Consider the following 72,089-nt stretch of genomic DNA (forward strand, 5'->3'; position numbering starts at 1 on the left):
ACTTTATTAGACATCCGTAAGAGGCTGTAACTGACTTCTTCCTCGTTAGTATAGTGGTGAGTATCCCCGCCTGTCACGCGGGAGACCGGGGTTCGATTCCCCGACGGGGAGGTCAACAACTTACTTTTGTATTTGGTTACCCACTTTAGAATTCTTGGCAATCGCGTAGTCATTGTTTAGGAGCAAATATTGCATTCCATCTTTCTTTAATGTGAAAATTGCGGAAGTCACTCTGGTTAGCGATCCTGGGGAGCGGACCTCAGAATCCGCGGTTGGTGCGGCAGCTTCTTTCGGAGCGCGCTCGGTGATGACCGGGCTCTGGGAACCAGCCTATCGGTTCTTCAAACAACCACACCCTCCCCGGCTTTCGTCACTCTTGGTCCCGGCTGCTCTGGTCAGAGAAACATTTCAGTGCAATTCTGAAATACCAAAGCCACAGCTGCTTTAAGGCCCAGAGGATAATCTGGGTTTAAATGACACAGGACTTAGAATACCCATTGAGGGTTAATAAGAATATGATTGTCTGACACCTGCCTCCCATTTGGATTCAGAAAGAGTTACTGGGGCAATACTCCAAGAAGAAGGTCAAAGAGCCCACGTAGGCGTTCAAGTCCTCCATCCTCCTAGACATCATACCATGGAATGATGATACTGACATGGCACAGCTAGGGGCTCTCTGTGCTCCATCCAGCCACACTGGCTGACCCGAGCAACTGCGAACTGGTGCACCTGGACTATAGTATCCACAACATGCACATTAAATGTGTAGAGAAAGATGACAAAGCGGTCACAGACTTTTGGGAAGTGGAGATTCTCCAAGTTCCAGGAGCACATGAGGAGTGTCAACATTGCAGCTTTCAACAAGATCTGAAGCTCCCACCAAAGTGCTTGTGAACGTATGTCAGCCTTTATGAATTAAAGACTGAGCCTTCTGAAAGAGAAAAAAGATCGGTGTTATAAACCCATAGCAATCAAGACATCGTGGTGCTTACTCAGCGATGGACAAATAAACCAATGGAAAGGAAGAACACATCCTAAACAGACTCACTCATACAGTCACTTGAATTAAAACAAAGGCAACGCTGCAGTGCACTAGGGAAAGACTGTTCTTTTCAATTCATTGAAATTCAATAAACTGGTGGCTCAATTGAATGTCTATATGGGAACAAATGAATAACAACATACACATAAGTCAATCAGATGAAATGTACACTTAAACCTGGAAGGTTTTTGCTTCTGAAAGGTAACTTAGGATAATATCTTCATGACTTTGGAGTATGCAAGAATTTCAAAAACAGAGCACAAAAAGCAATCACCACAAAAGATATGTGTATGAATTAGACTTCACCAACATTAGAAACTTTTGTTCATTACTAGCCAGCACTAAGTCAGTACAAGGCAAATCTCAGAGAAGATATTTTTACCACATATGCCTAACAAAAGACTGTGTCCAGAATCTAGATTTAGATATAAATGTGTTGTCATGACTTTGTTAAATTACCATTTGTTAAGTGGAGCACAGGGTGCTGGATGGTGAGTCAAGTTGAAGTTCAACGACAACCCACAAGAGAAACTGAAAAAGTTTATTACTGACAGGACCTGGAGGAAGCACACAGACACACCTCAAGGGGCCACACAGGGAAGTCAAGGCAGAGTACAGAAAGAGTGGTAGGACCAGGGGCACACGCCTTTATTAAGGTCCATGAGTGGAGCGCTTTGGGGTTCCTTGGCTAAGGCTAGATTGGTCAATTCAAACCAAAAGGGAGGGATTTTGGTAAGGTCCACAGAGGTCTTATCAAAGAGGCTGCATTCAAAAAGATGGTCCTGAGAGGCAGGGGAGACTGTTGATCACAAGGGCTCTTGGCAAAGTCATATCAGAAACTTACATTTGCTTGTGATTCTACAGTCTGTTATTTAGGACATGTGCTTACGTGAGGAGGGCTAGTATCAGTTTAAGGTCCTTATAGACCACTTGGTCAAACAAAGTGGATGCCGAGGCTATAATACCATGGAGTAGCTTAACTAAACTCTCGACATGTTTAGATACAGATAGATGGGAATAAGAAAAACAAATATGAAAAGGACAGACAATCCAATAGAAAAATGGGCAAGTGAGTTCAACAGTTTCTTCACAAAAGTGGATATCAAAATAACCAATAAACAAATGAAAGGGTGATCTTCTTCATCAGTCATCAGAAAAAGTGAAAAGTAAAACAATTAGATTCCGTGGCTGTATTAGATAAAGTTCTCCAGAGAAACAGAACCAATAGGATGTCTACACGTATACAGAAAGAGATTTATTTTGAGGAATTGGCTCGTGTCATTATGGAAGCTGGCAAGTCCAAAATCTGCAGAGTGGGCAGCAGACTGGAGGTCCAGGAAGAGCTGATGCTGCCGTTCAAATCTGAAGACTGTCTGCTGGCAGAATTCTCTCTTGCTAGGGATGTTGGTCTTTTGTTTCATTTATGCCTTTAACTGATTGGTTGGGGCTCACACACATTATGGAGGGCACTCTGCTTTACTCAAATTCCACCAATTTAAATGTTAATCTCATTCAAAAACATCCTCGCAGAAACATCACAGAAACACAGAATAATAGTTGGCCACATATCTGGGCACTGTGGCACAGTAGGTTGACATATAAAATTAACCATCACAACTATTAACCTACTAGAAGCATTAAAATAAAGTAATGAAAGACAGATAATACCAAGTGTTATCAAGGATGTGGAGCAACTGAACTCTCGTACATGGGAATGTAAATTGGTTCAATCACTTCCAAAAATGTTTTGGCATTGTATGCTAAAGCTTGAACATGCACATTTACTATAACACTGCAATTCCATCCTTAAGTATGTATCTACCCAGCAAAATCCCCTATTTATGTTCACTGAAAGACATGTACAAAATATTCATGGCAACGCTATTTATAATAGCCCAGACTGGAAACAATTCAAATGTCTTTGCAGAGGAGATGGGCTTTAAGCAATGCCTTGACATCTGGCATTGAAGAGATGTCTGGCATTCCTCCTTGAAGAGAGGAGGTGGTGGAAAGATGCCTGTCAGAACAACAGCGAGGGCATTGAGGGACTTCTGTGACTGAGGATGCTCAGAAGAAGAGTGGCAAGGAGGGATCAGGGCACTCCTGTATTTGGTACCCTGATGGCTTCTCTTCTGCTCCATCTCTTCCATCTTGTAGCCATCCTCCCCACCCCACCCCCACCCTTTTTGTTTTTCCACATGTTCTCTACTCCTATCTAGACCTTTTCTTCCCACTTTCTTCTGGATGGTAACCAAAGTACTGAGGCTGTGAATTTACACTTTTTTTCCTGAATTGACCACAAAACCCCAATAAATATTCTTGGTCTTTGATAGTGCTGGAGAAGGTAAGAAGAGAGAGCTAACACCAGAGAACTTTCTGTTGGAGTCTTTAAACTGTAAGATAGAGGCATTGAACACAATGAGTACTAGCAGGAAATTGTGCTGCCAAATTTGTGAGCTTTACTCTAACTGATCCAATTTTCATTTTTGTTTTTAAGTCCCACTTCTTTACAATATATTGTTTGACTCTCATTTCTAGTCATCTTTGGGCCAAAACAGATGAGAAATGAAAGAAGAAACTAAAACTTGCAGGTGTCACACTACGACATACACAATAGATAAATTGTACCAAACCATAATATGCAAGACAAACTACCTAAGCTCAAGTTCTTTTTACAAGACTTTATTTCTATATTTTACGGTAATACCATAGCAAGTGTAATTCCAAGTGGATTCATGTTCCAAAGATAAGATCACGGGCTATCCCAGTGATTTGCTCAGTTTACAAATTCTGATCACTGTCACAGACCTCCTTTAGTAATTTCTGCTCTAAAATCATTCTGCTCCTGAATCATCCTATGACTAATCTTGGCCCCTTAAACTCTTATAAGTCCCCTTCCTTAACTCCTTGAGACAATGAAACTCTCTCAGAATGGGATTCTCCCTTGATGTGATAAACCCAGTCTACCAGGGTCAACAGTCTTCCCTGATGGTCTTTGTATGGGGCTCAATATGAATTTGGTATTTACTTTCAAACTGAAAATATTCATGGGCTTGGCAGCCAAAGCCTTAACACCCACCTCCTGTGGCTTAACAAAGCTTTCCCACTCTTGGGCTCTGGAGTTTACTGGCTGAGAAGATATAAAGAGTGTGGTGCTCTTTATAAACTAATCATTTATACAATGCTGCAATACCAATTCCTGTTATTCTTGGTCAAAAACAGGTAAAGCCTCATTGCTATTGCATGATATTCCCTAAAGCTGGGCTTACAAAACACTTAATACACAAAGGGCAACAGTCTTACACTCCAGACCAGCAACTTAGACTTGTCTGGGGAGACAAGCTCTGAATAAAAGATTCAGGCAGTAACATTAATTTCCAACTGTAGCCAGTAGCAATGAAAGCACGGCCCATCTGCCTCCACACAAACTCCAACTGTTTGGCTCCCTGGCTATAGACACAAACCTAGGCAGAGTTCAAGTGAGCCCTGCCACTTATTAGCTGGGTGACCTTTGCCAAATTATTTTACTCCTGTGGGCCTCAGGTTCCAGGTTTGTAAAATTAGGGTAATAGTAGTATTCACTTCCGATGAATGTTGTGAGGATCATACAAGCTAACATAGATAAAGCACTTGGAAGAAAATGAATGTAATCAGTGCTTGATAAGTAGGAGCTGATATTAAAGTTATTTCTATGTATAAACTACATTAGGACTGAGTCTGCTAACCACTGTTTTTTAAAAACAGTGTATTCCCTGTAATACTTATGAAATGTGATTTCACAACCGTTTTTAAGACAGTCCTTGGTCTAGAGACCATTTTACTGTGCTGTGTGGGCAAGTCAATCCTTGATTATATTGGTGATTAAATGACACAATGCATGTAACACCAATTCAGTGCCTGGGACATATTAAGAGTTCAAAAAATGCTAGCTGTTAGAGCAAAAACTATTTTATAAATCTCGAGTTCCCTAGAACATATAGTAGCAACAAAAGCACTTCCACCCCAGGAGAGGATGGAGTCTGACTTTAAGTTTTTTTTTTTTTTTAAAGATTGGCATCTGAGCGAACAGCAGTTGCCGAGCTTCTTTTTCTGTTTGTTTTCTTTTCCTTCTTCTTCTCCCCAAAGCCTCCCAACACATAGTTGTATATTCTAGTTGTAGGTCCTTCAGCATGGCCGGAAGAGCGGTGCCATGTCCGCGCTCAGGATCCAACCAGCAAACCCAGCCCCACGAAGTGGAGCGCCCGAACTTAACCACTCGGTCATCTGGCCCGCCCGGAGTCTGACTTTGATGCTAAACGAATCCAAGCTGGCTATGACATGTAATTGGAGAAAAGGGAATTGCCCTCCGCAAATCAGGCTTAATATTAAGAGATGTTCACACCATTATAGATTCACTCCTCCATTTGAGACTGATACCCAAATCGTTCAAAACATACCCATCCCTGAAGTGGAGAAAGAGGTTATTTGACCCAAAGTAAGAGGTAACAGGCAACGCAGAATGAGCAGAGAAGATGGTAACTAGAACGCAGAAATTTCGGTTGCGTTTGGAATGCAAATAGAAACTATGTGAAGGACGCGTGGGGTAACACTTGCAGTGGAGGGTAAAACCGTAGCCGGCAGGATTCGAACCTGCGCGGGGAGACCCCAATGGATTTCAAGTCCATCGCCTTAACCACTCGGCCACGACTACCTGTGAAACTATGATTCATATTAACAATTTTGAAGGTGTAGCGAGTGGTGTGCCTCCCGATAATTATGTACTAAAATATTTTTCACTGTTACTTGATATTACACTACAATGGAATATAGTAAAAGAAGTTTTAGTGCGTGATTATTAGATCTGGCAACGAAGAACTACCTACGTCCATTCAAGGCTTCTCACCTGGGATGAAATAAGTCATCCACAGCAAATTGAAATTCGGCGGAGGAAGACGGAATTGAAAGAGACATGAGATTCGAATTCTTTATCCCTCAGAACTCTACTCCCTAGTCACCGTTGACGCGCCCGTTCATAGGTATTTGTCAGAAACCAGCAGAAAGGAAATTTGGAACTGAGGGTGACCCTAGTAGCCTCAGATCTGCAAATACCAATGGGACTGGAAAGAGGCCAGAAGAAATTTGAGGTAATCAGAAACCGTGGAGTCATTCGCCTTTGCTTTCAGCACTAAACACTAAAACAGAAATATCTTCGATAGCCTTAAACTGCTTTGCCCTTTCTCTGCCTTAAAGGAACTGGTTGAAACTCGACTTCAGTGGGGGTGCAGAGGAGGGACCAGGAGCTGAAGAAAGAGATGCTGCGAAGGTCTCCATCCCCTCAGACAAAGCTCACCCTTCTTCCCCTTCCGTAGAGAGGGAAGCCCGGAGCCCCAGGAGTCTGGCGAATAGGGAGAAACAGCTTAGATAACAGGTTTTCCAGCCTGAGGACATTCTCTATCCCTCTATCCTACACAAGAGGTTGTGAATGGCAGACTGAATCTATATTACTAGGATTATTTCTGGATTTAGAGACTTGATTCAGTGAGGCACTGTAGAACCAGGTTCTTTTTTTTTTAATGAAGAAATTAAGAATTATAAGATTGAGTTCTGTGAATTGAAGTACTTTGCCAAAGCACCATCAGGTAGATTCAGACAGACTTTCAGATACAAATGGGAGAATTTCTTTCACGTCTGAGGCCCTCAAACTCTCTCATAGTTAAAGCTCTCCCATATCTGTTTTCATTTAAAGCAGGCAAAGAGACAGTTGCTCCTATCGTGGGTTGAATTGTGTCGCCCCGTAAGATATATTCCAGTCCTAACTCTTCATACCTGTGAATGTGACTTTGTTTGAAAATAGTCTTTGCCAATGCAATCAAGTAAGATGAGGTCATATTGGATTAGAGTAGGCCCTAAATCTAATGATAGCGTCCTTATAAGGAGAGAGAGATTTGGAGATGCACAGAAATAAACACACAAGGACAAAGGCCATGTGAGAGGGAGGCAGAGACTGGAGTGATGCAGCTACAAACGAAGGCACCCCAAGGATTTTAGCAACCACCAGAAGCTAGGAGAGAGCCATGAGATGGATTATCCCTCAGACTCTCTAGAAAGAACTAACCTTGCAGACACCTTGAATTTGGATTTCTAACCTCTGGAACTGTGAGAGAATAAATTTCATTGTTTTAAATCATCCACTTCATGATGATTTGTTAAGGCAGCCCTAGGAAGCTAACATAGCTCCCTTCCCTGTCTGCTTGGAACAAGATCCTTGTTGCCACTTCAGCATTTGTAAATTCCACCAAGGATGCTCATGCAAATGGTTATTCCCTTCCACATGGCAAATTCATTTCGAGAAAACTCTCCTAGGGAAGAAATCCAAACTAAAGGAAATCTTTTATGTGCAAAGACGTTTATTATACTTTTGGTTATAATAATAGAATAATTAAAATAAGAATTTCCAACAATGGGAGGGTAATGATTATATAACTTAGTAATATATACCTGGAAGAATATGACAAAGCCATTAAAAACAATATTTTGGAAGAGATTGTAATAGCTCGGGGAAGAAGCATGTGATATAATGTTAAATGAAAAGACTAGGATAAAAAATATATGTACTATATGACCTCAATTATGTAAATTTTTGAGTTATAAATATTTGGGAGTGGAAGAAAATGCACCAAAGTATTGCTAATGTGGTTTCTGGGTTGTGAGACTGTGAGTTATTTTTTTCTTTGTTTTTCTATGATGTGAAGCAGACATTATCACTCAAGTTTTTAAAATGAAGAAGCAGAAATAGTGACTTTATTCCTGGAACAAGAAAGATGTAGTCTCTAGATACAAGACTTTGATGTTACTCAGTAGTCAAACATTTAGCTCAAGTGGTCATTGTCCAAAGGAACTACTGGTTAAATATGGTGGTGAAGCCCAGGACTTTATCTTTCCTTTCTTAAGATGCCTGTAAGTTAACAATAAAAGTAATTAAAAGACGTGTAACCCAATAATGAAGAGAGCAGGAAAGCAAATGACAGATGGTAAGAAACATTGTTTGCTTCCCAAATTTCAATAGCTTGATGTAATGGCGATTTATTCCTTACTCATATAGGAGACTATTGCAGATTTTTGAGTCAGTAAAGGGAAGCCATTTTTGTCCCTGTGGTGATCAGGGACCCAGAGTTCTTCCATCTTATCGATCTGCTATCCCCTGAGGCTTAAGAAAGTCCTTTCTTCTTAAAAGTCTAAAGGGAAACATTACTTGCCATTCATAATCTATCGATTATGACTAATCATAGGGTCACTTTGAGATGTAAGGAGTCTTTGCAAATACAGACCCTGGCCAGGTAGCTTATTCCTATAGACAACTCTGTATATGAATTTAGATGATACCACAGTTACCAACAATATTTTGGGAGTCAAAAAGGAGTTGTATAAATAGTAACTGAATTAGTAGAGTGGATAAAGCTGAAATGTCACTGTCTACAAGGTGGAAAGCCAACATTCATAAAGTTATCATATCTGTAAAGGATATTACACATCCTTAGAAAGGGTTAGGAATTGGAAGAATCATGTAAACTTAGGCTCATTGGTCTGGACTGCCCCTCCCTCACAGAGGTCAAAGACAGCAGTTTATTTTGGGGTTAAAATGCTCCAGAGATGCTCTTGACTCACGGAGACCAGGCACAGCTGAAGGTGGAGGTGAAGAGTCATTTTTGAATATTGGGGGATTGAATAAAAAACTCTATGGGAGACCCCCAGCTCTACTCTAGAAATCTCTACCTGACCAAAATAAATCATTTATGAAGTTAGAATAAATATATTTTTAGAAATACATTGTACTTTTTTAAGGCGTGACCAGGAAACAGAAAACTCAAAGAGGACTTAAATCCGAGCATCTTTAATGCAGGGTGTTGGTTACGGAAGTGGTGGGAGATCAAATAAGCCAACTGAGGAGAATAAGGCCACCTAGAAATCAGAATCGAGGGTGTAGGCTCACCCTCTGTCAGGAGGCATGTCTGGCAGGACCTGGAGCCATGGAGGAGACACAACTGCCGCTGAAGATATTACAAGAGGCAGGGAGGGAAGGCAAGAAATACCCTGGGTTCTCTCTTCTCTCAGCCCCTTAATATTACTTTATTGCTTTCTATTGGCTGAACTTGGGTAGAAGTCAGCTGGCATTGGAATCTGGGAAATGCAGTCGGCAGGGATCAGCCACTCCTGCCACAGAGATGAGCAGGAGAGAGGCCAGAAAGGTATCTGAGAGCAAACAGCCTCCAGACCAACAAATGCAAAATCTCAAAAAAATTCTCTCTTTCTCAGAAAGCTATTGGAGGATCTTTTCCACCAAAAGTAAGGAGTAAACCAAGAGATCTGTGATTCAGCAAAAAGGAGATTCACACTGGAGAGAGGTAAAGGGTCTCTTCAGCAGATGGGGAAGTCTCAGCATGACAGCTGTAAAGCAGACTTAGAGGTTAGACATCTAGAATGGATGAGTTAAAAAAAGAAAAGGAACTGGAAAATGTTTGACCAAATTCAGAAAATGTTTGCAGCCCTGGAAGAGAGTTAGGGGATAAATTTGTGTTAGATATACAGAAAAGAAAAACAAACAAACAAAAGAGGCAGTATTTAATTTAGGAACGACAAAGAAAATGTAGTTGTAGTATGCAAAGTAGTTCAGCTGTGAACAACATTTGCATGGCATAATAAGGAAAACAACCAGTGTTTATTTAGCCAAGATATTATTATATAAATATATTGGGAGGATGAGGGCAGAAGTGTGTTTGTGTATTAGGCTGTGTAGGAGAGCTAAATATCTTTTTCTTTCGGGGAAGAGAAGTCTTTAGATAATGTCTGTATCAGTCAGGATGGTAGCAAGAAATGGAGTATTTATTCAAATTAGAAATTTTGAGGATAATTTATTTAAATGGTTATTTGCAAATAAATTCACAGCATGCAGGGCAACAAGAAGAATAGTAGAGTGTCCTAGAGCTATCATACCTCACTACCCTTGAGCTGGAAGCGCGTGTGATGGAGCCTGAGGACCTGGAGCTCTTTGGAGAAGGCTGTGTAGAGAGGCTTCCTGGAAGGTGTTGGGACATTTTCTGGGGGATTCACACTGCAGTGAGCCCTAGAGTGACAGAACCAAACCCAGGGAATCTAGTTTTAGATGGCACAGGATTTATAGAACTCACTGAGTCACGAGAGAAATAGCTGGCTGGCATCTGCCTTCCATTTTCATGCCTACTTTTTCAACAATTCTTGAAGAAGATCAGAATTTAAGGGATTCCCCTAAGTGGACACTGCCAAGTAGGGGCCAAGGAGAAGCTGCAGTAGAGGTCCAATTACCCCGTGACAAAAATGAGCCTGTTCCTCTCCATTCTGTCTGACCCACTTACGTGTGAGTCAAGTCTTCCCAAACCCCATTATTAGGAATCCACACCCTCTGAGAACTGGTTTAACCAGTATCTTGGCTTTAGTCATGGAGAGAACTTTGATCTAATTTACAAGACCAGGATTAATGAAACATTCAGCCACAATTAAAAGATGAGTTTACTTTAGCAGTATGATTCTTACTTTCTACTTACAGAATTTCTTATGTAGTTAAAAATTAGGTTAGATGACATAGAGGAGAAAATCAAATGCAGAAGATTCTTAGCCCGGGGTCCATGGACTTTAAGTGTTCCATGAACACCCTGAAATAGTTTGCAAAATGACGTATGTATCTAGGGGCACCTTTGTGGGAAAGAGGTTTCATAGATTTTTCAATATGATCTGAAATCCAGAGCCAAAAAAATATGAATCTTTTCTCTCATGACTCCTTTAATCTGGGAAAGAGAGGGAGAAGAATTTTCCAGCAGTATTTTGTTTTGAGAGAAACAAATAAAATGCCTATGAGTAGACATGAAGATTTCAAACCAATTCCCTCAGACTGGTACCAGCAATGTCTCTGATGTCGAACTGACCCCAGTCTTGCAGGGAACTCACCATTATCCTGAGGATGAAAGTCTACTTGGACTCTGAAGTGCTCCCAGAAGTCACCCATGATGCTCCCTGATGTTCACAGTTCAAAGCAGGCACTGGAGACCCTCAAGCCTCCTTGCAGCCCTAGCCTGAACCATGGTCTCAGTCCACCACCACACGCTTCTCCAGCTCCTCATTCACTTTCAGTATGGCATAGCTGCCCAGACAGCCAGTCCATAGACTCTGTCCCTATCTTGCATCTTATACATGAAAACGTCTAGGCCAGGACTCCCTTCTAAACTGCATCTTCAATCCCTGCCCAAATTAAAATGTTCAGTTTTCATTCTTATTTGAAGAATATGCTATTAGCCTCCAGTCACCTGCAGTTTCCTCTAACTCGCCCAATGTGAGCGTTATTTTATTCATATTTTTTAGTCTATCCCATCAATATAAACCAAAAATATCCAAGAGAAGAGCCGGTGCTTGGTGTCCTGCTTGATTTTGTGTCCATAGCACTGAACACAGCAGTTGGCATGGTGTAAGAATTTCTCCTTCTCAATTCCAAGTCTATATCAGTGGTAGGCTGTGCAGGCTGGATCACTGGATCTGATAATGTGGCTCAGTAGTTTTCTACTGGAGCACACTGCAAGCCAGAGCTCTGAACCCACCTTGAAGAAATAATTTCATTTGGTCTCATTTTAGTTCTTATTCCCATAATCAATAGTTTCTCCTTAATTGGAAAGATAGAACAGAGAGTTCCCATATATCCCACACTCAGTTTCCCCTATTATTAAAATCTTACATTAGTATGGTACATTTATCACAATTAATAAATGAATATTTATACATTGTTATTAACTAAAGGCCAAAAGTTATTTAGATTTTCTTAGTTTTTATCTAGTGTCCTTTTTCTGTTCCAGGATCTGATTCAGAATACCATGCTATATTTAGCCATCATGTCTCCTTAGTTTCCTCTTCACTATAGCGGTTTTTCAGACTTTCCTTGTTTTTGATTATCTTGACAGTTTTGAGGAGTATTGCTCAGCTATTTTATAGAATGTCCCTCATTTGGGATTTGTTTGATATTTTTTTCATAATTACATAGGAGTTATGGGGTGGCGGGGAGTTCAGGGAGGAAGACCACAGAAGTAAAGCGCCATTTTCATCATTTCCATTTGCATCATCTATGCTCTATCAAGGGTATATACTATCAAAATGGCTTATCACTGCTGATGTTGACCTTGGTCACTTGGCTGAGTCGTGTGTGTTAGATTTCTTCCTTGTACCCTTCCCCTCCCCCCCCCCCTTCTATACTGTACTGTTTGGAAAGCAGTCACTATGCAGAGCCCACAGTTAAGGAATGGGGAGTCATGTGATTTGGAACTCTTCTGCACAGGAGATTCCCTGAGAGATGGAGGTTGGTTCCACATCAGGAAAGCTCCTGGTACCAGGCTGCAGGAACTGGTTGTAATCTTCATGTTTACACACAGGCATTTTATTTACTTCCCAAATGCCTCTTCTCCCCCAGTTATTTATTTATTTATTCAATAATTTATTTATATCAGCAAGGAATCATGGATATTTATTTTATACTTTGGGTTATAATCCAATACTATTTTATTTGTTGTTGCTCAATTGTTCCAGCTTTGACATTGCAGGCCTATGTTTTTACTTATTTTTTCCAGACAGCCCAGAACTTGGTACAAGCCCTAGCCCTTAGAAATGCTCTATAAGTTTGTTACATGGATCTGAAGTTCTTCAGTTATGTTGAAAGTGCTCACAATTCCAGTGTTTCTTGTTATTAAAGCTTCTAAAAATCATCTTAATTTACCCCACTCGGCAGAAGACTTTCATTCCATCTTCCTCTGGCGAGTGAGGGGATCAGGGGGCCATAGGAGACTGGGAGGAGACGGAGCGGCTGAGCTGCGTGAAGGGAGCAGTTCTGTTACTCCAGCGGCCGCTGTCGCTCACGTTGCAGAGTACGCACCCTGCTGGCGGGGGCCAGAAAACCTAGCGGTAACGAACGGTGCAGCCTCTTCAAACTGGAAGTATTTCCTTGCATATGTATTTCAGACGTCTTTATGAAACAAACTTTGTCTTGGCTGAATGCCGATACTTCTCCAGAGATCTTGTTGGGAAGGTTCAAATGCTGACATCTGCGATTATTTACTATTAGTAAAGACGATTTGCTTCTCTCCTCAGCCCTTCGGTTTGACAAGCTGGGATCCTTCTGTCTCCTGCCGTTTCCCTGCCATTGCTGAGGCGGCAACGAACAGTCCCCGACACGTCGTGTCCCCTTCTTGATACCAGGAAATCAACTGAGGAGTTTGGGAGTGGCTCATAGCTGCTGCCCGTAAAAGAGCCAGATCATAGCTTTCTCAATGAGAACCAAGTTACAAAACCCTGCTTTGAAAACAGTCCGGCTTTTAACTCGCTTTTACTGCTTGGTCTCCAGCAGGTGGAGCCTTTCTGGGAAGCACAAGGCGTCTCTTGGCGTCCCACATTTTTCCCCCGAGCAACGCCACACCGGGCCAGGACTGGCTGGCACACGACGTCAAATGAAGTCATAAACAATTTGTATGTCACGAAATCAAGCTTCCAAGAGTGTCCTTCGCGTTCAGAGAAGAGAACGCGGGACCAACACTCGGGCGGCAGCGAACCCCGCGGTTGCTCCAGCAACGCATCCCGGCCGCGCGGTTCGACTGCTGCCTGCGGGAGCCGCGCCCCGCGCTTCTGCGCAGCCGGGCTGAGGGCGGGCGAGCAGAGAACGGCCCCGGGAACCGCAGAGAAGGCAGAGGGGCGCTAAAAAGCACCCACGTACCTTATCTATACCTAGAGACCTCTTTGCTTTTGGACTTTGCACTAAGAGCTCTGTGCGCGAGAGAAAAGGGGCATGTGCCTTGGCGGTAGATTCGAATTTCAGTTTTTACACGGACTGCTTGAGTTCAGAAATGAAGATATATCCTATCAGGAAGGAGTCCTAAGGCCGTTTATAGCTGTGGGGTTCCATGGTGTAATGGTTAGCACTCTGGACTCTGAATCCAGCGATCCGAGTTCAAATCTCGGTGGAACCTAGGCTCCTTTTTCTCTTTACCGATTCCTGTCTTTTGTTGTTTCCCTTTTAGGGATGGTTGGTAGGGAATTCCTGGGTTCACATAAACCCAGAGTGTGATCTAGAAGGGGAAGATGACACGGACTCTGGGTGGGCTCCACTGATTCCCTGCTGTATGTTCGGAGCAGGGGCCCATCTCTCCTTTTCCCTCCCCCAACTCCTCTCCCACGTAACAGGTAATCTGTGACATCCATATAATTTTGAGTTGAGCTGACCTTTTCCTCTGACTTACTGCTTTATAAAATGTAGTGAACTCATGTGTAGGAGCGAAAGGATTCGACAAAATTGAAGGAGAAGACAAATTCTCGTGGATGTGAAACTTTTCTGCCCAGAGAGAATGAGACTCCATAATGCCTATTAGGTACAGTGACCAGAGCTGATAGGTGTTTCATTTTCCACTAAGAAATGAAGATTTGTGAAAATCTATTCATACTTTAAATTTCCTGAACTCACTCAGGTATTTAAACACTACTGGATGCCCACATGGAAACGTGAAGTACTGTCAACAGAACAAGTAAAGATTCAGACACACTTTTTAAGCATTTCCATAGTGTTCCTTTGGTCATTTCTATGACATGAATCTACTACGCAGACCTGCTCTCTCTAATGAGTATGTTCCACAGAAATCACAGCACTTTCAAATTGTACCCTGGGATGTCTCTGTGATCATTTTATCTTCGTAAAACTAAAGGCTGCTATTGCAAGTGAGTTCATTTTCTGGCAAATGTCTGTATGTGTCACAACTTAAGGCAAGATGAAGAAGTTACTGAGGCCCTCAAGAAGTAAGTCCAAAGTGCTTTCTTTAGTTTTATTTCACCTATCTGTATTTCTAAAAATGTTATATTTTTATTTCAGATACAGGGTATCAGGCTATAAATAATCTTATGGGTCTTACTTTCTTCACTTAATATTATATGGCTAAAATTAATTTTTACTTTCATTGCAAGTAGCTGCCATTCATTCATGTTAGCTGCTATATAATAATCTACTGTATCAATATACCACAGTTTATTCATCTGCCTTTCTGTTAATGAGAAACCTACAGAGTTGTACATAGTATGAATTCGGATTTGAGTTATGTCAGCTCCAGGACCACAAGAAATTCAAAGTTGTTTTACGGCAGAAGAAACCCCTGATTCTGTAACGACATATTTAGCTGAGAATTTATAACTTTGAGCTGCCATTCTCTCCCTCCGAATGCTTTGGCAGAGTAATGATCACTCACCCTTTTGTATTATACTACCCAATCCTTCTAAGTCCTCCAGCATCTCCTACTGCCACCTGCCAGCAGAATTATGTCTCCCAGCATAGAACACCATTTCTAGACCCAACCCACCAGTGCCTCTGAAAGCTTGGATATCTGCCTACTAAACTCTTATGCCCTTAGCAGGAAAGTAATTCTGCATAAGACTTATGCCACATGTTTCTTCTGAAAGAAGAAATCTTGCCTTCGTACATCTGATTGGCAAAGCTTAGGATACATGCAGGCGTCCTAGCTGCACAGAAGCCAAGGAAATTTAGTTACAGCTGCTCCCTTGAGGGCACGCAATTCATTGCGAGGGAATTCCTACTAATATAGGAAGTCTCAGCCTTATTAGACCACTGTGTTTATCAATGTGATTGTCATCTACAATTCCTTTTTCATAACTCCCCCAAATTTTCTTCTTCCACTATTTTTCTCTTCCATTATGATTCATTCACAGAATATGTTCTAAAGGTAAGTTATTAAACACAGCAAAAAAACAAGAGAGAATTAGACCATTAAGAAGTAAATTATGAAAAAGATCACTTCAAAAAGAAATAATAAAACCATGAGGGGAAAATATATTCATTGATAGTCAAAGCCAAAATATATAGTTTGAACAGTAGATATAACAAAAGTGATAAATAGATTAGTGAACAAGAAATTAGAAGTGATGAATGAATGGGATACAAAAATCTCTAAAGAAAAGGAACATTTAGAAACACTGGAGAATGTCTAAATAAATAGGGAATGCATAAAACAATATCATTAGTAACAAGTGACTTTTGAGATGTAGAAACAAAATGGAGCTGAAATAGTAGACAATAATAATATACGAAATGAGGTATTGTGATTGCAATCAGGGTCAAATTATAGTGGAATTATTTATTATGATAAAAGATTAAAAACAAAGTTCAATGAGGTCATAATTCATGCAAATGAGGAATGAATGACTGTAAAATCAGTGTTTGTCTGAGGTCATGACCAAAGCCACAGAATAAACTTTGGCAATGAGGAATTTAAAATGCCAGGATATAAAAATAACTAAGAAATTTTATTGAAAAAATTATTATTAGCATTGTATTTTAATATACTGTATTACATATTAATATTTTGATATGTTAGAATTATATTATAGTTAAAATTGTAGTAGTCAAATGTTAAAAGATTGATATTCTCGTGCCTCACTCTCATTTACTAGAATTTTCTTGTCACTCTCCTCACAGTTGAGCCAAGAAATAAATACTCATTTTCAATGTAGGTGGACCTCCTCTATTTCTAACCATTCCTTCTTTTCTTCCTAGACTTTATTACACTTGTATAAATGAAGATGTATCATGATAAAGCACTTAATTTTGGAGTTTTTCTTCCTTATGAAAGTTTAGTATGGCAAAGTAAGCGTTCTGCTTTTAAACTATCTGACCAGATGGGAAGAATTCTCAAGTAGAACTTCTTCAAAGACTCAAAGCCAAAATAGAAAATAGTTTTTAAAATTAAAAAATAGTTTTTAAAGTTAAAAAAATAGTTAAAAATAGTTTTTAAAGTTAAAGAGCCCACCACATTCTTGGGTTTGTGGCCCCCTTCTTCCGTCTTGAAAGTCAGCAGTGGTGGGTTGAGTTCTCCTCGTGCCCCATCTCTCTGGCGTATTGTTTCGCCTCCCTCTTCCAGTTTTAAGCACTTTTGTGATTAGATTGGGCCTACCTGGATAATTCAGGATAATCTCCCCATCTCAAGATCCTTACCCTTAATCACATTTACAAAGTCCCTTTTCCCATGTAAAGTAACATATTCCCAAGTGCTACAGATTAGGATGTGGACATTTTGGGGATACCATTATTCTGCCTATCACAGCACTTATTGTCTTTTTTCATTCAGCTTGAAATCTTCCTGGTTTGCGGCATGACAAGTGATTTTCAGTTGACACCTGGACAATTTAGATATTGTGCTATGAGCCTTTGGATCTTATTTAAACCTTCTATTTTAGCTGGCTTCCTCTGACACTGTTCTGACAGGGGAAGTGGTAGGAGAACCCCCTGGTTACTACCAGGTGGAAATAGAATTTCAGGTTCCCTGCTCAGTCTTTGTTGACACCCAAGGTGGGGGCTCCTTATCATTGCTGTGCAGGAGAGGGAGTTCTGGCTCTCCACTAGTTTGTTCATGTGTTGGAAGAAAAGGCTGGGCCCAACTATGATACTGAATTTATTGCTAGCTCTGGTGGGTTTAAACAATTCAAGAACTGTTATTCATTGCAAAATGTGAAAGTGAATGGTGACTCTGTGAGTGCTGATGTGAAGGCAGCTGAAGAATTTTTGGAAACGCTACATAAACTGACTGTGGAGGAAAATTACTTGCCAGAGCAAATATTCAATATGGATGAAAGCTTTCTATTTTAGAAATGGATGCCTGAAAGGATTTTCATCCACAAGGAGGCCAATGCCACGTTCCAAGGCTTTTAAGGACAGGGTAGTAGTCTTGCTTGGGGGCAATGTTGCAGGCTACAAATTGAAACCCTTTGTGATCTGGCACAGTGAGAACCCAGAGCCTTCAAGCATATCAGTAAGCACACAGTGCCAGTGTACTAGAGGGGAAATAAGAAGTCATGGATGACCCAGCTCCTCTTTCAAGACACCCTCCTGAATTGCTATGCTAACAAAATGAATAAATACTGTTTGGAGAATAACATACCTTTCAAGGTTTTGCTTATTGTTGATAATGCTTCTGGACATCCTGAGGAAGACCTTTCCCCAGCCTATTGCTGTCACTGAGGGAGACACTGAGAAGACACTGATGCAATTCTTCAAGAATTACATCTATGACCGCATCAAGAACCTTGCTTGTGTTTGGGGTGATGTCACCAAGGCACATACGAATGGCATCTGGAAGGAGACACTCAAGAGACTCATCCATGACTTCAAAGGATTTGCCAAGGATGAAGAGGCTGCAAAAATCAACATGGCTGGGGCTGGCCCGGTTGCTAAGTGGTTAGAGTTCCATGTACTCCACTTCAGCTGCCTGGGTTCATGGGTTTGGATCCCAAGCACAGACCTACACACCAGTCATCAAGCCTTGCTGTGGTGGCATCTCACATAAGAGAGCTAGAATCACCTACAACTAGGATATAAAACTATATACTGGGGCTTGGGGAGGGGAAAAAAAAAGAGGAAGATAGGAAACAGATGTTAGCTCGGGGCCAATCCTCCTCGCCAAAACAGTCATACCTAAAAAAACCCAAATCAACAAGGCTGTGGTTAAGATGGCAAACAACTTTAACTGAGGGGTGGATGAGGGTGACATTGAGAAGCTCCTAGAGGTGGTTGGCTCCCAGATATTTTTGTACAGTGTGTGTTTTAAGCTGTTTTATTACAAAAGAGTTAAAAAGTTTAAAAAAACTAAAAGTTTATGAAATAAAAAAGTTACAGTAAGCTAAGGTTAATATATCATTGAATAAAGAAATTTTTAAAATAAATTTAGTGTTGTCTAAGTGTGAGTGTTCACACAGTCTGCAGTAGTGTCCTAGGCCTTCATGTTTGCTCACCACTCACTCACTGACTCATCCATAGAAACTTTCAGTCCTGCGAGCTCCATTCATGGTAAGTGCCCTATATAGGTACACCATTTTTTAATCTTTTATATTGTATTCTTACTGTACTTTTTCTATGTTTATACATGTTGAAATACACAAATACTTACCACTGTGCTCCAATTGACTACAGTATTCAGTACAGTAAAATGCTGTACTGGCTTGTAGCCTAGAAGCAATAGGCTATACCACGTAGCCTAGGTGTGTAGTAGGCTATACCACCTAGGTTTGTGTAAGTATACTCCATGATGTTCACACAACAATGAAACCACCTCACAACACATTCTCAGGACATATCCCCATCATTAAGGACACACAACTGTGTGTCTCCATAGCTCTGCAAGTCAAGTCCCCCTGGCAGATCCTCCAACTGTGCTGGTCGCTATGGTAATTGCAAGCCCCTAGCATCTATTGCTTTGGAGTCCTGTTATCCCCAATGCTATTAACAACTCAAGGTCTGTGATCACCTCTCCTTCAGTGAGCCCTGGCTTGCAGATATGGGCTATCCCTGAACTTCTTTGTGATTCTGGTGCCCTTTTCACCAGCACATTCCTGATGGCCTGGTGAACAGTGTGTCCTGTGGGCCCTCCTGTGGAGCATAATCCACTGGTGTGTCTTCTAGCTTCACATAGTATATGCATTCCAGCATGCCAACTGCCCTGTGCCTTTAACCCCTTCCTCAACCATCTGCCACAGCAGCAGCACAGGCATTTCAACTTCTCTCACCACTTTCTCTAGGCTTCTAAGAGCCACTCTATAAAGCATTTGTCCCATCCCCTGGAATCTTGCCAGGATGCTGACTTCTGGGCTTGACAGAGTGCCTCCAAGTCATTTAACTCCTGCTTTTTAAATCTTATGTTTTTGTGTATGGTGATGGATGGTAATTAGTCGTTAGGTGGTAAACATGATGTAATCTACACAGAAATCAAAATATAATGATGTACACCTGAAATTTATATAATGTTATAAACCAATGTTACCTCAATAAAAAAATAAATAAAATTAATTTTATGTTTTTTCCCCCTTGATCACTCCCAAAACCCAATCCCATGGGTATTTCCATGGCGCCTGCTGGTACATGCTAATTCTTGCAACTCCTTTAGGGTATAATCTGTCTCCTCCCTTACTGGACTCAGTATATCTCCCTCTGATTGTGCTGTGACTTAACCCTAGTTATTGGCCTGGCTACTAGGACAGAAAGTGGGAATAGCTCCTGAAGGATCACCTATTGCCTTTCAGGGAGGAAGCCTCTGCAACATCCTGCACAGAAGATGTGCTAGCTCTTAGTTCCTAGGGGTGAACCACTCTACAGTTTCTGAGGCTACAGAGCAGCCTTCACAGTCACAACCTTCAGGGACATTCACCAAGGTTTCTCATTCTGTGTTTCAGGGTTCCAGTCTTTCTCAACGAGGGCCCTGACCGTTGTATAACAGACCTGCATCTGCTAAGCATTCAATCATCTTCTAAGTTCAAATGACGCTAAATGTAAGGTTCTGAGAATGCCCCTCAGCTGTGTCAGTTCTCCTGCCACAGGAAATAAAGGCCTCTCTGCAAGCTACTCTATGAGTTCTGGTTCTTTCTTCTTCCTCTTATGCCTGTAATCAGACCTTGATCCTACTTTACCCTTCCCACAGTTTTCCACTAGACCCTGATTTCCATGTTTTAATTCTGAAGGTAAAGCGGGAACTGGTTAGAAACACTAATGAGGATGCCCATTCACATGAAGGTTTGTCTTCCAACAGTAGAATACATAAAAGAATTGTGCTACGTTTTTACAGTGGAGTACTATATGGCAATACAGGTAAAGGAATTCTTAATACATGAATCATGGATTAACTCACAATATATAATGTTGAGTGAAAGAAAACAAAAATAATAAATCTGTATATTTCTACTTATATACAATTTTTTAAAATGTAGAAGTTCCCTATGTCATTAGATATTAAAATAGTGGTGAGAAGTGCCTGGGGTCAAGTGGGAGCTTCTGGGATGCTGGTTGTGATCTACTTCCGTCTGGGTCACACTAGTGTGTGGACATTGTGAAAAGTCACACAGTCATATGCTTAAGAGTTGTGCATATTTCTGTGTCTGTTTTACTTTGATAAACACAAAAATCACTGTTTGCCTTGATCGAGATATTTGTTTAGCAAAAAGAATAAAATCCAGCATTTAATACAGAGGTTGCTCTACGGTAAGCATTTTTCTAGGAATGTTGCAACATGTTAAACCATTACATCCTCATTATTAGGGATAAGAAACCAATACAGAGATCTTAAGTAACTCACTCAAAATCACACAGGTAGAAGTCATAGAGTTGAGGTCTGAATCTCCCAGTGAACTAGGGGAATTTGGCAGCAGAGTCTAGGTTCATAATTCTCAATCTCTACTAAAGAGAAAAATAGGAGCTTTGAAACGCGGTTCTCCCATAAAGTAAATTACAGGCTGAAAACGGTAACGAATTTGGGAAGGGATTAATTCTAGGATGGTAGGTGTATAATGGGGGAAGAAATTTTACCCGGAAAATCGGGAGCAGTAGAAGGAGAGAGATGGAAGGAAGAGGATGAAGGACGTGAGTTTTGGAGAGACACCTGGAGGTCTGATGCGGATTTTATCAAGCGGAGATGGAGGAGGGGCACCAGCAGAGCAAGAGCGGCTGCCCTGGGGACTTCAGTGACTGAGGACACTCGGCTTTACAGCGACCTGCACGATCCTGCAGTCAGCGCTACTGGATGCTTCTCTGATCCATCTCTTTCACTCACCAGGAACTTTCTTTTCATCTTTCTTTCTTCTGGTTGGGAACCAGACTAAGTGAATCTACTATTTGTGTCCCAGAGGAATCGTTTGTGAAGCTCCCAAAGGCATTTAAAGCCCCTGAAAGTGCTGGAGAAGGTAAGGAGAGAGCAGGTAGGGAGTGGGGATTGTAGGGTGCAGGATAGAGGCATTCAACACAATTGTTACAGTTTTTACAGACAGTAAAAGGCCTTTGCCGAATTACAGCTGCCTTTTTGTTTTTCCCAAGAAAACTGGTTTTGCTTTGTTGAATTTTAAAAATCCACTTATTTCTGGATTAGGTGGGAACTTACTTAAAAAAAAAAAAAAAGCGTTAAAACCTATCCCTGTTTTGAGAAGCAACAGGAGTTGCTAACTGGGACCAAAGGAGGGAAAGTTGTCAAGTGGGACAGGATCAAGTTTCTTCCTTGGAGGCAATATTAGGCTCTTAAACTGGTCATAGGTAGATTGCAGACCATGATCTTATCGCACTGGGCCATCACTAAAATATCAGTGTATTTCTTATTAGTAAATAGCAGTGCTCCTCATTGTTCCGTTACATGGAGATTCCAAAGTATATTTAAAAAGCTAAAAATTGATGCCCATGTCTGTTTTTTTTTTAAATCGTTGCTATAATCCCTAATTCTGTAGTAAATGTTAGAGCCTGTCCCAGTTGTTGAGCGGATCGCATGGATCCCCATCAGATAGTGGCAGAGCAGGAAGCTGATCTCTTGGAATGTCTCCTGTTTGGTCTCCTTCCATCAAACCATCAGAATAAGTTCTTTCAGTTCTGAGGATAGAATGTTAGTTGCTGATTTGGTGAAACAGCATGATAGCCATCTAAATGATGTCAGTTAACAAGAAACATTTACTATAGATACACTCTGATATGGAATGTAGGCTCCTAAGGAGAGCTAAACTCCACCAAAGCTCTTTAATTTTTAGAGGTTGCACGTTGTGTGGCTGTGACCGAGTAATCAAGGCGATGGACTAGGAAGCTCTCTGAGGCGTTTTCGCGTGGGTTCAAATCCTGGTGCCTGCGAGTCGTCGGCTGTTTTGTAAAGGTGTTCTGATCACGTGTTAACAGTTTGAAAACGTGATGTTAACGCCTGGGGGCCGGGAACTGGTGCCAGTTACAACTTCTCCCTGCTTCCCAAAGAGGTTACTGGAATCGGCCTGTTTTTCTTAAAGTAAACTCGATTAGAAACTCCAACAGCGAGATTTTTTTTTAAGTTCAACTCAGTACTAACGATGGTTATACATGGATTTTTAACTTCTCATTTTAACGCACTAGACCACGACAGAAACCCCAGCGGATGCTCTATCAGTAAACGGAAGTGCACCTCTTTCTTTTTATCAGCTACAGGATCTTCCACTATGTAGATGTTCGAAATTTTATTTTAAAAATTGATGGTCATTTCGAGTTTTCCAAATCGTCGCTTTACTCATAATTCTGCAGCGAATAGTACAGCCAGTCCCTGTTGTTGGGTGTATCGTCTCATGCATCCCCATCGGAAGCTGACAGAGCAGCAAGCTGGTCTCCCGGGATGTCTCCTGCTTATTCTCTTTCCATCAGGCCATCAGGATAAGGGGCCTCTCCAGTCCAAGGAGGAAGTGTTACTTGCCACTTTGCCACGACAGCATGACTTTCATCTAAATTATGTTAAAGAATTAAAAACATTGACAACAAATACTATCTGGTAGAAAATTTGACCGTTTGAAGGGAGCTAAAGTCGGCAGGGCTGCTTATGCTAATGAGCCACGAGGCTCCCGTGTAGTCGTGGCCGAGTGGTTAAGGCGATGGACTAGAAATCCATTGGGGTTTCCCCGCGCAGGTTCGAATCCTGCCGACTACGGTGGCTTTCCCCTTGGGAAGGTAATCTATTGACACTTTATCGGTTTGAGAATCTGCTAGAAATCTGATTGTACCCCACACCAACGAAACTGTATATACCAGTACAGTACCGTAAAAAACTCGTTCTTCCCCAAACAGCAGGAGATTAACACTACTTCTCTGTTGTTGCTGCTTTCTAAGAAGTAATTCCGCCACAGTTCTGATGGTGTTTTCTTTACCCCCAAGTAATTCCACCACAGTTCTAATGGTGTTTTCTTTACCCCCAAGAAAAGCGCAGGTTTTTGGTGATGACTTTCTGTTTCCTGGAATCAAAACCCTGCTTTGAAGCCAGGCTTTCCTAAAGAAAAAAAGTTAGCAGGACTGCTTGCCTCTCCAAAGAACTGCCCCCTGATCAGGGCCCTTCTCCAGCCGTGTGTGTCCTCCTTCACATTAGAAAAGAAAATTCCGGGAAATCTCAGATCAAATCCTAAGCCAGGACTCATACCTCTAGGCACCAAGTCGAGAATCCAAACTGGATATTAATAAGCAAACCACTACACAGTTAAAGAAATTAAGTAAAGCCATTTTCTTTGTAATCTGATCAAAAGAGTCATTGACATCACACTGGTCTGGCTTATCCCTGGGTCCTGGACAGCGGTGAAGAAAGATGGACCAAAAATGAGGTGAGGTTTTGGTTCATTCTGGGCACAAAGTTCAGACAAAAAAATCCCATTGTAAGATAACAAGTATGAGTTAATGTATTAAATTAATGTATTAAAGGAATGATCACCACAGTTGAGTACCTTCCCAGGAATTCCTAGAAGAATTCCATCTATCACTGCTTAGTCGTCTTGGTGGAGGTCGTCCTCACCTCTCTTGTGGATCTGTGCGGAGTTGTCATACTTTAGTGCACCTCATCTAAGAATGCTTCTAAAAATTTTTCAGGACCGTAATGCTTGTCTTTTCCTTGAGTAAATATCAGATCCCTTCCTCTTTAATGTGTGTCTTCAGAGGCATGAAGCATAATAAAAAGCTTTGAATTGCAAAGTCATGTGGGTCAGTGATGCTAAGCTGTAACAAGTCCTCTTTGCTGGGCAGTGCTGGCAGGATGAACACGTCTTGGTTCAGTCTACTAAGACGAGGGCTTCTGGAGTTTGAACCTGATCTTTTTTGCAAAACTCATCATCTCTCATCTTTCCGTCTCTGACATTCAGCATACTGGTTGCTTTGACTCTGAGAAACTCATGGAATTCTAGAATGTCAAAGCTAATGAAATGTTAAGCCCATTCTGTGGAAACAATTTCTAATTTTAGAGTTGAGTAAAATGACCCACATGACATCAATGTACAGAATTTAAAAACAAAAATTTGTTTAAAAAGATATCTTCGAAAAGAGTGTTAATAGTTTAAGCGGGAGTTCCTCTCATCCTGAGTGCTTCTTTCTGGAGGAGCCATGGACAATCAAGCTGAGGTTCTGGGGACAGGAGCAGAGATCTGAGCCTGGACTGATCACTACACAGAATTTTCCTTTCTGGAGTATTGACCCGTGATCTGGTTTCTGAATACTGCCATTGGGGTTCTGGAAGGAGTTCTTCTCTCTTTACTTTTAAATTACTGAGACGTCTTGAAGACAACAAAAATAAAACTGAAAACAAGACATGCTAGTGGACAGTGTCACAAAAAACAGTTACAGCAATTGCAACAGAGAATGTAAGTTAGGAAATGGAGACCTGATGGAGCCACACTTCACCTCCCTCAGTCATTTTGATGTTCAGAGAGAAGCTCTAGAGTGGCAGTACATTTCCAATAGAAATGTGTGTGAGCCACAGGTGAAATGTAAAATTTTCTAGTAGCTGTATTAAGAAGTAAGACAAGACAAGTGTAAATAATTTTAAGAATACATTCATTTCAGCTAATATATCCACAATATGATTTAAGCATCTAAGCACTTTGAAAAGTTGACGAGCTATTTTATGATTTTTTTCATACAGAACCTTCAAAGTCTAGTGAGTATTTTGCACTTTGAGTGCATCCCATTAAGGACCAAGTGCTCAGTAGTCACATATGGCAAGTGATTAAAGTATTGGACTTCACAGATCTAGAGTGTGTGGAGAGCACAAAACTGAGTTGGTAGAAGATTGAAACCAAGGCACAGTCTACACTGGAAATGACCCACTACAGTCCAAAATACAAGTCTTCTTGGTGCACACTTCTGGGTGCCTTCAGGGCTATTGTCTCTGTAACACCCAGTAACTAAACTCACTATTTTGGTGCTCTCTTCCTTATCTCCCTCAATTTCTGTCTGGGAAAGCCCAGTGAATGCTGCTCACAGCTTCTGTTCCAGCTGGTGGAGAGCACCTGTCCCAGCATGGTGGGGAGCTCCTGTCTGAGCATGATAAGCAGCTCCTCTTTCAGAACCTCGGGCAGCTCATGCCTCAGCACAGTGGGCACTGTCAGTTCATCTCAGGGACTGTTTCTGGAAAGGTAGAGGCCAGGAAGTCCCTGCACCTCTTCCACTCATCACTCTTTGTTTTGTTTGTTTGTTTCAGCAGTGGGGGTTGTTCCTCTCTAATTGGCTGAGTTGCTGCCCTTAAAGCCAAGTGAAAGTTCCTTAACTGTAAAAGTTGAGGACTAGCTTCTCCACTTTTGGCGTCTCCCACCCCCAGGTTCTCCACCTCCTGAAATCCTGTGCATCCTTACAGACTGCCTTCCCATGTCTCCTACTTTGAAAAGGCTTCAAGTTTATCCCTTATCCCCTGCTTCTATGCCCCTTATGGTGTCTTTACTGTAACACTGTTCAAGAAAATGCAACTGTAGTGCTTCCATATGTCTTTGTACATATATCTCTTATCAAGCTATTTCTATATTTATGATTCATCCTGACTGCTAGCATGTGTATTTTTGAAAAAATGGACTGTTTAAATCATAATCCTCAAAGTCCAGGTGATCAGTTCTTAAATCACTTTAAATAATTTAAACTAATGTGCTAGAAACTAACCCCATTTATTAATCTAACTAGTGTTGTGTTCTCTAGCAAATAGTAAGTTCATTTAGAGTGTGTTTTCATCTCCTGTTTTCTTGGCACCATCTAAAAGTCTCAATAAAGTAGATGATCAATTAATCTATCATTTTCTTTATATATTTTAAGAGTCTTTGCTATTCCCTTTGCTACACCTGTTCGCCTTTCAGAAGCAACAAAACATCCTAAATAAAATGTTATTTATGAGATATCAATGACTCTGAAATGGGAATGCCTCTAAGTGGCAATTACAATAAACATTCAATGAAAACCTAGGATTCAGAGTACTCATTAAGACTGAAGAGAACTAAAGTTGCCTGGCTCTTGTCTCCCTTTTGCATGCTTCTTTCTTCAAAAAGAGAGAGAAAATATCATAAATCAAGGGCTTCTTCTCAGTGGAGATCTTAGAGAAAGGGTTAAAAAGGAGGTGAGGTAGATATTCCAGTCACCTCTGCTTAAAAAAGAACAGTGTTCCATCCCACTCTGTCGGACCTTCATATGTCTCATTCTAGTGTCCCAAATGTGTGCTGTGAGGAACACACGTACCATGAGCCTTCTGAGAAAGGAGAGAGAAGCTCAAAGAACTGGTTTGAGTAGGATTTTAGCTTCAGGCATGGGTATACTTTTGGCCTCCTAATTGAGATTAATGACTCACACAGCAACATTTCAAAGATGATATTTCTTTAGCAACTTTGCCCTTAATTACAGTTTAGTGGTGGTGAAGCTTATTAGTTAAGACTAGGTCATGTGGCATAAAGGAGATTCTTAAATGCAGAGAGTTCTCAGCCTGCTGTCCATGGTCTCCAACAGTCTTTGTGAACTCCCTGACACGGTTTTCACAAGCGTCAGGAGCATCTCTCTGAGAGAGGGTAAATAAGTTTTATTTTATATACCTTGGGATTTTGAGCCAAAAAATAAATCAAGATTCTCTTTCTTAACAACTTCATGACCGTTGAACGATAAGAAGAAGAATTTGCTAGCTCTATTTTATTGTTTTGGGAAACACATAAAATGACTGTGAAAAGATATGTGGACTCCAGACAAATTCTTTCTGTCTGTTCTAATAGGTTTGTCTAACAGGAGTCCAACATTCGTCTTCCCAATGATAAAATCACACTCACCACTATACCAGGGAAGAAAGCTTTATTGGAAATCACTATGTTTGCTGTCCTGTCCGTGTGTATTTCTGGTGTTCACAGACACAAACAGGCACATATTCACCTAAAGCAAACGACTCTCAAGGCTTTGCTTGATCCATGTTGCTAAGAACATTGACAAACATTTTTTTGTTTTATATTTCACAATCTTGTTGCTTCTGAGAGCAGAAAGTCATTACTTTAAGTTTCTATTCCACAAGCTACCTCTTGTATGTGGAAAGACGTGGGCCAGGACTTTCTTCCAATCAGTATTCAAGTCCTGCCCACCTAAAAATGACAGATTTCAGTTTTATTATGCTTTCCACTTTATCTCTGCCATTACGCTGTCAGTCTTAAGCAGTTTCTTCAAACTCTTCCTGTTGTGGGCTAAATTTATTTGCATGTTTTTAGAGCATCCCTCCTATTGGACACTAATCGCCATAAGGGCAGGGTCCATGCTCTTTGACCTATTATGTTTGTGTTATTATATCCCAGTGAATAAGAGTAAATCCATTCAGAAGAGGGGTTTTATCACAGTATGAATCACATGAAAGAGATTCTTTAACCAAGGTGGTTCCATGGCGCAGTGGTTAACACTCTGGTCTCTGAATCCAGCCATCTGAGTTCAAAGGACAGGTTAAATTCACGGCTTTATTTCCCTATCTTTGCTCTTTTTGTTTGTTTTGTCTAAATAAGCCATACTAAGCAATTTTATCCCTGATATCTCTCAGTACTTAATATCTCCATCTAGGAGGCTTCAGACAGCCTCATCATTTTTTGTAGGGATGAAAAAGAGGATAAAAAGTAAATACTTTCACTTAAAATAGTATCAAAGAAAATAAAGTACTCAGGAATAAATTTAACAAAACAAATGCAAAACTTATTCTCTGAAAACTATAATATGTTGTTGAAAAGAATAAAGATCTAAATAAATGGAAAGTTATCTCAAGTTCGTAGATTGCATCTTAACATCGTTAAGATGGCAGTTCTCCCCCAAATTCATCTACAGATTCAATGCAATTCCTATCAGAATCCCAGCAGGCTTATTTGTAGAAATTGGTGAGTTGATTGTGAAATTTACGTGGAATTTCAAAGAACCCAGAATAGCCATAACAATCCTGAAAAAGAAGAAAAAAGTAAAAGGACTCACACTTCCCAGTTTCAAAACTAACTACAAGGCAATGAAAATCAAGACAGTGTTGTACTTGTATGAGGATAAACATATAGATCAATGGGATAGAAGTGAGAGTCCAAAAATAAAGCTATATGTCTACGGTCAACTGTTTTTTTACAAAGGTGCCAACACCATTCAGTGAAGAAAAATAGTCTTTTCAACAAATGGTGCTAGAAAAGCTATAACCACATGCAAAAGAATGAAATTGGACCCTTTTCTCACACAATTTATGTAAATTAACTCAAGATGTATCTAAGACATAATATAAGAGCTAATATTATAAAACTCTTAAAAGAAAACATATCTTCATCATCTCAGGTTTGGTAATGAATTCTTACATATGACACCAAAAGCATAAGCAATGAAAAAAGAATAGGTACATTAGACTTCACCAAAATTAAAAGCTTTTGTGCTTCAAAAGACATTAAGAATGTGAAAAGGGGCCAGCCCGGGTGGCCAGTGGTTAAGTTCGTGTGCTCCGCTTGGGTGGCCCAGGGTTTCACCTGTCTGGATCCTGGGCGTGGACTTAGCACCACTCATCAGGCCATGCTGAGGCTGCGTCCCACATAGCACAATCAGAGGGATCTACAACTAGAATATACAACTATGTCCTGGGTAGGGTGGGGGGAGGGGCTTTGGGTAGAAGAAGAAGAAGAAGAAAAAGAAATAAAAAGGAAAAAAAGATTGGCAACAGATGATAGCTGAGTTGCCAATTTTATGGAAAAGAGAAATAAATAAATAATAATAATAATAAAGAATTTGAAAAGACACCCCAAAGAGTGGAAGAAAATATTTGCAAATCATATATTTGATAAGGGACTTGTGTCTAGAATATATATAAAAAACTCTTGCAACTCAATAAAAAAAGACAAATAACCCATTAAAAAGTGGACAAAGGGCGTGAATAGACATTTCTCCAAGACAGATATACAAATGGCCAACAAGGACATGAAAAGATGCTTGACGTCATTAGTCATCTGGGAAATGCAAATCAAAATCACAGTGAGATACCACTTCACATCGGCTAGGATGGCTTTAATGAAAATGTTATATAACAATAAGTGTTGGGGAGAAGAGGGGGAAATCAGAGCCATCATACACTGCTGGTGGGAATGAAAATGGTGCAGGCATGTTGGAAAACAGTCTGGCAGTTCCTCAAATGATTAAACATAGAGTTACCATATGACCCAGCAATTCCACTCCTAGATATACAAACAAGATAAGGGAAAACATATAAATAAATAATAATGATAGAAAAGCTATTTTGAAGTATATATAGTGAAATCTAAAATCTCTCTTCAATTTAACTGCTCAACTATTCAATTTCTATTTACAGCAACAAACTGAAACCAGGTCTGGTATAACTTTCCAGAGTTAAAATATATACATGTACATAATCTTTTCACGCTGTTTTAAAAAAAATTGTTGCTATTACATACAATTCTGCAGTGAGTGTTAAAGCTTGTTCCACCTGTGGGATGTGTGTCATAGATCTCCATCAGAGGCTGTCAGAGCAGAAAGCTGTTCTCACTCCAACAACCTATCAGAATAAGGAGTCCTTCCAATTCGGAGGATAAAGTGCTACTCTCCAATATGGTGCAACAGAGTGACAGTCATCCAAATCACATCAAAGAATAGGAAGCACGGACTGCAAATGCACTTTCTGGTATATGAGTTTGTCTTGTAACAGGAGCTAAATTTTTGCACAGCTGTTTACTTTTAGGAGCCAGCATGTCATTGTGTAGTCGTGGCCGAGTGGTTAAGGCGATGGACTAGAAATCCATTGGGGTTTCCCCGCGCAGGTTCGAATCCTGCCGACTACGATTAATTGTGGGTTAATCTTCTCTTAGGTCCAGACCTTTTGACCTGTTATAGGGTCGTTTGAAATCCTGGAATTGCAAGTTTACCCAAGATGTAGTCGATGCATCCTTGTTTACTAAACTTTGCGTGTTTATGGTCCTGGAATTGACTCACTGTGATGGAGCTCCCTCGTTCAAGCCAGAAAAAAGAAGTCATAATTACCGTATTTTCCGCTAAGTTTGACCTGAATCCTAATACGTCTTCTTTTCCTCTAAGAAGAATCCAAGCTTCAGAATTGGTGCAAATCAAAGCGGGCTTGAAGGCAATCCTTCCAAAAAGAATAAAAGTTGGTAGAAGTGCTTGCTTCTCCATGGAATTGTTGTCAACTTTTCAGGGATTTCCTTTCTCGAATACTAATTGTATCCCTTATATACCCCAACATGCTCGTATTTTCATCTGTCTGAGTGAGGTCAATCTAGCATTCCATACTTGCCTCATGCAATGCCAGCCTGTTTACAGGTTAGATAAAGAAGAGCCAGAAGTAAATGCTATCTGAAGACAGTAAAATCCTTTTGCTTCCATGTGACTGGAAAATAAAGTCTAATAAAAAGCCATAATCAACTCATACAAGGTTGCTTTCTTTGCATATTAAGAATTTTAATATTTAAAATATTTTAAAAATAATAATCATGATATGAAGGTCAAATGATATTGAGGTACATGCAGTGAATAAAATCTCTCTTCTATTCATGTGCTCTAGCTGTTCAGTTTCTCTTCACAGAGAAATGAGTTTCTGTATAAACTCCCAGAGGTATATGTGTGTATAATATTCAGTACACTCTTTATTTTTAAATGAATGGTGGGAAAATTATATACAGGTTTGTCTTGGTTTTTTCTTTCACTTAAAAATATATTCTGATCCATACAAATATGCTCAACTGGTTTTTCACAATAATTCAAAAAAAAAAAACTCAGTGGAGGAGGGATAGCCTTTTCAACAATGGTGCTGAAGCAATTGGACATCCACAGGCAAAAAAAAAAAAGCAAAAACAAAAACCCACACTGACCTAAACCTCATTCCATATACAAAAATTAACTTGAAATGGATCACAGACTGACATGTAAAACAATAAAAATTTTAGAAAATAGCATAAGAAGATCTTCAGGATCTACAGTCAGACAGAGTGCTTAGACTTGATACAAAAAGCCCAATCCTTAAAAGGAAAATAGATAAATTGGACCTTATCAAAATTAAAAACTTTTACTCTACAAAAAGACACTACTAAGAGATTGAAAAAACAAGCTACAGTAGACCCTGTTAAGAGTTTGAAAAAAACAAGCAACAAATTGGGAGAAAATATTTGTAAACCACATGTGTGACAAAGGACAGTATTTAGAAAATGTACACAGAATTCTCGAAACTCAACTCATTAAAAAAAAGCCCCAAAGATCAATTAGAAAATGGATAAAAGTCATGAAAAGACATTTCACTCATGAGGATATACACATAGCAAATAAACACATGAAAAAATGTTCAACATCATTAGCCATTAGGAAACTGCAAATTAAAACCACAATAAGATATCACCATACACCTATCAGAATGGCTAAAACCAAAAAAGGCGACAAGAGCAAATTCTGACAAAGATGGGGGTAAACTGGATCACTCATACACTGGTGGTGAGAATGTAAAATGGTTCAGTCACTCAGGAAAACAATTCGGTGGTTTCCAATAAAACTAAACATGAAATTACCATGTAATTCAATAATTGCACTCTTGGGCATTTACTCCAAGGAAATAGAAACTTATGTTCCCACAAAAATCTGTATGTAATTTTTCACAGTATCTTTACCCATCATAGCTCCAAACTGTAAACGATCCATATAACTAGGTGAATGGTTAAACAACTGTGAAATATCCATACCATGGAATGCTACTCAGCAATAAAAAGGAATGGACTATTGATACATGCAACAACTTGGATAAATTTCCAAGGAATTATGATGAGAAGAAGCCAATCTCGAAATGTTGTATTTTACATGATTCTGTTTATACAACGTTTTGTAAATGACTAAATTAGAGAAATGAAGAACTGATTTCTGTTTTTCTGGTGTTAAGGGGGGAGCGTTGGGAACAGATGGATGAGGTTATTAAAGGGCAACAGGAGGGCTTCTTGCTGTGATGAAACTCTTCTGTATCTTGCCTATGGTGATGGATACATGAACCAGCACATGCGGTAAAACTGCATAGAACTAAACACTCCCGCCGCCATACACACAAATGAGTACAAGTAAAACTGAGGAAACTGAGTAAGATTGGTGGATTGTCTCAATGTCAGTATCCTGCTTGTGATACGGTAACAGTCCAAGATGTTGCCATTGGGGGAAACTAGGTAAAGGGTTCACTATTATTTCTTACAACTGTATGTGGGATTATGTTAAGGAGATATATATATATATAATATATATAATATATATTATGTAATTATTCAACTATGTTAAGGAGATATATATACACACACACACAAATATATGTAAATCGTATCCATACATAGAAACATGTCGCATTCATGTTATCAGCTGCAGAATATTCCATTGTATACATGTTGCACAATTTATTTAAAGAGTCAAAACCTAGTGGTCATCTAGGGTTTTCAAGTCTTTGTGTTGCACATCACTTCACAGTGAGTGTTCTCGTACTCTCCATCATTTCACATGGTTGTGGAATACTTATTTTTGATCCGCTCTGTCTCCCTGACTTCTGTCAGAGCTCATACCAGTTTGGAGTGTGGTTCATTGATTCTCATCAGAAGCTGACAGAATAGGAAGCTGGTCTCTTGGCGTATCTACTGCTTGGTGTTGTTCCTTCGGCACATCAAATTAAGGAGTCCTCCCAATTCTGGGGACAAAGTATAACATGCCAATTTGTCACAACTGATTATGGGCATCTAAATTATGTAAAAGAGTAAGAAATTTTGGCTTCAAATATACATTTTAATGTGTTATTTCACTTCATTGGGAGAAAGTCAAACTTCGAGACAATTGCTTTATTCCAATGAATTAACTTGCCGGATCTAACGCTACTTCTTATTTAATTGCAGAGATTTCATATTGATTTACCATCTCCTATTTTATATATCAAATAATCAATTCTCCAAAGCCTAATTTTCCCTGGGTCAACCAATGACTCTAAGTTTCTGCGCCTGAAAAGATGAAAGCAGACTAGGGCTGAGGATCATTGAGTCTAAGATCAAATTCACTTAAATGCCAAAAGTGATAGCAAGGTAGGGGGAAAAACCTAAAGATGAAGTATGCTGGAGGAGAGGAGGTAACTCAAGATCAAACAGATATTGACCAATTTTGCCCGATAAATCTGAGCGTGTGCTTAGGAGGAGGGAAAAGAAGAATGGTAGTTGGTTCGTGGACCAAGAGGGAATCCTGAGGAAAGGGCTCTGGTTGAGAAAGAATGCTATTCTTGAAAGGTTTTAAAAGGCTTTGCCAGACACGCCTGGAAAGCTGACATCCTAGCCATCATTATTCCCGACCCAAAGGGGATGATTGGCAACCTCTAAAGAAAGGATTGAAGATTTGCGAAGATTGCAAGCAAAAAGTTGTGTGGCAATAACAATTTAAGAATGATATGGATTGTAGGGCAAGAAAGAAAGTGAAAAACATAGAAGAGATGGATAGAGGAGGAGAATAATGAAGGGCATACAGAAAAAGCAACCTTATTAAGCATGGGAAGGTGTTGGGCAAGTGGGTAAGAATCAAGATTGAAAAATAGGAGTACCATTCCTATGCAAGCAGAGTGGCGCAGCGGAAGCGTGCTGGGCCCATAACCCAGAGGTCGATGGATCGAAACCATCCTCTGCTATGGTGGCTTTTTGTAACACGGAGGGTTCCTTCCTCCAGACCACAGGCAGACGATACCTCGAAGAAAGTCATCCTGTAGCTGTCTCCCTGTTTCATCACTCCTAAGGTGTTTTGCCACCCCTCGCCTAACCTCTGTGAATTGTTAAGCATTTTCTTTTCCTTTTTTTGGCAAAATTCACCCTTCTCATTTGTTTCAAAAAAGAGGCAAATCTCTCTCCCTTCTTACTCAGGAAGAGGTGGCAAATTTACCGTTAATTTCCAAATGATCAGTGTCATGTCTTCCCGTGAATGGAATACACACTTGTCTCCAGTTATGGCTTTGTATTTTCTTTACTCTTGAAAGAAAAACGTATTTATTGATTTCTGCCCAAAGACTATATTGCATTTTTATTTGGGCTCCAGTCTCCTGCTCATTCTCACTTCTTTACTCACTCCTATTCATGATTTATCAAATTTAGATCAAGTTAATGGGAATGTTTTGTGAATCCTTCCCTAAAGCAATGCATCTTGCAGTAATCATGAAGGCACTATCCACATGGACTCTGTGTGAAAAAAACAGAGGCAAAAATGTTAAATGTGAAACAGTGGAAAAAATGGAAGGAATGCACTAAAATAAAAAAGTTTGTGCATCAGCATGTCACAGGCAAGCTCAGAAAAAAAAAATCCACACACACACAAAACAAAATATGGAAGTCTTAGTGAGATATTGCAAAAAAATTTTTTCTAGGAAAAGTTTTTAATTAAAGCATTCCTTAGTGAGTCCCTACATTATGACAAGAAAATATAAATTCCTCTAAACAACAAGCACCCTAAACAATGAGAATTTCAAAAAATCAAATGGAAAAGTAGAAATAAGGTGATGGGGGAGAGACCTGTGTTGTTCATTTACTTTGTTGCTTTGAAGATGTTCAAATTTAAAGGTCCCCTAAACCAACAGTCTTCAACTTACTTTGCTTACTTACTTTAGGGAGCAAAAGCATTTAGACTAACTTTAAATGTCCAGGGTTAGGAGATTGGATGGATAGCTATGGTACATGTACACAATGGAGTACCATGAAGCAGAATGAATAAAGAAGATGCCTATTAACTGATATGGAATAATTTCTAGGAGATATTTAGTAAAGAAAGCCTAGTGATGTAGTGGCTAATTTCATCCACTCCCTTTGGGGGCCTGGGGTTCCTAGGCCAGATCCTGGGCACAGACCTACACACCACTCATCAAGCCATGCTGTGGCGGCATACCACATACAAAATAGAGGAAGAATGGCACAAAATCTGGGCTCAGGGACAATCTTTCAAAATAAAAAGGGAAGATTGTCAACAGACGTTAGCTCAGTCCCTATCTTCCTCACCAAAAAAAAAAAAAAAAAGAAAGAAAAAGAAAAGAAAAAGCAAAGTGCAAAGGATTATATATTATATATACTTTTTTGTGCCAAAAAAAGTAGAGGGGGAGTGGATAAGATGACATACACATAGAAGGATAAATCAGAAAACACTGAAGTTGGTTACCTAAAAGGGTAGTGGTCATGGAGAGGACGGGGTAGAAGGGATATGAAAAGGAGTGACACTTCTCTGAGCATAATTTTTTTTTTGAGAAAGTGTAAAAACACCCTAAAACTGAAAGCAGAGTGAAAGAAGTGAACCCAATTGTGCTTCCAGTGAACACCATACCACACATAAAGGTAAAAAAGAAAGCACCAAACCAAGTTATTTATTAACATGTAAACAGGGAAATACAAAAAAATCCTGGATTCTTTGTAATTGTTTTCTTTTATGTTGTCATGTGGACAAAGTAATTTTGAAGCTATTATAGGTGTATTATAGGATAGAGCACATAAGTTAATGCGCTGATGTCACTTCAGCCAGTGTTCTTATTGTGGAATAAGGGACATCCAAATATGAGATGGAGGGAAGGCAAAAAAGAATCTTGTGGGAGTGGACTAGAATTGGAAAACTTAGTGTGAACTCATGATTGCTAAAATACGCATACGTATGTGTATACACATGTACATATGCATACATATATACGTGTTTGCATTGTCTATATATTTATTATGTATGTGTATGCACATGCATATATTTCTTAGAGATTTTTGTTAAAATGTCCTAGAAGCAAAGACCCCCCCAGAAGCGATAAGCACACCCAGACCCTGGATATTGGTCTCTAACACTATTCCTCACTCAAGGGGCACCTCTAAGAAATAACTGACTTTAGCACTGGGACAGAGTCAATGCAAGTCGAGCCTGGAACAACTTATTGTGCCAGAAATTAAGAAAGTCCTCAAAAACATGATCATAGACTGTCAGAAGGACACAGTAATCAGCTTGAAAGGACTACCATTGACCAAAACTGGGTTAATTTGAGTACCAAAATAGTTAAAGGCAATAATGATTGTAAACCACCGGAAAAAATAGGATTTCACCAGCCCATACTGAGAATAAATACATAAATAAGTGGAGGTTGAGGGAGAACTTTTATTTGCAATAGAATGCCAAAGTGCAGACCAGTAATTGTGAAGAGAATGCTGGCGTTGAAATATCATAATTTTGCAACTATCATAATAAAGATTGGTTCAGGTAAGAATCCTCAATAGATGCTAAATCTGAGGGGTAATTTTGATGGGGAGATAGACGCTTCTATGGTCTTAAGATGTCTCCCCAGATTGCTTATTAGTTGCACAGGGGGAAAGCATACTCACGTATCACCTTAACTGTGTGATCAGAATTAACTCCATTAATGAGGAGCAATGGGCACCACATGCCTCCAGATTTGATACCCTGGAGATAGACATAATATCACACTATTCTGGCTGGGGGTGCATAACCTGAACCTAATTATCAGGAAAAAAAAAATCACACAAAGCCCAAACCAGGAATGTTCTATTTTTAAAAAAATGTGAATGGTTACTGTATTCTTCAAAAATGTCAACGTCTTAAGATACAAAAAGAGGCTATGGAGATGTTCCAGGTTAAAGGAGACTAAGGGGTTATGGACAACTAATGCAACACCTAATCCTAGATGGAATCCTGTATTGGAGGGGAAAAAAATGTTACAAAGGGCATTATTGGGTCAATTGACAAAATTGAAAATTATTTTAAAAACACTATCAATTTTAAATATACTGAACTGATAGTTATACTGTTGTATGTAAAGAATATCTTTATTCTTAGGAAATAACCTCTTAAATATTTAAGAGCAAAGGGCCATGATACGTACAACTTACTCTTAAATGGTCCTGAGAAAAATAGAGAAATAAGGAGATAGAAATAGAGATAGAGATGAAGAGAGAGAAATGGAATGGTATAACATGTTAATAGGTGAATCCCAATAAAAGGTATATGAGTGGTCTTTGTATTATTCTTATTCTTACAAATTTTCTACAAGTTTGAAGGTATCTCCAAATAAAGAGTTTAAGACCCTTTTAATGGAAATTTGAAAAAGTAAAAGAATGGTATAATGAACACTCAAGTTCCTACCAACCAGCTTAAAGAATTAGCAGTGTTTTGTCAGTGTTGTTTCTTCTATTATTCCCTAATCACCAACTAGCATTTTGAATCAAATCCAAGACAGGAGTTTCCAAAGGGCTTTATTGTAACAACAAGCAAAGAAAGATAGGGATTACTCTGACTTGAGGAAATGAAGAAGGCGATATGCAAACTTCTGCCAGTTGTTCAGAGGAGCGGGTAGCCAGGGTTCTGACCGAAGCCTTGGCTCCTCTGGCTCTGCGATTTGAGCCTCGATGTGACTGGGGCGAAGGATTGCGCCATGGGGACACCCTTCTTAAAAGGCCCCCAGGTCGAGGTCACAGCATATCCGTGTGCCAGGTGTGGTAAGACAGGAATAAGCAGTAAATCCTATTCTAAGGGCAGAGAATAATTACACTCAGCCAGACATGCAAGCCGACTAGAGCATCTGAGAAGGAAATGAAACTACCCGATTGGGGGGAGAGGAAGGTGGGAGGAGGGGAAGCAGGAAAGTTTGTACTTTTCTTTGGGCAATCAACTCAGACATAAGGAACAGAAAATATGTGCCTCAACTCATGTAAGCTGAGAGGAGGGGTCGACGAGGATGGGATTCGAACCCACGCGTGCAGAGCACAATGGATTAGCAGTCCATCGCCTTAACCACTCGGCCACCTCGTCCCACGGGAGCCCACATCTTTTGAATACTCATTTAAGTCTTACTTTGGCAAAGCCTAGCACTATGATCCTCATGTGTAGTACTGTTCTTCAAACAGCAGCCATCTTAGAGAATTTGCATACAAAACCAGTTCTTCCCACTTTTCTCACGGGAGCGTTTCACTCATTGACAATCTTACCCTATCCTGCTAGTGTCTCCAGCCTCTATCGTCATCCTTCCTCAGTACTCACACTTGCCTTTCAGTCACGGTGAATTTCTTTCTATTCTCCCCAGGCTCCATAATCTCATTTTCTACCCGCGACGTTCTTTAGTCCTCCGCCCTGCCCTCACTTCACCTGCCTTGCTTTCCTACTCATTCCTCAGATCTCTATTTAGGCCACACAGCCCTTTCTCCCCCGTTTTTTCTTGCAGTCGTTTTTACTAAGCCATTACAGTTGACAATTTTTTGAGAATATGTTTTCTCTTGCAAACATATTTTCATTTCATATCTGCCACAGAATTTTATCCTAATAGTTTGTATTTTTGTGCTCAAAGACCCTATGATGCCGCTCTGAAACAGAAAATATTTATATAAATTGAAATTTAGTTTTTAGTTATTTTCACTGACTATAAATCTCTAGGCGCTTTTCTTCTGACTTGAATTACCTTCACATTTAAAAGTAGCATACAACAAAAGATATAGGTAGATAATTTTGATAACTAATTTATTATATGTGTAAAGTAGAACTGCCTTGGAAACGCATCTTTTAGTGAAAGGGCTGGAAATGTTTGTTTCCATCAATTCATGGGTCCGGGGATGAAAACTTCTTACCACTGGGATAAGACGAATTTGGTAGAAATTAACAGCAAAAAGACCATTAATTTGTGGTTTTGAATAAGCGTGAGACTTACAAAAAGTGCTTTTATATTTATTTAATTTGCATTTTTTACAGTAGAATCTTCAATACATTTCCACTAAATCTAATAAATAAACGGTAGCAACAAGTAATAGTGATAGTGACCAGCGGACTTCCTACCACGTAAAAATATAGTTTTACAAAATATGGTTATCTATTTTCCTTGACAAAAGTTAATGAGAATAATTTTCTTTAGAGTCTGAATAAGTGTAAAAACATTAAAGCACTAATTTTCCATGACGTGTGTGTGTTCTCTTTCGTTAAAAGTGTAACGTTGTTAGTCGAGAGTAGATGAGAAATTTGTCAACTTCTCCAGGAAATCATGTAAAATACGCAACCGAGACGCAGCTCTATGTCTTGCTTACGGGTGAGACTTCAGAGACACAATGATTCCAATTTTTCTTGCTTGTACACACGAAATATGTTTACCCCTGAGCTAACGTAGCCACAGTTAAGATGTTGTATAAAAAGTAACAGAACAGCATCATTTGCAAGGGAGTGTAAAGGTAGAGATCGTTCACATCCATGAGGAACGGGGGCGTGGTCAAGAACTTACATTTCGGGAAAGTTTCACTCTTTGCTGATGGGTCTCGCCATCTCCGGCCTCGCAGCGCTGCTGCCAAGTTGCTCCGCTGCCCGGCGCCCTCGCTCATCTCATCTTCCTGAACGCTAGAGTTGCTTTTTCCTGTCCGCATTTCCTTTCTTCTCGCCTTGCCCGCCGCCTCTCTCTTCCATTCGGGCCTCTCTCCAGCAATTCCCGGGGCGACTGCGCTTCCGCAATCTGCAGAAGAGGGTCCCAGCTCTGGGGGAGCCGAGCAACTGCAGAGAGAGCCGAGGAGCCGCGCGCCCAGCAAAGTCCCCCGGATCCCTCGTTGGGAGAGGTCGCGGCGGCGTGAAGTCAACACCTCTGTCCTCCGAAAGGAAGTCTGTTAATCGGCTCATTTCCCCGCTTCTCCGAACAAGAAAAGCTTCCTCGTGCAAACTCGAAGCAGCGTATCTACTGACTATCGGCATTTGTATCTTCCTGCCCTCTGATCTATCGACCCAGACCTCTGAATTTGGGCTGCGATCCCTTTGTGTCTTGTCTGTGGACAGTTTTCTTTCGGCCTCGGTCGACTCTCTCAGACCCATTGCCTAGGAGTAAATCTTTTGCTAAATTTCCATCCTAACTTTTCTCGGTCCACGACCATGGCCACATTTCCTCTCTCTCTTCTCCAGAGACTTCCAGTGGCAGCAAGGCTCAGGAGACCTCGCGCATTTCCGTTTGAGATTTCTCCTAAGAAATAAGTGGTGCACAGCAAGCATTCAGTTGTCCTTTGGGTGGTGAGCGCAGATGCTGGGCTCAGCAGATGTGAGTGGGAATATCAGGAATAAAATTGGGCTCAGCGATTTGTACGAACGAGAGGAAGTTGCAGAGAAGAAATAGAAACAAGAAAGAGACCAAGGTCCCACCGAGATTTGAACTCGGATCGCTGGATTCAGAGTCCAGAGTGCTAACCATTACACCATGGGGCCCAGCTGTTTTCAGGGTTTTCTGAAGACTAGGATGACCTAATTCTTCATCCTTAAATGTGGTTATTTGAAAAGTCAGTACATTCGGGTTTTCCTCCTCTGGATTTAAATCATGGATGGTTACCTGTTACACGCCAGCACACACCTTTTACACCAGAGTTTTAATGGAAAACGCCGACTTCCAAATGTCAGGAATCCTCCCCCGCATTTCCTCCCAAGTGGTTCTGGAACCTTGTGACCCGGGGCCTCTATATCTACACTGGAAAACAGCGGAGTCCTTGAACAAGACTGCGCCCTTACGGTGTTTATGGTTTTGTGACAGGTGTTTTGTTAGCTCACCTAAGGCTCACAACTATCCTGTGAGACGGGGACCGTTATCGCTGTTTTACGGGTGAGGAACCCTAGGCAGAGACCTGAGATCCTTCACTCTGCTTCGTTCTCAGGTCTTATCTTTCTCGAAAATCATCTTTAACTAGTGTGATATCTGGCACTTTTGCGGACGCGTTGAGGAAAGATTTCACCGGCCACAGGAGAGACGTTGGCGTTTAGGGAAAAATCGAAATCAATGTGCTTGAATGACGGGGCTGGAGGAGGATCCCAGAAGCCCTGAGAGCGCAACTCCGGGGGCGAAAAGGAGGGAGAAGGACAGAGCGCAGCCCGCCGTCCTCCTACTCTGCCCTCACCAACCGGAAATACGAGCAGGGGAGACCCCCAAACGGACTCAGAGAAGATTCCCCGCCCCTGCCTCGCATAGCCCTTTCTGGCACACACAGGACCATACTGTGAAAATCCACAAAACGAATTTCTGTTTCTGCGATGAGTTTCGTTGAGAGTCCTTGTTTCAGCATCTTCGTAAACTTCTGCTGGCCGTTAACTGGCTCAGAGCGCGAAGGTTCTCCGCACAAATTTAATTAGGAATTTTGAGAAATTTCTTTGGTTGTATAGGTTGTATTGAGGTCTGTAGCCTGGACCTTCCATGCAGGTTGACCCAGTTGGATCCCGGAGACCCAGTCCAGTATCTGTGCAGACTGCTTGCCACAAGCAATCTGAGGCCCCAAGATTCATAGAAAGGTAGTGCAAACTGCCCCTTGACAGGCCACTGCCCTTACCAACAGGCGCCTCTTTGCTACCAAATGCCTGTGACCTGCAGCAGAAACAGCAGAGGCCTTAGCTTCCTCCTTTTATCCTCCAAATAGCGGGGAGACTTGTTTCCAGCCAAGAAGGAATAACAGGGATCAGATTCACCTTCCTCCCTGAAAGAACCAAAAGCTGACAAGACATATGAAACAACAGTTTTTAAGACACCAAACATCAGGCAAAAGAAGGATGGTAATCCCTGAAAGATGGAAAAAAATGAAGTCATCTTGGGGGAAAATAAGGTGAGAAGTAAGATTGCCCCTAACTTACTGCTTTAAGAGAGTTTCTAAGCTGCAATGCAGGGAAGGGAAACCCAGGCAGAAGCTGGTTGGCGAGAAGGAGCTGATAGTTCAGAAGACCAAGACAGCTGAAGTTGGCAGGACAAAGTAACAGAAAGAAGAGAGCTGTGATAAGAGAAAACTCCAGAAAGAGCTCCCATTGAGCAGAATACTGATCATCACATGCAGGCAGGGAAACTATACCAGGCTGCAGAAAGACTACTCAGAGATCAGAGGTAACTGTGACATTTCACCCTCCTTTCAAGTCAAGAAGCAATGATGCAAGATGCATGTCTATCTATTGATCACAAGAATCCAGATTTGACTTCTATCCTAAAAAAAAAAAAGTCTGTGTTCTGTGTTTCCTGTTCAAAGTGATACAGACACGTAGGGAGAGGAGGTCTCCTGAGCCAGTCCTTCACCTTCCGTGGTGCTTCCTCACGGGGTCATCTCAGCTGTCAGTGAAACCTTAAAGAATCTTCAGAGACAGGGAAAGAACAACCTTTTAAAAAACTTCTCTTTACTTGTAGATGATTTGAGAAAGGAGGTTGATTGCAAAAGTGCTTTGGAAAGACAATTTAAAATCAAATAAGCTTTTTTTAAAAAGTTGCCAGAAATTTTTTCCAGCTTTTTTTCTCCCCCCCATTAGGCAGAGCTTCCACTCTTGGGTTCTCTGCCCTTGCCGGGCTCCCTGCATTGCTCCTGGAGGATCACTGCCCTGGGTAAACGCTCAACTTGTGGAAACCCAGGGACTGAGTTGGGTTACGAGTGGGTTACTGGAAAATGAGGGCAATGGATCTGGAACTTCTTAGAGCGTTGAAGCGGGATTCTCTGAAAATAACTCATAGCCTCCTTTTGGAGGTTAAGGTCAGTGGCCCGCCTGGGGATCAAACCCACAGCGTTGGCTTTATGAGCACCACACTCTAACCAACTGAACTAACTGGCCTTAGACTGCTTTCCACTTGTTTTTTGTTTCTTTTTGTTTTGTTTTAAAGTAAGTTCAAAATGATTGTTACAGTTGTTTGTTTTAGGAAAATTTCTTCTGCTTGTCACCCTTAATAAAAAGAATGAGACACTTTCTCTTACAACAAAAACAAAAGAAATAAAGAACATTGGTTTCAAGTCGTATTCATACACTTGAAAGAGGAAACAAACTTTTCAAACTGTGGCTACGGGCCCAGGAATTCCTGGAAGTATTTGCTGCTCTCTACATGGCTGGTGATCAGCACGTGCAGATAATGAACCTGACCCCCTGAACCATGAGCCAGTCCAGGCTTCAGAAAAGCTGCTTACTAATAGGTAAAGCTTTGTGCCTAAAGAATATTCCCAGGGGTCTGATTCTCGATTGTCCCAGAGTCTCCCAGGTCACACTTGCCCAACGCATCTGGGGTCAGACTTGGTCCACATTCGGGAGCCTCCATTTACCTGCTGCCTCAGATTTCCGGAGTGACCTCAAATCGAAAGTCACTTCAGGAGTCTCGGTACTGCCCAGTTCTAGAAACGTGGTTCTGTCACCATTCCAGAAGCCATTAAACCCGATTTGTCTCCATGCCTAACGTTTCTGCTCATTGTCCTCCCAACTAACATTGTTTTTAGTATTTTGTTTATCCTTCCTAAGATTTTACATGCATGAAGTTATGCAAATTATGTATTTTTTTCTCTTTATAGAGAGTGGCATTTTATCCACATTTTTTCTGTCTTGCTTTTTTCTTTTTTACTTAGAATGTATTTTTTGTGATCTTTCCATATCAGAACAGAGAAATGTTTTTCATCCTCATTTATTTCTGCATGGTATTCAATTATATGGAATGTATCACAGTTTAATAGACAGTTAGCTTAATCTTCCCCATCCTGCTGTTGCAAACACTGTTCATCTCTATGAACACACACTGTATCTCATGTGTGTCATGACACTTGCACACATGTGGGAAAACGGCATCAAAGAATAAGTGCGTTGGCAACTCTGATAAACATTGTCTGATTGTGCTTCAGGGGCTGACCCCAATATTCTTTTTGTTTGCTTATTGGCCACATGTCCTACTCCTTCTTTCTGAATTCCCTGCTACATGCTACAGGTCTGCAGCAAAACTAGGTGATCAGTGAAGATGTGGAGGAATTCACAGTGGAGGCATGTTTGATTCGGAAATATCATCTTCTCTCAGGTAGGTAAGACTTTGAGGATGCATTTAATGGTGATTGACAAAGGAAAAGTGATAGAATCAGACAGGAAAGGGAGGGGGCTAATCCGAGAGCCAGGAGAAGGGCCAGCAGTGGCTTCCTTTTTCACACCTCAGAATGAAGAGCATGGGCAAAAACACCTGAGGAGAGAGGCGCTAAGACTTGCCAGTGTGCCTGGAGAGTAAGACTGAACTGCAGAGTGATGGGGGAGAGTAGTAGGAGATGAGGCCAGAAGACGAAAGAATGTGTGGGTGATGCTGGAGCCTCCAGTAGAATACAATATCTAAACCAGGGTACTTCTGTGTGTAAAGGAGGTGCTGAAAAATAGTTAATAGGCATTAATTGATCTGCATCAGGTGTAAACTAAGAAGTAACAGGTGTTAAATGATCTACATCAGGTGTAAATTAAGAAGTATTATTTATAGGCAAAATTAAGGATTTTTTGAATTGATTCTAACAAGAATGAGAATCTATGGAAAGATTTTAGGCAGAGCAGTCACATAAAGAGAGTTTCAGATGATCTTCCAGTTTCAGGCACTTGGGAAGCATTAGGCAATTACAGCAACAACACGTTACTACTACGAACAACAAAAAAATTCTGCCTTCATAGAGGGTGGAAGCAGATATAACTAATAAACATGAGAAAAATGGGAATTACATAATGTATATGGGGCTGTTAAATGTGATTGAAAAAATAGAGCTGGGTAGGGGGAACTGTAGTGTTGGGTGAAGGCTAGAATTCTAAACAGTTGTTAGTGTAGGCTTATTAAGATTTTGGTAACACGTTTGACTGGAAGAAGATGGCAGAGAGCACAGCCAGTGCAAAAGTCCAAAGCTGGGTGCTTGTATGGAATGTTTGAGGAATAGCAGGAGGGCCCATGTGGCCAGAGCACAAGTGAGGGAGAGAATAACGGAGATGAGACAGAGAGAAATGGAGGGTTAGAATGTGTAGAACCTTGTAGGAGATCTTGGGAATTTGGCTTCACTTCAAGCACAATGGGGAGCTATTGGATAATTCTGATTTTAGGAGAGACAAATCTGACATGCTTTAAAGTGACGTCTTTGGTATCTCTTCTGCAAATACACTTTAAGGGAATGTATTAGATTGAGTTCCCTGAAAACAGTCCCTGGGGTGTAGTTTTTAGGAAGGAAGAATATCGGGAAGTGCTTTCAGGAACAATATACAGGAGGAATTCAGAGGATAAAGAGCAAGTGTGAATTGTGACGTCCTTGTAACAGAAGCCTCATCCAATCCCAGATGGAGCTCTGGAGCTACAATGACTCTTCAGAGTTGCCCTGAATTGAGACACAGGAACTGACTTGTATCCACTCAGAGACCTGTCTTTAGATGTAGGCTGCTCCCAGAGAGAGGGTGTAACCTTAGACAAAGTAGCTTCCTTTAGTTGAAAGCAATTCCTGGGAGGAGGTCAGCTTTGAGCTATCAGCAAACCGCACTCCAGGCTGCTGGGAGAAATGGGTGCCTTGCACAAGAAAATGGTGGTTCTGGGTGGTTCCACTCCAGTTCACGACTTGTGCTACTCAGAGCCACTTCCTTTACATAATGACTTCATCCCGTCTGGGAATAACTTCTCTTGGACTCTGGTTGGCCAGGTTGCTCACTCTTCCTGAGTAAACTAATAAGAAGCAGGTGGCTACTTGGTCTCCTCCAGAGGTGTTGCATTAAGGACTCAGCCTTGGTCTGTACAGTTGGCATGTTCAATGTTTGGTGATGGCAATAACTTGATCAGCCTTGATGAATAAGACCCCTGGTTATTGGACCCATCCCTGCCACCAGGCTACTCCATTCACGTGACCAATTTGCCAGCCCTGGAGTTGCGAATTATTAAGGCTGGCTGACAATAACTGGCAGAAGCATTCTGGTTACTTAGTTGTTTAGTACTTCTTCTGTGGTGGATGCACTCTGGTGGAAGTTAACGTGATAGAAAGATCTTCTCACTTTGTGCCCTTTCTGACCAACCAGCCCAACTATAGTCTCTGTGCATGAGTTCATGTCTATTCTGACATCCGAAAGCAGTAGATGACTAGGTTCACTGCCCAAAGCTCTACCTACTAGGAGTATTCCCCCCTCACTACTATCTTGCAGAGATATTACAGGATGGGGAGTAATGCATCAGCACTTCTCCAATGCTAGTAGCCTGATAGCACTGTGTTAGAGAGATTCATTCAAGGACATACTCAACACTCCCAACCCAGGCACTTTAGTGTAAGGCTTGAAGATAAAAGACAGGGCTGTTTTTCTGCCTAAGAGGCAAAACAACAAATATATAGCCTGAATATGTTTCCTAATGTTTTAAACCGATTCACATTCTTACTAAGTCCAGGCTCATGCCCCAGCAAAAGAGACCTTCTTGTTGAGTTGAACCCAAGCCAAAGAGGAGCTACTTATGTGGACTTTGAACTCAAATGAGGACACACATGAAGGACTCAGCCACTTGCAAAGAAAGACTGTCCTTTATGGTCCGTGTTCTTGAGTAAAATATGAGACTAACACACACAACTAAGTCACTATTAATCCTTTCCCTGTCTTCTTCATCGCCTCCAAAAAACCCAGCGAATGACCCCACTTATCTAGATGATGCGGACTCCTTTCTCCTACCGGGAATGGTCTTGGTCAGAGCTGGATGATCTCCACCAGCTGGATGCTGAGTCCTGGGAAACGTCCAGCAAGAACACCTGCAGGTCCAGGTTCCTTGCGAGGACCCCAGCGCACAGACGTGCAAGGAAACACACCCTAACCCCATCCTAAATCCACCTGGAGCATCCTGGACTAAGTGGAGCCTCGCGTTGATCCCACTGAAGCTAAACCAGTGAGTCCTGGCGCTGCGGGCGAAGCATGAGCACCCTGAGCCAAGCCTTGGCCTGGAGGGGCGGGTTCAACCCAGGACTCCGCTCCACCCCAGCTTTCCGCAAAAGCGCCCCCCAGGAGAAAGGCGTTGATCAAGCTGGCTGCGAACGGAGTTCCTGAGGTCTTCCTGGGGACCAGGCAGTGGGAGCATCCAGGCAAGGAGTCATCAAGAGAGGCAGGGTCAGCAGTGGGCTCTGCTACGTTGAGATGTCCCTGCAGAATCTTGTTTTATCCATGTCCCTCCCCACAAACCCCATACTTTTCTTCTCCCTCCATCCTCAAATGTCAGGAGATGACTGAAAATATTTGTCCGGCAATAAATAAATTGCTGGAGAGATTGGTAATGTCCACCCAAGTGGCCATCAACACTCGGTTTCAGATCTTTTCCTTTTAGGAATCCCGAGAGCGCTCAGGGATAAGCTTTCCTTTCCTAAGAAGATGGACACAACCCTCCTCCACACATTCTGTTCACATCCCAGTTGACCACTGGCTGCAGGTGGGCGCCTGACGGAACAACCTTCCGTTTTCTAGCAAAGAGCTCAAATGATCCTGGATCCTGCTGTGGTCCAATTTTAAATACGACTTCGAGGAAGTTTAGGAGAAACTTCAAAATGGAAGCTATTTTTGAGCACAGTTGTTTCCGCCCGGTTTCGAACCGGGGACCTTTCGCGTGTGAGGCGAACGTGATAACCACTACACTACGGAAACCTGCACGTTGCTTCTCTTTTCTTCTCTATAGAGAATAGACATTTTTCTGGCTAGCCCAAGTTTGGTAACGTTGAATTAACCTTCTCTTTCAAGAAATTCTCAAGGTTACTGAGTTTATCTATTTATTCAAATTAATAATATTGTAGCAATGAGTCCCTTCAAGGAAATACTGCACTTATCAGAAGAATCGTTTTCCAAACGCAGTACAGAAATTTTAGGCAGCCTCGGCACATGACAGCTTTCAGAAAAATTCCTCGATTTTGTCCTATTTGGGTTTATCTGACCCGGGAAGCATCTGTGAGCTCCGTCTCTTGGGTGCCAGAAGATGATTCCAGGAAAATAACCGAGGCCGGGTAGACTTCAACTCTGGAAACTGCCCGTTCTGTAGCCAAGCACCGTTTGGCCGATAGAAACTGAGGGGCGGAGAGGGGGATGTGCCCACTTGTCTGCCAGGCAGAGTGAGGACTGGGAACGGGGAGGGGGTCGTACTTCCTATGACTGGACTCAGAGCGTCTAAAAGACGTCAAGTGGCCCCCTGACATGGAATGTGCGTGCTCAGTGTCCACGTCTGTCACTGTTTTATAGCAGGAGGAGGACCACTGTGATAACTGAAAGGCAGACCACGGCTCACGGGTCTTGCCAGCAGCCTTTGGAATGGTGACTGGAACCATATTTCCAAACCTCGGCAGTGCCCAGAGCTCAGGAGGAGATTTCCTCTGATGCCCGTGAAGGCAGCGATTCCCACAAACGCGGTCTGAGGTCACTCAGGAAATCTGAGGCCAAAAGACAGGGCTATTGAGTCGTATCCAAGCCTGGCCCTGGACGCGGGGCCAAGGGAGATCGGAAGACTCGGGAAACCATCGCAAGGAAAATGAGACCATTCAGAAATCCTTCCTGGACGGCATTAGATTTCCAATTTGCGGGGTGCCTGTGCAAACGAGACTTGAAAGAGAAGCAGAAGGAAACCGGGCCCAGAGGATTGTGTAGATCCCGGAAACCAGCCCAGTGTGACTCGTGATCAATTTGCATAATTCGCGTTCGTTTACAGATTTTTAGTAAAATGACAGGATAGAGCAACTTTTCTCTTTCGAATATTTTATATATTATACAAAGATTGTGCTTCCCTTAGCAGTTTCACATTTGTGTGAGAGTTTTTTTTCACAAGCTAGTGAATTTTTTTAAATGAAAGTTTGTAGTCAGTTCAGCTTCTCATGTTTCCACCTAAATCCTCACATTTCTTTATATACTTATATTAGAGACCAATGATGTGGATGGGTCAGTAATTAACATCTGAATTATTTTTAAGTTTACTTAAGAAAAATAAACTGAGAGCACTGGAACAAACTTTTAAATAAATCATAATATATTTTCACTCTGTCAGAAAAGAATAACTCACTAAGAGGAGAAACCTGTGTTAATATGTAGAATAAAACCGTCCAGCAGAAAGGTGCAAAAGTCAAAAAAGTAAAAATGGAAGCAAGAATTTAACAAATTTATTTATTTTAAAAATTATATTTAAGAGGTGGGCCCCGTGGCCAAGTGGTTAAGTTCACATGCTCCACTTTGGAGGCCTGGGTTCCCCAGGTTCAGATCCTGGGCACGGACATGGCACTGTTCATCAGGCCACGCTGAGGTGGCATCCCACATAGCACAACCAGAGGGACTTGTAACTAAGAATATACAACTATGTACTGAGGGGCTTTGGGGAAAAGAAGAAGAAAAAAAGAAAGAAGATTGGCAATAGATGTTAGCTCAGGTGTCAATCTTTAAAAAAAAAATTATATTTGACCAAGAAACTACAGAAAACTACATATTACAACTTATAAAACTAAACCAGATAAGTGAGGCTCACACAAATTGCCTGGAGAACCTATGAAAAATTCAAAGGAGGAGAAAATCCTTGTAAGAGTGTGGTCTTGGGGGATGGGAGGCAGCATGGAATGTCTCCAGCAGTGCTAACTCTGAAGCCAGACTTCACTGATACTTGATATCAATTCTGTGATTTATTTGCTTTGTAATTTTGAGCAAATTGTTTAGCCTCTTTCTGCCTTGGATCCTCCAACATAAGAAGCCCTGTGAAAAATGCTTGCCCCATGGTATGGATTATTATCTCACATAGGACTGGTTACATAATTTGCCAGGCCTAGTCCAGAATAAAAAATGAGGGTTCTCTCTGAGACTAGGAAAGTCTGCACACAGGCTGCAGACCCAGTTCACGCCAACGACTGCAACCTCAGTGCAGAGACTCACTCACTACTCAGATAGAGGTGGGCAGGGGTGGGCCTCCCCTAGCTGCCCACCTAAGGAGTGGTGGTGTTGCCTTCTCCACTCTGGGTGGGAGTGTTGCACCCAGAGCCTAGGCCCCACCTGAGGTGGAAGGTGGAAGCAGTCATGGGGCTAAGCAGGTCAGGCAAAGCCAGGTGTGTCCCAGGGCCAGGTAACAGGAGCAGGTGGCCCAGAACACATCCCAGGGAGGTAGGGAGACAGCAGAAGGCAGACCACATGCAAAAGTCCAAGCCCCCAGTGCATGCTCCACTGTCTCATAGACATCACTTACAAAACACAAATTGAAAGGTAAAATTATTAAGGATTTCAAGACAGTGACCTCAGAGCATTAATCCCCAAGCACAGGGTCCTTCTGAAAGTGAAGATCTGTGCAACTGCACTGGTCTCATCCATGAAGCTGATCTTGGGATCAGCATCTTGGATCCTAAATCTGAATGGGTTCCTCCACCAAGAGAAACAGTACAGCTTCTATTGCTACCACTTATTGCTTTATAAAGCTTCCTGCATCTCTTTTGATGGAGAGACAAACTTTATTTCCAGGCATTTCAATACTTGAGTTTCTAGAGCATGCATCTGGAAAAGGTTCATGTTATTCCTCCATGTCTAACTTGCAACGTTTGAAAACACTGGAGAAAACTTGAAGCCCTATGAGCCATTCATCAGACCATAAAACTGGTAGGAGTCACATTCTACTAGCATCCTTGTGTCTGGAGAAAGAAATGAACAGGTTACAGATTCATTCCCACAACGTATTGAGCACACCTGTATTCCAAGTGTGTGAAGGTTCTGAGATGTGGAAAGAATGAAGAGAATTTAGAGACTGCTGCAGCCCCTAACACTTGCTTGTCCTTTCCTCTCAATCAGTAAAAGGATAGGGAGAAGGACAAAGACTTTGATGCCTGCATTGCAACTTGCTTAAAGGTCCTGGTTCCTGAGGTCACTGAGAAAAGCAGACATAAGAAAGTAGGTCTGCCTGGAATTCTCTATAGTGGAAATTAATCTGTACACTAGAGGGAAACTAAGTCTTCCAAGCCCTGTTGATGGATCCTTGGCCCCGTTTCACTCTGATTTCATGGTTTTTAATATCTTCTTCTTTGCTCTGAGACTTTCTAGGAATGGAGGAAGAACGCCCCCTTTGAAATATTTATTTTGTTCTTGGGTCGTGACCAGAGAATTTGAGAGAATTGCCCCTTAGAAGTGAGGTTCATTACTGTGGAAGTTGAGATTTTTTTCTTTATCCTCTTACCAGGGGAAGGCAGGGATTAAGAAGAGTGTGATTTTGTTGAAAAATGACCTAAAGAGACAATATCATGGACACAATTCTATAGATTGCGAAAAGGAAGAGTTGTATTGAGAGCACTGCAGGTAAACTGGGTTGTTAAGATTAGAGAGTGGCTTGATAACTTAAAGTCAAGGGTCAAAGTGAGTGCATTTTCTTTACTTCTGCAACAGAATATGTAGTTCAGGCTGGAAACAGCAGGGAAAGCCCATCTGAGAATTTACCCTTTGTCCTAACTCTACTCTTCATTAAAACTAGACACCTATCGTGTATGCCTTATGCCAAATGATTTCCCATCATCTCTAGCTTTTTAAAAGAAGCATCATAAAATTAGTGTACGTATTTTATTGCGAAAAAACACAAAAAACAGAAACAGCAAACAGTTTTGGGATGGGAGTAGAATTGGGAAAAGGATTGCCCCATACTGGTGTGTGTGTGTGGTGGTCACTCTCCATTAAGCACCTGGATCCTCTCTCTTTCTTAGAGTGTGAGCACTGACACTGAGCGTCCGTGTGCCAGTCCAGCACTTCCCCTTTGCCTGGTGAATTAGTATGCTAGGGTTGCCATAATAAAGTACTACAGACTGGGTTAAACAACAGAAATTTATTTTTTTCACAGTTCTAGGGGCTAGAAGTTCAAGATCAAGGTCTCAGCAGATTTGGTTTCTTCTGGGCCTCTCTCCTTAGCTTGCAGATGGCCACATTCTCAATGTGTCTTCACATGGCTGCCTCCTCTGTCTATGTGTTATCTGCGTCCTAATCTCCTCTTCTTAGAAGGATACTAGTCCTATTGGATCAGGGCCCACCCCTATGACCTCATTTTATGTTAATTACCTTTTAAAGGCCCTATGTCCAAATATAGTCCACATTCTGAGGTCCAGGGGGTTAAGACTTCAACATATGAATTTTGAGGAGACACAGTTCAGCCCATAACACCTGGTCTTTCCTTGTTTACCTCCAATGCCTCAAATTCACCTCAAATTAATGGACAGCAGTTCAAACTGATATTCCTTACATTTTTGTTTTAATCATTGTAGAACAAACTATGTATTTTATTCACTTATTTTTTTGCTAGTCTGCCTCCACCAGGATACGGGCTTCATGAGGGCATGAGGTGGCTTTTTTTTGCTTCTTCTTTTTTTAACCCTGTCCTACCACATGACTTAGAGCAGTGATGACTTCCAAATAAAACATCTCACCTGGTGGTGAGAGGTTAAGTTTGCACATTCTGCTTCGGTGGCCCGGGGTTTGCTGGTTCGGATCCCGGGTATGTACATGGCACTGCTTGGCGCGCCATGCTGTGGTAGGTGTCCCACATATAAAGTAGAGGGAGATTGGCAAGGATGTTAGCTCAGGGCCAGTCTTCCTCAGCAAAAAGAGGAGGATTGGGAGCAGATGTTAGCTCAGGGCTAAACCTCCTCAAGTAAAAAAAAAAAGTCAGTAAATATTTTGCAAACCCTCTCCCAAAGTGAGTGCTGTTAAACTTTTGTATGTTTGTCAATCCAGACTATGAGAACAGATATGCAACCATAAATATTAGGAATCATATGCAACCAACGTCATCATCTGCTCTGAAAAATACATGTCTAGGGACCCCCTTATTTTACATAATATACCTAGAAGTGCAGAGAAGAAAAATAAAGTGACAAATATATGCTAAGAGGAAAGATATTTAAATGTTGCAGATTTGACCAGAAGATATTTTGACTTGTCTTAATAAAGAAACCATCAAATTTTCAAGATTTTTATTTGTTTTGTTTTGTTTCCAAGAATATATGAAATATACATCTCTCTTCTTTCTCTGAACCTCTCCACATTTTGGATGTTGGCTTTCTGAACTTCTAAATCAAAGATGAGATAAAAACCAGAGATGGAATGAATATTATGCAACTATGAGATGTGATAGAGTAGACGTACGTGGAACAACACATGTGAACCTTAAAAATAAAATTTTTAAAAAGATTTTTAACACAATAAACGTTTTTCTTTTATTATACTAATCATTCTGTTCTCTGGTCTTCAAAATCTTGCTGCTGCTCTCCACTTTCTCATGTTTGTCCTTGTGCATTTATGCCTTCAACAAGCCTAATATTTCCTATGGTGTAGTTTGAGATAGAGAGAAAGCAAATGCTGTGCTTAATTTGCCATAATTATAATTAGGCCCATCTCTGACTGACTGTGAGACCCCAAGGATTAGTAAAATAGTAGGTGGTGATGGTGCACCACCATTTATTTGGGATCAAAATAATAAAGAGACAAGAAAATAATTTTTATGTCAAATTTTCCTGTCTCTCATTTCACCACTGACCACTTCAATCTAACGAGGTTAAGCTGAAGAAACAAATGTCACATTCAGGACATGATCAGTACTTCATTGACAAGCTGTTGCTATTTCTGATCGCTCTTCCTAATTTCCGACAAATGCTGGCTCGGTGACCACCATCCCCCCTCCCCTGCTGCTCCAGCTTCTCAGAATATAGAGCTAAGGGACAGGATCCACATGAGCTCCACTTTTAGGAGCCACAAATGAGACTATCCTCTATCCCTGAGCATTAATTTCTCTCCCTGGTGCTGGACTCAAGGCCTGCTCAGGCCATCTGAATCCCTGGCCTCCTCTTTGTTGGCCAAGCAATAGATTCATCCCAGGGGCAAGGGAGATTGCCAGGGAAATATTGCCCTTTAAGTAGAAATGCTCAGCAAAGAAAGCTGAAGACCAATCTCCAATAAGTAAATATGCGTGTGGTGTTCACCGCACAGTTCTTTCAAATGTTGGGAATGCTTGAAACATTTTTCATAAAATATTGGCCCTCTTCACTCATTGTCTACACAAAAGCCAAGAGGTCTTTGGATCAGGATGGAAAATGTCATATTCCTCTTTAAATGTTCAATTCTTTCCCACCCATCAGATTCAGATTAAATTTAAAGTCCATCCTGTGGAGGGCTTCCTTTATCTCCCTGATCCAGCACATGTTATTTTACTTACACTCAGTGAATAAATTTCCATGAGGAAAAGGAATAAATAAAGTTTCTCTCTGATTCAAACCTACAATTGGAGCTCCTCACACCGCATTCACCCTCAGTCCCATGTTCACCCAATGCAAGAACCCCTCTCCATTCGAAGCTCTTCAACTACTTCATACTTTTTATTTCCGTCAACTAAGTCATCTCATTTCCCCCAGCAAGTGTTTTCTGACCATTAAGCCTGGAGGGGATGTTTCTTTTCTGTGCTCATGTGAGAAAGTCCTGTGAATTTTACAGTTGTTGTTCCATGCAGTATTCTCATAGTAACTAAATTACTATGCGCAAACTTATCATTATGATCAGCTTAGGTCCCCTTTCCCTCCTTCTAGTTTGTCAGTTCCTTTAGGGCATCAGATGCCTCCAGTGAGCAGAATAGGAGTGGGCTATTCAATAGTTTCTTTAAAATACACATCAAACCAAATTGCTGAGAAAGGTTAACAAACACACACATACTCCTTATCTTAATAGCTCTTTATCTTGCTGATCTGATCTCAAAGCAAAAAAAGGTAGGGCTAGGATCGTGTCAATGAGAAACATGTCTCTCTCCTCCACTATTCACAATATTTCCATTAGGTCACGTTTTAGCTGCCACAGGAGGGAGCCAGTCGGGGATCTATCTCAAAGGCCCAGACGCCTCTGTCCTGTCACCAGTTTCTCACGACTACTTTGGGGACACTTTTTGCTTCTGCAGCCTGAGAACCTAGCAGAAGGCAGATGGCTTGCAGTGTCCGGGGTAAAGAGGGTGACTTAGGAGAGTTGAAATGTGGTGAAAAACAAAGGAGAGTCAGGTAAAATCACAAAGGTCATCTTCCTGCTATGAGACCCTCACGGACATCACACACCGAGCTGACACGTTCCAGAGCAGTGAACGTGAGTGATGCAGAACAGAAGAGGGAAGCTCGTTTGATGTCTACTGGACTTGATTCCACTTCCACAAACTTCCCAGCCACCCCCACCACCCTCGCGTGACCGACAACGGGGCACAGTCCTCACCTGGCCCTCTGCCCCTCAGTCTCTCCCTTCATTGCCCGAGGAAGTCCCCTGAGTTCAGCCAGTCGGTTCTGGTTTCTAAAGGATAATTTTCAGTCATCGAGAGATGAAGATCAGAGAGTCTCACAAGCACAGAAACGTACTAAAGCTTATCGAGAAATTTCTTGAAATAAAATTTCCCAGAAGCCAGCCTAAGACTTCCCTGCCCGGTGCTTGTAAAGTAACCGGAGCTCCGGGAGTAGCATTTGCCTGACTATGAGTTATGGCGTTTAGAGGTTGTTGATTCAAAGAATCGGAAAGTGTACAGGGAAAAATAGTACCTCAACCAAGAAAATATTCCGAAGGATAGATTTACGATTCATTTTAACTAATTCAGGAATTTAAAAAGTGCGAACAGGGCACTTTCCGTAGTGTAGTGGTTATCACGTTCGCCTAACACGCGAAAGGTCCCCGGTTCGAAACCGGGCGGAAACAGCTGGAATCGCTGCCAGGAATTTTTCTGCTTGAATCTGTTCATATTTCCACCAAGTAGCAATCATCCCCCACTCCTTTTGCAGCCCAGCAATCTCAGTTACAAGAATGATAAAACAAGACCGGAGCTGAAGCTTGCTTTTTCGCCCGTTCAGCAAGTAACCGTGTCTTATCTATTCCGCTGGGTTAGGGAAGATACTGCGCTTTGCTGGTGTTACTGTCCATGAAAGGAGGCGCGGTCCCCAGCCATTATGGGCAGGAACAGAGTGAATACCACTGAGACGGGGTGTGGTTGATGAACGCAAGGAGAATCAAGAAGCCAGCTGTAACTGGAGGGGCAAGAGTCCAGTGGACATTAGTTCCTGTAGGCAGACAGGTAACATAATGGAGGGCAGAGATCAAGCGGAGCCTTATCATTTCTTGAGGACTTTGGTCTTTACTCTGATAAAATGAGGAGACTTTTAAGCAGGGAAGTAACTTTACACGACTTGAGTGTTTTGCGAGAGCCCTCTGCCAGCTCTGTGGAGAATATTTTTTATGGAGAAAAGAATGGAAGCAAGGAGATCTATGAAGTCCCTCTCATCATGCTACATATCAGAGGTAACTGTGGCTTGCACAGGATGGTGGTATCGAGTTGGTGAGGAGGAGTCACAGTCTGGGTACATATTAAAGATAGGTTCAAGAGAAATTCCTGAGAAAATGGATGTGAGGAGCGAGAGAAAGTAGAATCAATGATGACTTTGAGGTGTTTTGCTAAAAATTGGAAGGATGGAGCTGCCATTAACTGAAATGGAGAAGATTGGAAGTAACAATTTTATTAGGGAAATAATGTGAGTTCTGTTTCAGACATGCTAATTTTTAGATGCCTAGTATAAAACCCTCAAGTCTAATGCTAAGGAAGGAAGTGAATATACAAGCTTGGAGTTTAATGGAGTGGTCTAGACTGCAGATACACATTTGTGAGTTGTAGTCACATAGATGTTATTTAAGTTATGAGAACAGATGAAATAACCAGGTAGTGAGCATATACAAAGGAGGTCCAAGGACAAAGCCCTGAGACATCTCATTATAAAAAAAAGAATGGGTGAGAAGAGAGGAAATAAAAGATGTTGAGAAGGAGAAGCCAGTGAGGTAGAAAGATAATCAGGACAGCGGTATCTTGGAAGACAAAAAAAGAAAATATTTTAAGAAGGATAATTGCCTATGGCCCCTGAGAAATCAAAGACTTGGAAGTGATCACTAATTTTAGATATTTAGAGGTCACCGGTTATCTTGACCAGAAGTTTCCATAAAGTAGTAGTGCCAAAAAACCTGAACGTAGTGAGTTTGAAGAAAAATTATAGGAAAGAAACTACAGATAGTAAATCGTTATAGTTCTCTAGAGATTTTGTATGAGGTTATCTGAGAAATAGGGCAGTCGCTAGAGGAAAATGTTGAGGCAGAGAAGCCCTTTTAAGATAGGAGTCAAATAGTATATTTGAATATGAGATTCATCCAATAGTCAGGGGAAGATTGTTCTAGTCAATGCAGATAAAAATCTCTTTTAGTCATTAGTAATACTGATAAGAATACAAGAAAATTCCTCCCCATGAGGATACTGAAGAATTTTCCAAAGTTCTATAATAGCAACATGTCACAAACAGATTTTAATTGCATGTTTGTCTTTTCTTTTATTTTCTCTTTTCAGGACAAAGATACATGAAGACTGGTTATAGAATTATCCTAAAATTTAAAATGGGGGAAGAGATCATGAGATGTCTACTTCAGAGTAACAGACTTGGCAATCCACTAGCTTGCCATGTCATTAGTTTCATTTAATAGATGCTGCTCCACTGTCAGCCTGGATCACAAAAGTGCCACATGCTTTTGGAGGGTGGCCATATTTTCCAACATGTAATAGTGACTCCCAACAGCCTGCCCTATGTGACTGGAACAGAGCTCTCAAAGGCAGCCAATCCATGGGCTGGCAAGTAACCTGTAAGAAGACCTATAACCTGATCCTCAGTAAAAATCTCTGCCCCAAAAGTGGTTCAATTATTTAGATATGTGGACCACATGGATTTTTTAGGGGGTAAATCGGAATTGGAAAAAGTAAAGATAATCAGACAGTAGACAGAAGAGACATAATAGATTCAAAGAGAAAATGATGCTGAGAGATTTACTCATTCACATTAATTCCTGATTTGCCAGCATATGAACTACTGCCCTTGAGTAGGTTCAAGATAATCTAGACCCTCTATACATCTTGTTAAATTAAGAGACTCTTCTAGCTGGAGTATAGGTGACCTTATCCCTAAAACCCTGATTGGGTAACTCCCACTCCACCTAGGTTCTAGATAATGGAGGGAGGGAAGGGAGATGGAGAAAGCTAACACCAAGTGTGTCCTCCTACAAACTTTTGTAAAAGGGCCATGTGCCTTTCCTGCTCTATTGGCCCAACATCTCTCGAGGCCCATATCTAAGGTGATGTTTGCTCCTCTCCCCACCTTCTCTTCAAGCAAGTGTCCTCTTTACTTTAGACAAAGAGAAATTAATCACTCATCGTCTGTGAGTATACTATGAGTCAGATACTGCATTAGTCACTGGGATAACAGCTGTGAACAAAATAGACAGAAATTTCTTTCTTTTCTAGTGGCAGGTTTACAGAATTATTTGTGAAATGAAGTTGCAAATACAATGCTAGGTGATGTGATAATAAATGCTAAGGAGAACAATTAATCTGGGAAGGACATTAGGGGTAAGTTTTTATTTTCAATTTCTAAATGGAGTATTAGTGACATTTGAGCAAAAATCTGAAGGAAGAAAATGAATGAGCCATGAGAATATCTAGGTAAAGTCATTCCAGACATAGGATATAGTGCCCGCAAAGACCCTGAGGTGGTGTTTACTTTGCATATTTGAGGAACAGCAAAGAGGCTAATTCTGCTGGGGTAAAATGAATGATATTTTAATGTACATATCAGTTACCTATTGCCACAAATATACTGCTTAACAAATGATCCAAATTCAGTACCTTAAAACAATTAGAATCTACTTACCTTGCTAGTCTATGGTTTACTAATACAGGTTGGAATTGACCAGACTGTTTATGTCCCAGCTGGGCTGACTCACATGTCAGGTGAACAACAGACAATCAGCTAATCTTCATACATTACTTATTTTCCAGTATGCTAAACCCAGGCAAGTTCTCATGACAATGGTTCAGGGCAAAAGCAAGCAGGGGAAAACAACTCCCCCTCCTGTAACAAGTATATAAGCAATTATAGCAAGGTTGTAGGATATAAGGCTAATATACAAAAGTTAATAACTTTCCTATATACCAGAAATGAACAATTGGAATTTGAAATTAAAAACCCAATATGATTTACATTAGCACCCCCTAAAATGAAATAGGTATGAATCTGAAAAATGTTGTATAAGATCTATATGAGGGAAATTACAAAACTCTGATGAAAGAAATCAAAGAAGAACTAAACAAATAGAAAGACATTCCATGTTCATGAAGAGAAAGCCTCAATATTGACAAGATCTCAGTTCTTCCCAACTTGATCTACAAATTCAACACAATCTCAATGGAAATCCCAGCATGTTATTTTGTGGATATTGACAAACTGATTCTAAAGTTTATATGGAGAAGCAAAAGACCCAGAACAGTCAACACAATATTGAAAGAGAAGAACAAAGTCAGAGGTCTGACACTACCTGACTTCAATACTTATTATAAAGCTACAGTAAGCAAGACATTGTGGTACAGGCAAGACAATAGATACATAGATCAATGGAACAGAATAGGGAGCCCAGAAATAGATCCACACAAATATAATCAGTTGATTTATGACAAAGGAGCCAAAGCAATACAATGGATAAAGGACTGTCTTTTCAACAAATAGTGCTGGAGCAACTACACATCCACAAGCAAAAGAAATAAATATAGACATGGACTTGACACCTTTCACAAAAATTAACTCAAAATGGATCATAAACCTAAATATAAAACACAAAACCATAAAACTCCTAGAAGATGACACTGGAGAAAATCTAGATGATCAATGAGTCTGGTGATGGCTTTTTAGATACAAGACCAAAGGCACAAACCATGAAAAAACATTCAATAAGCTAGACTTCATTAAAATCAAAAACTTCTGCTCTGCAAAAGACACTGTCAAGAGAATGAGAAAACAAGCCACAGACTGGGAAAAAATATTTGCATAAGATACAATTGATAGAGGACTGTTATCCAAATATACAAAGAACTCTTAAAACTCAACAAGAATATGAACAATCTGATTTAAAAGTGGGCAAAAGATCTGAACAGACACCTTACCAAAGAAGATGTACAGATGGCAAATAAGCATACGAAAAGACGGTCAACATTATGTGTCATTGTGGAAATGCAAATTAAAACAGTGAGGTTACCACCACACACCTATTAGAGTAGCCAAAATCTAAAACACTGACAACACCAAATGATGAGGAAGATGTGGAGCAACAGGAACTCCCATATATTGCTGGTGGGAATGGAAAATGGTACAACCACTTTGGAAGAGAGTTTGCAGTTTCTTACAAAACTAAACACACTGCTAACAACCATATGATACAGCAATTGAGTTCCTTGGTATTTACCCAACGCAGTGAAAACATATATCCACAGAAAAACCTGCTCACAGGTGTTTATAGCCATTTTATTCATAATTGCCAAAATTTGGAAGCAACCAAGATGTCCCTTAGTAGATGAGTAGATAAATAAAGTGTGGTACATCCAGACGATGGAATATTATTCAGCAATAAAAATAAATGAGCTATGAAGCCATGAAAATATATGGAGGAACATTAAATGCATATCACTAAGTGAAAGAAACCAATCTGGAAAGACTACATACTGTACACTTCAACCATTTGACATCTGAAAAAGGCAAAACTATGGACACAGTAAAAAGATCAGTAGTTGCCAGGGGTTAAGAGGAAGAGAGGGATAAATAGGCAGACCATAGAGGATTTTTTAGGGCAGCGAAACTTTCTGTATGATACTGTAATCGTAGACATATGGCATTATATGTTTGTCAAACCTATAGAATGTACAACACCAAGAGTGAAACCTCATGCAAACTATGGACTTTGGGTGTTGGTGCTGTGTCACCATAGGTTCATCAGTTGTAACAAATGAACCATTCTGATTTAGGATGTTGATAGTGGAAGAGATTGTGTGTGGCAGGGGAGGGGATATGTGAGAACTTTCCATTCGATTTTGATATGAACCTAAAACTGCTCTAAAAAATAAAGGCTATTTTAAAAACAAACAAAAAAGGAAAACAAGCAAGCAGAAAGAGCAAAGGGCTTATTCAAGAATCTTCTTTGTCAAGTTTGTTAACATCCCTTTGGCCAAAGTAAGTTGCAGCGCTCAGCCCAGAGAGAGTGGGAAGGCACTACAAGGTCACATGAAAAACAGCATAGATAAAGGGAAGGGAGAAGGAATGGGATCCTTAAGGCAATAAACCCACCACAAGGAGCTAATTATTTCTCGTGGATTTGATGCAGAAAGGTCAAAATAAAAATCATCATTTTTATTATGCAGTTATGTGCTCCACATATTCCAGTTTCTGACCCTAATTCCATCACCACCCCAGCCATAATCATGATCCATCTGCCAGTTACAGCATCCCTAAGACTCACCAATCCCTCACCCTGTCCTTAACTCCATCTCTGCTATCCATCCCATCATTGAACTGAAAGTTGAAGGTATCTAAGACAGATGGAAAGAAAACGAAAGAAAGAAAGGAAAAGAAATAGAAAGGAAGGAAGGAAGAAAGTGATTTTGCTTTTAGTCCAGAGTAAAATGTTGAGAACATAAACCAGTCACAAACTTAGGAAAAGACTGATTGTTCTGTAGCCATGATAAATGTAGCCACCAGAATGGATTTTAAATCAGTTCATTCTATCAATGATAAAAACATTGTGTGAACATACTCTTGCACGACAACCAATCAGTGCCAACACTTCTGAAAGTCAGCCAGTCAGGGATGGACTCACTTCAACAAACATGCCTTTGAGTGCCACCCAAACAACAGCATTCTCTCCCAAATAACCAGGCTTCCACCGGTTGTGTCAGTCAATCCACTCAGCCTCTGACAGTCCTTGCTTCCCTAAGTCCCTTCCCCCTGAAAACATCATCCATGGGCTCTCTCAAAGGAGCTGTGCTTCACCACACAGCTGTCTCCTTAAACAAGCTTTGACTTTGTGTTTCAAGTATTGAGGGGTGGTTTCCTCATCCTTTGAAAATGCCCCTTTGTCAAATCTAAAACATCTAAATTTCATTTTTTGCTGGGATTATATTTGTCATTAATTTTTCATTTTTGAAATTCTTTTATATTCTATACAATAATGTGGCCTCTGCAATCACAGTGTTTTGTCATAAATGGTGACTTTGGTAGGCTTTAGTTCCTTTATATAAAAGTACATTAACCAAATTCGGCAAACAAAATCCCAACGTTTGAAAACACACTCTGATGGTGAGGCTTCATACATTCACTACAAGTATTTGCCAAGTACCTACTTTTCGTTCAGAACTGTTCATGGTCCTAGAGATCCATAAGAAAAAAAAAATCTGTCCCCTGGAAAAAGCTGACTAATCATTTTAAAAAGGGAGTTGGGGAGAAGAATAAGCAATGTGTCCGATGGTGATTATTTTGGAATAAGCAATAGCGACTTCAACAGTGTTGAAAAAGCAGCGTAAAGGACCAGGAGACAATCAAATAGATGAAGCAGGTAAGGGCCACACTGAGACTCCGTCACTGGACTCTGGGAAAAGGACAAGGAAATCGGGGCGCTCAGAGGCTCAGGGGCCATCAGACACATCTTTAATGCCACCTCTACTCTCCTTCTCTAATTTGCTAAAATTTCTATCTGAAAGTTTTATGACACTTTTTCCATAAGTTGTTTTTTTCTTTTATTTTTTCCTGCCTTTGAAGAGGGAGACAAGGAAGGTAAGTGTAACTCCTGAGGATTCAGAGATACAGTCAACATTTAATCCCAATTTAATGTCAGAGAGGTTACTTCCGATGTATGAGATGACTGAGCAAAGTTAATTTTTATTCAACAGAAAAGAACAAAAGAGGTACTTTCTTGGCCCGTACGGGGATCGAACCCGCGACCTTGGCGTTATTAGCACCACGCTCTAACCAACTGAGCTAACCGGCCACCTGATAGGCATCGACTTTTAATTAAGAATGTAATAAGTATGGGTATTCTTCTGTTTGTTTAAAATCAAAGAAAATCTATCTTTTCCTTTTCCAAAGGAGACTTTTGCTTTTAATTTTAACCAAGATCAAGTAACATTGTTTCTTCTAGCCTCTCTTTTGCTTAAGATTTCCCTTTTCCGCACTCCCGCGAAAAGAAAAAGACAAGACGAAACTCTGCCTCTGGTAGAAGAGAACTTTGTCTCTGCTGGAAAGTCGACTTTCTCTAACTCATCGATTTCGTCCCGAGAAAACGCAGGGAAACATTCACAACAGAGGCTTCCTTCTTCCCACCCTGGGAAAGATCTGGAAGGAGAAGCTGGTTGTCGGAGATTTACTTCCAAATGGGCAGATTATGAAACTGACCCTCCAGCTGGAATGGCTGCTGGGTTTGGTCCTGGCTCCCGGCAGGAGGATTCCTCTCCGTCCCAGAAGGAAGGAAATCTCCGGCAGATCCGGATTCCTAAGGACTCGGGAGATGCTCCTTCTCTGCGCTCCCCTAACGACGCCCGGAGGTGTGAATGTCTGCAGCTTCCCTTTGCGACTTTATTATCATTACCTGCTTGTGTTTCTCTATCTTTTCCTTCAGGACGAGGACTGTGCTGTCTTCATTCCTCTCTTACTCTCAGAGCCCGCATAGCTTGGTAGGTTCTCAGTCATTTAATTTAACGAATGGGGGAAAGGTGTCCAGGATAGTCATTTCTGCTACTGATCTGGTCTTTGAAATCGAGCGCGAGGATACCCTGTCAATTCTCACCAGGAATTTCCATTTTGTCTTCTTTCCAGAAAGTCACTTTCAACAGAAATCAATTCACCTCCTCCCCGGTGGCGTGTTGGTGGGAGATGGTGGAGAAAGATGCCCTTTAATAACAGCTCGGAGATCTCCGTCGGCCGGAGAGAACTTTCCCTCCCAGTTCCCGCCGCTCTCGCTCCAGGAAGAATTCCAAGGACTTCCTTCTCAGCCAGGCTCCTTCCGCGGCTCTTCTCATCCGGCCGCGCCTCGGGCTCCTGGCGCTCAACTCGCTCAGCCTCCTGCAACCCAAGGGTTCCCAAGTTCATCTTGGTGCGCAATGCTTTTGACACACGAAACACACAACGACTGCGATACACCCGGGTTTAGCAGATGCAGGTGTGTGTGCGTGTGTGTGTGTATGTGTGTGTGTGTGTGTTGGAGGAGACAAGCCTGAGCTCCAGAGCCCTCGCAAAGATCCTGGACAGGCAGCTCTTCCTCCTGGACAATTTCCCGGCAACTCAGCGTCCCGCTCCGAGTTTGGTGGCCACGTAGGCCAAGGCCATTTCGAGTGGAAAGAGAGATCCCGACCATTTCTGGAGTGACAATGGCACCCGCGAGGGCTCTAGATTTTCAGGTCACTTTCAAATTTCTTGGATTTCCATTCTGAAGGTAAAAAGAGAGACGCTCAGCTGGCCACTAGACCCCAGCAGCTGTGCAGACCTCCAAGCATTCCAGGGACGGACGTGTTAGACTATCCGGTCTGAGTGGGGTCTCTGAACCTAGTGGAGGCTGGGTCCAATAAAAACAAGATACAAACAAACGCTGAAGAACTAACAGAGCTTATGCGTTGTCCTCAGCCAAGTTGAGCTTTTAGCCTTCAAAATTTTGTTACCCATACCCCTCCCTCAAATTTTAAAGCTATACACCCCTGGACCTAGGCTCTCGTACTTCTTGCAAGGTCTTCCTGTGTCCCCATGAGTGAAATTAGTCGACAGTGGAATTTGTGTATGTAAGATAGAAAGCTATAAATATGAGCGACTCCTCCTAGCCTCACTGGACACTTTCTGTAGTCCCCTCAAACCCTACGCCTCACCACCGCCTGGACACACCCCATCCTGCCTCAACTTCACAGGCTTCCAGTCAAGTATTGCCCTTCAGTGACTGCTGATGGCTTCCAGAGCTCCTTCTTTGGGACTCATAAATGACCAGTCATGAATTGGTGAGAGCAGAGAGGAGATAAGGAGTGGAAATGTGTGTTGAGCGCATTGCCTTGTAATAAAAAATAATTTTAGTTTTAGAAATTTCTATTTAAATTAGCTACACCCAATTACTTTGTCAAAATCTTGATTCTGCTACAATTACACTGGCCTATTTAGTGATCCTTCAATATACCAGGCATAGTCTTACCTCAACATTTATTGTGCACTGGCTGCAACCTCTTCCTGCAAAGGCCTTCCTCAGATATCAAGTCTCCTTCCTTCTGTTCCTTGCTTCCTCATTTCCTTTCCCGCTCCCTCCTTCAGGTCTTCCTTTCTTACAGGTCATATGATCAATGAAGGTTTCAGTGAAAACCGCATTCAAAATTCCAAACAAACGCCACACTTTCAATATTACTTCCTTGATTAATATTTATCCACCACATTTATCAAGATCTCTATCTGAGATTTTTCTTTTGTTTATTGTCTGTCACCCCTCCTCTAGAATGCAGAACAGATATTTTTGTCTCTTTTGTTCACTGCTCTATTCCCAGTAACTAATACAAGAGCTTGACACATAGTATAAGCATTAGTTAAGTATCTGTTGGATGAATGAATGAATAAGTTAGTGAATTGTGCTTTCTTTACAGTAGGTAGGATGCTTGCCTAGTGAAAGGACCTACACAGGCATATTCCTGATTTCTCGTTATGCTGATGAGGCTAATGAAAAAGCTGGGAAAGAGTTAAGGTACTTTTAGATTCAAATGAAAAAAGTAGCAGGGCCCAAGTCTGGCATAAGGGATAGAGGGATATGCCGTGAGCCACTTTTGACTCTGTATGAAACACTCCATTGGAATTTTGTCTCTAGGCCATCAAAGTTTAATTAGAAAAACAAACTTTAGATAAATTAAATCTAAGGTGATTTGGTGCAGTCCAAGCTTCTCTTCTCAATTTTACTCACTCCCTGCCAGATCTTGTGCAGTATCATCATTTAAATATTGTCTATATGTCAGCAACTCACTCATTCATGTCTTCAGTCTGAACCACTTCTTTAAACTCCATGCTGGTGTATCAATCTGCCTAACTGATACCTCCAGTTGGAGGTCTTGCAAGACGCATCTCCAACTTAATATATTCAACATCAAACTCTTGATCTCTCCCCGCTCTAATACCTTCCCTCAGTTTATTCCGCTTCTCAATTAAAGACAACTCCATGCTTCCAGTTAGGAGGCCAAAGGGGCTGGACTCTTCTTCAATTCCATACATCCCTCACTGCCCATGTAGAATCTGTCTATTTCTTTAAAATATGTTTAGAATCTAACCATTTTTCATTACCTCAACTGCTACTCTGGTGGTCCAAGCCATCTTATATCTGGCATGAAATTCTTAAAAAATATTTTAATAGTCTTTCTGCTTTACCTTTTCTCCTCTACAATATTCTCCATGGAGCAACCATAGAGAATTTTTTTTTACCTTAAGTCACATGAAACCATTCTCTTGTGGACAGGCAAACAATGGCTCTTGCTTCACACAAAGTCAAAGCCAAAATCCTTACAATGATGTGCGAGTTTTTTCTGCATAGCTCATTACTTCTCTAATCTCTTCGCCTTCTCTCCCCTTGCTCACTCCATTGCCGTTACAATTGACTTGCTTCTCCTTGAACATAAGATATGTTTTTGACCCAGGGCTTTGCACTGAGTAATTCTTTTCTCTGGAACAGTTTTCCCAAACATAGACATGACTTGCTCCTTCACTTCCTTCGAATCTTAGTTCAAATGCCACCACATCAGTGTTAATTTATCTCAACATTACTCCTAGAATTCCTTTTTTGCATTCTTGCTTTATTTTTCTCCATAGCACTTATCATCTTTGAACACATTACAGCACTTGCTTAATTTTTTTCATACACCATTTTTTCTCCTCACTGGAATGTAAGTTCCATGAAGAGACAGGGAACTGTTTGAGGTTTTTTGCTTCTCCATGTCTTTATCTACAACAGTGCTGGCCACATAGTGAAAACTCAACAAATATTTGTTGAATTAATGCACCAAATTTATTGTTCAGGTTTGTATATTAGAAAAATGAATTCCGTTATTGATCTTCCCAGAGTCATAAAGATAATAAAAGTCATGTTTAAATCTCGCTGTCTGGATTTAACGCTTCCCAGCTTCTGATTGATTGTTGACCATAGTGACCTCTCTTTCTTGTGTGTCATAGGTTTGCAGACTTCAAAATCCTAACACTCATCTGGAAGAAATTCTTCCTATATAAAGTTGCATTATGACTGTTACTCATAACTCTCCTTGGTAAATGGAACAAGCAATTTTTGCTTTAGAATAATAATGACCATTAGGGAAAATTTTAACATGTCAAAAACAATAAATTAATACATGTAAGAAGAACTCTAAAAAACAATTAGCACTACTCAGAAATGGAGTAAGCACATTCCACTCATCTCTCCCATTGAATACAATTGAAACTCTGGGACAGAATGAATGAAGCAGCTACCTGAGGACTCTGGAAAGTAAATGGTAGAGGCAGATTGAGGGAGAAAACCAGAACTAAAGTCTCACCAAACTGGGTGTGAGTTTCTCACTTCCTTTACTGAAGTAACTCCCAGACCAGACTCAAAGGCAGCCTAAAACCCAGAGCTGCTCCAGTCTTTGGGCAATCTTCCCTGTGGTTGGTGGCAACGGCAGCAGCAGCTATGCAAGCATAAAACTCTGAAGGAGGGGAAACCTCAACTCTGACCAGAGAAACTGCTTCCAAGAGTGTGGAGGAAACCTGAACTGCTTTTAGTTGCTATCTTCTCACTGCCCAGAGAAAGACTCAGTTGAGTGAAGTGCACAGCAGAGCATGGAAACTAAATCCGAGGTCTTCTAGCCAGAGAACTAGGAAAGGGACCCACTGAGAGCTGGAAAGTGGGAGATTACAGAAAGGATCTCCGAAAGGTGAATTCAGAACGTTGTGTACAAACTTAAAGACTCAGTTCTAAGCTGTGCATGAATACATCTGACACTAAATGACATATCAAAAGTGCTTTTTTACTGCTATATGGAGATATAGTTTACCATAACGTGGATCCATTTTGAGTGTGCAATTCAATGATTTTCTTTTGTAAATCTACAAAGGTGTGCAAGTATTATCACAATGCATTTTTAGAATATTTCCGTTACTTCAAAAAGAAATTTCATGTCCTTTTGCAGTTACTTCTCATTCCATCCTCAGCTGCAAGCAACCACTAATCTACTTTCTGCCTCTAAGATTTGCCTTTCTCTGGTCATTTCATATCAGAGGAATCATACAATATATGGACTTTTGCATTGGTTTCTCCCAATTGGCATAAGGTTTTTAGGGTTTATCCATGTTTTAGCTTGCATCAGTATTATATTCCTTTTATTGCCAAATAGTATTCCATTGTACACCACAATTTGTACACCCATTCACCCACTGATGTATATTTGGACTGTCTCCACTTTTTGGCTAATATGGATAATGCTGCTACGAACATTTGCATACAAGTATTTGTGTGGACACATGTTTTCTTTTCTCTTGTGTAGATGCCTAGGAGTGGAATTACTAGATTATATAGTTAAAATTATGTTTAATCTTTTAAGAAACTGTAAAACTATTTTCCAAAACAGCTGCACCATATTATGTTCTCTCCCAGGAATGTATATGAAGTTTTCAGTTTCTCTACACCCTTTGCTATTGTCTGCCTTTTATAATATGGACATCCTTGTGAGTGTGAAGTAGCATCTCATTGTGATTTCAACTTGCATTTCTCGTGTGACTTATGATGTTCAGCATCTTTTCATGTGTTTTGTGGACATTCATATATGTTCTTTGGTGACAAGACTATAAAAATCTTTTGCCCCCTTCTTAATTTGGATCATCTGTTCTCTTATTATTGAGTGGTAAATATTCTTTATATATTCTGGATGCAAGCCCTTAATTAAATATTTGACTTGCAAATATTTTCTCCCAGTATGCTGCCTGTCTTTTCATTTTAAAAATTATATTCTCTGCAGTGCAAATGCTTTAAAGCTTGATGCAATTCAATTTACAATTTTGTCTTTTATATGCTTTTCATGTGGCATTGCAGTAATCTTTTCCTATTCTGAGGTCACAAAGATTTATTCTTACGTTTTCTTCACAGTGTTTCATAGTTTTAGCTCTTACATTTACATCTATGATCCATTTTAAGTTAATTTTTGTAAATTTACAGCAGTTAATTACAAAGTTAACTCAAAGCTAATTCAGGTCAGTTTGGTGTGAGGTAGCTGTGTTTTTCATGTGAATATTCCATTGTCTCTGTACTGTTCATTGAAGGGTCTATCCTTTCCATCATTGAATTGTCTTGGCACTTTTGACGAACATCAATTGACAATACATGTAGGGGGTTGTTTCTAGATTCTAATTATGTTGTTTGATCTGTATGTCCATCCTTATTGTCAGTATCACACTCTTGGTTACTGCAGCATTGTAGAAAGTTTTCACATCAAGAAGTTTTCACACTAAGAAAGGTAAACTTACAATTAACATTTGTTCCTTTTTTTTTTTTCAAGATTATTTTGCCTTTTCTGGATATTTTGCATTACCATATGAATTTTAGATCAGCTTTTCAAATTTTCCAAAACAAACAAACACTTAGTTGAGATTTTGATAGTTATTGTGTTGAATTTATAGATAAATGTGGAAAGTATTGTCATCTTAACTATATTCTCATCCATGAACATAGGATGTCTTCCTATTTGTTTACATCTCTCCTAATTTCTTCCAGCAGTTTTTTGAAGTGTTCGGTGTACTAGTAGTGCACTTTTTGCAGCCAAAAGAAAGCAGATCTGTCTAGAATTTCCTCTGCTGGAGTGCTTTTTATCCTCAAGTGTGCACCAAAACTTTCTTCCTCCTTCACCATCAGAAAACATCCACAAAGTAAGAATGATAGTCAAAAGATAGGACCACGCCAGCAGAGACAGTCTCACAACCATTCTTATCCTCTCATGCTCCTGGGACAGGATTATCTCATTTTCACTCTTCAACTATATTCAAAGCTCACAGAATAATGAAAAACACTCTGGTTTTATTTGGCTTTCACCTCAACTGCCTACTCCCTCACTGCTTGTTTGACTCTCACTAAAGGTGCTCAGAAATATATGATGAATCAAAGAAGACTTACCATGATCATGGCCATACAGGATACTTCCTCAACTGCCAGGTCTTTTTGGTCTTTGAATGGGGTGGAGTCAAGATAGACTATGGAGGGACAGCATTAGAGAAAGACCTGGAATAATGGGGAATCTCTGTGTGTTGGGGAGAGGCAGACAGTGGATTAGTGTTGTTCCACCTTTTCCTAGAGGAAGGATAATGGAGGAGAAAGTATTCAAGTTGGAAATGTTAGGCAACAGCAGGAAAGGGGAAAGAGGAGCATGGAGAAGAGGGAAAAGAAGAAGAGACTATGAGAAAGGAGACTGAAGAGCGGGTGGACAAAAGGGAAGACAAGGAGAGAGAAGAAAAGGAGGAGCAACTGAGTAGAAGAGCAGGAAAAGAAAGGAAAAAGTGCAGGATTTGGGCGGTGTGGGGTAAGGGACCAAGAGGGAACTCGACACTTGAGCCAAGGACTCCCTGACCTGTAACCACATGCCTAAAAGGCAGCAAGCAGGTCCTTTATTCTTCAGTCCTCATTGTCAGATGGGCATTGCTCCTTTCTCAAAGGGCATCAGTTTCCCTTCACAAATTTTTGTATGATTTAGCCCTGGTGCTTTTCTCCTGACTTTATGGAGGTAAAATGATCCCTTCATGCAATCATTGATTCCAGGAACAAACTCTCCGAATCACTCTCACCCTACTTACCTAGCCTGACTTTGATCTACTTTGGGAAAGTAGATCACTTTCTCTTATTTATCATCAATAAAGCAGAGATCGACAATGATATGCTCAGCGAGAAAAGCTCATCAGTCACCAACTCCCTGATACCCAAGACCCAGGATGGAAATGGGAATTACCAAGACTTGAGAAAGATCCTTCTATTCGCTCACATCGTGGACCACTCAGTAGATAGAGTAGCATACTTTTAATCTGAAGATCTAGGGCTCAAATTCCCATTTTTCTCCTTTTGATTTCAGGCTCACCAGATATGGCCCACCACCTGGAGTATCGCTGCCCACTGGAGAATTTCTGGGGACCCAGCAGTGAAAAAAAAAGAAAAGGTACAACTTGCAGATCCATCTACAGTCATATCCATCACTGCTTTGGGGCTTAGTTGATTCTCATTTAATTCTTCCTGGAGGGAATATCAACAAATTAACCCATCCTAGATTGTGTCTGAAGAACAATAATGCACTGACTCCCTCCCTCCCTTCTTTCCTTTCTGTTTTGCATTGGGTCTCTAAGTTTTCAGAGACTGCAGAAAAACAAACAAATAAGGCAGTTGCTTACAAGACAATACTTTGGAATGAAGTTAATATTCCCTGCTCTCATGGTCTTTGTTAGCTTATCCTAATGATTCTATACTTTTATTAAATGACTAAGAAAACATTGTAATATGTCTGTTTGTAGAAAATCAAATGTTTAATCTGGGCATTCAAGGTTTAAGCTCATTGATTGCAGACAAGTCTAAATACAGAACATGATCAAAAAAAAAAGAGAGAGA

The 72,089-nt window shown here is 40.9% G+C and overlaps 1 long non-coding RNA gene and 10 other non-coding genes across 11 annotated transcripts; 6 read left to right on the forward strand and 5 right to left on the reverse strand.

Moving 5' to 3' along the window:
* Window positions 1-5,650: 5,650 nt before the first annotated feature.
* TRNAS-UGA (transfer RNA serine (anticodon UGA)) lies at window positions 5,651-5,732 on the reverse strand. The gene has a single exon. It is a non-coding gene; the product is annotated as a tRNA-Ser (tRNA).
* A 283-nt stretch (window positions 5,733-6,015) lies between these two features.
* On the forward strand, window positions 6,016-20,468 carry LOC111769179 (uncharacterized). Its single transcript, XR_002801969.2, has 3 exons — window positions 6,016-6,165; window positions 13,178-14,869; window positions 20,300-20,468. It is a non-coding gene; the product is annotated as an uncharacterized lncRNA (long non-coding RNA).
* TRNAQ-CUG (transfer RNA glutamine (anticodon CUG)) lies at window positions 13,978-14,049 on the forward strand. Its single transcript has one exon. It is a non-coding gene; the product is annotated as a tRNA-Gln (tRNA).
* A 2,985-nt stretch (window positions 20,469-23,453) lies between the features above and the next one.
* TRNAS-AGA (transfer RNA serine (anticodon AGA)) lies at window positions 23,454-23,535 on the forward strand. Its single transcript has one exon. It is a non-coding gene; the product is annotated as a tRNA-Ser (tRNA).
* A 7,047-nt stretch (window positions 23,536-30,582) lies between these two features.
* TRNAS-AGA (transfer RNA serine (anticodon AGA)) lies at window positions 30,583-30,664 on the forward strand. Its single transcript has one exon. It is a non-coding gene; the product is annotated as a tRNA-Ser (tRNA).
* A 3,779-nt stretch (window positions 30,665-34,443) lies between these two features.
* On the forward strand, window positions 34,444-34,515 carry TRNAM-CAU (transfer RNA methionine (anticodon CAU)). The gene has a single exon. It is a non-coding gene; the product is annotated as a tRNA-Met (tRNA).
* Window positions 34,516-38,575: 4,060 nt separating this feature from the next.
* TRNAS-GCU (transfer RNA serine (anticodon GCU)) lies at window positions 38,576-38,657 on the reverse strand. The gene has a single exon. It is a non-coding gene; the product is annotated as a tRNA-Ser (tRNA).
* Window positions 38,658-40,994: 2,337 nt separating this feature from the next.
* TRNAQ-CUG (transfer RNA glutamine (anticodon CUG)) lies at window positions 40,995-41,066 on the reverse strand. The gene has a single exon. It is a non-coding gene; the product is annotated as a tRNA-Gln (tRNA).
* Window positions 41,067-48,157: 7,091 nt separating this feature from the next.
* On the reverse strand, window positions 48,158-48,230 carry TRNAV-CAC (transfer RNA valine (anticodon CAC)). The gene has a single exon. It is a non-coding gene; the product is annotated as a tRNA-Val (tRNA).
* A 7,976-nt stretch (window positions 48,231-56,206) lies between these two features.
* Window positions 56,207-56,279, forward strand: TRNAV-AAC (transfer RNA valine (anticodon AAC)). Its single transcript has one exon. It is a non-coding gene; the product is annotated as a tRNA-Val (tRNA).
* Window positions 56,280-63,396: 7,117 nt separating this feature from the next.
* On the reverse strand, window positions 63,397-63,470 carry TRNAI-AAU (transfer RNA isoleucine (anticodon AAU)). The gene has a single exon. It is a non-coding gene; the product is annotated as a tRNA-Ile (tRNA).
* Between the last annotated feature and the right edge of the window lie 8,619 nt (window positions 63,471-72,089).

Source organism: Equus caballus, chromosome 20 (assembly GCF_041296265.1).
Source record: "Equus caballus isolate H_3958 breed thoroughbred chromosome 20, TB-T2T, whole genome shotgun sequence".
Taxonomy (NCBI): domain Eukaryota; kingdom Metazoa; phylum Chordata; class Mammalia; order Perissodactyla; family Equidae; genus Equus; species Equus caballus.